The sequence below is a fragment of the Salvelinus fontinalis genome, unplaced genomic scaffold (genome assembly GCF_029448725.1).
Source record: "Salvelinus fontinalis isolate EN_2023a unplaced genomic scaffold, ASM2944872v1 scaffold_0298, whole genome shotgun sequence".
Lineage (NCBI taxonomy): Eukaryota > Metazoa > Chordata > Actinopteri > Salmoniformes > Salmonidae > Salvelinus > Salvelinus fontinalis.
This window is the reverse complement of record NW_026600507.1, coordinates 69,100-141,188: the sequence shown is the minus strand read 5'-3', so window position 1 is coordinate 141,188 and position 72,089 is coordinate 69,100. Positions and strand designations below refer to the sequence as shown.

Genomic DNA, 72,089 nt, shown 5'->3' with positions numbered 1-72,089 from the left:
ATTTGTGGTGGAATGTAATAAAACAGCTTGTCAATACTATACCCCAACCACTGAAACGTTAACAAGCCGGTGAATGGATGTTTCAATGAGAGGTGTATTCCTCTCACTACAACAACCAGGAGAACTGGGCTGTGTTCATTAGGGCACGCAACTATAATCAGTTTTTTGTTTTTCAACAGGAAACAAAAAACGGGGGTCACGTTCATTTTTTCACAGCTCTTTTTAACAAGTTCCAGTCCGTTTTCCGCCCATTGAACACGACCCTGGGTCCGTGCTGCCCCACAGCCTAAGCAACAAGCCCACAACCCATTCAGAATGGTGGAAGATGTAGCTCAATATTATGTAGTGTTTATAACATTCTAGACTAGTCAGATTCATGTTTTCACATCTCTTTTTAACATTCCAGACCATTGTGTTTCATGTTTTCACATCTCTTGAACCATAACTCTCCAACACCGCCAAACCCAAAGCTGAACTGTTTAGAATGTTTGGCTTCATGACATCATCGTATAGGCTAATTAGAAGCACTTATTTGACATAAATCCTCATCACACCACAGAGTGGGCTTTTTTCTAAATGTCTGCCAATGTATTAAACTGTTTCACTCGGCCCTACTCCATGGAGCAGAACTTGAGCAGAATTGAACCGTAACCACAGAACAATGGAAGCCATACCCTGAGGTCCGGAACCGAGTGGGGTTGCCAGGTCCGTCGCTGTTCCCTTCTAAAATCTTAAAATCCTATTTAATCACTTGTGTATTATTTCTCCCTCAAATCCCTCCATTGTTGTGGCAAGCCAAAACAGCTAATAGATAACCTGTCATAACTCTGATAGCCCGTCCGTGGGACTGGACAAAACTGGTTAACATGGTGGCTCATGGAATAAAGCTGGTCCTAATTCAGACCTAGGGAGGGCAAGTCTAAACATCCATAAACACATTTATGGGAGGAACATATGTGTTCATAGTGATACTAGTCAGCATGTAAGTGTTTGTTTTGTGATTACCACTATCAACCAGCCACACACACACAGACATGGGCATCTCTGACACTCATAAAGACAACCTGACTATATTTGTATCCTCAATGTCCTACGGGGAACTGTTAAATATGTCTCTATTCCTCATAACACTCATAAAGCCAACCTCCACCTGATCATAGTCCTCCACCTATCATGCTCCTGTCATGCTCCTATCATGCTCCTATCATGCTCCTGTCATGCTCCTATCATGATCCTATCATGCTCCTGTCATGCTCCTGTCATGCTCCTATCATGATCCTATCATGCTCCTGTCATGATCCTATCATGCTCCTGTCATGATCCTATCATGATCCTATCATGCTCCTATCATGATCCTATCATGCTCCTATCATGATCCTATCATGCTCCTATCATGGTCCTATCATGGTCCTATCATGCTCCTGTTAGGGAAGGAAGTTTTGATATGCCTGGATTACTCTGGTTACTCCAGTCATAGTTGACTTTCCCCCCTATTGGCTCCCACAACCTTAACCCTATTTCACCTATTGCCAGTGCAATAGGGTTAAGGTTGTGGGAGCCAGTGCAATAGGGTTAAGGTTGTGGGAGCCAGTACAATAGGGTTAAGGTTGTGGGAGCCAGTGCAATAGGGTTAAGGTTGTGGGAGCCAGTGCAATAGGGTTACGGTTGTGGGAGCCAGTACAATAGGGTTAAGGTTGTGGGAGCCAGTGCAATAGGGTTAAGGTTGTGGGAGCCAGTGCAATAGGGTTAAGGTTGTGGGAGCCAGTGCAATAGGGTTAAGGTTGTGGGAGCCAGTGCAATAGGGTTAAGGTTGTGGGAGCCAGTGCAATAACCCACGTTGTCTTTGTGACCCACTGGACAAATCATAAATGGCACCCTATCTGTTCCTAATGTATTACACTCGTAGCACTGCTTTGACTACATGGGGAATAGGGTGGGATTCAAGACACAGACACAGAAGGGTCCTGTGAGATTTGGAGCCTGTTGATGGCGGAGGGGAGATTAAGTGATAAAGTGGTTTGTAGAGGTCACAGTTCAGAGGTCTCTTCAACTCACTGATTGCACTCTTAAACCCACCCACTCACCGAGACAGACTGGAACCCGATACCCTGAAAGAGAGGGAGGGAGGTGGACAGGGAGAGCGAAAGAGGCACATAGAGAAGAAGGGGTACAAGAAGAGACATGAGGGCGCAGCGAGAAGAGAGAAATAGGGGGTACAGGAAGATACATGAGGGCACAGAGAGAAGAGAAAGAGGGGGTACAGGAAGAGACATGAGGGCACAGAGAGAAGAGAAAGAGGGGGTACAGGAAGATACATGAGGGCACAGAGAGAAGAGAAAGAAAGACGGGGTACAGGAAGATACATGAGGGCACAGAGAGAAGAGAGAGAAAGAGGGGGTACAGGAAGAGACATGAGGGCACAGAGAGAAGAGAAAGAAAGACGGGGTACAGGAAGATACATGAGGGCACAGAGAGAAGAGAAAGAGGGGGTACAGGAAGAGACATGAGGGCACAGAGAGAAGAGAAAGAAAGAGAGGGTACAGGAAGATACATGAGGGCACAGAGAGAAGAGAAATAGGAGTACAGGAAGATACATGAGGGCACAGAGAGAAGAGAGAGAAAGAGGGCGTACAGTAAGATACATGAGGGCACAGAGAGAAGAGAAAGAAAGAGGGGGTACAGGAAGAGACATGAGGGCACAGAGAGAAGAGAGAGAAAGAGGGGGTACAGGAAGATACATGAGGGCACAGAGAGAAGAGAGAGAAAGACGGGGTACAGGAAGATACATGAGGGCACAGAGAGAAGAGAAAGAGGGGTACAGGAAGAGACATGAGGGCACAGAGAGAAGAGAGAGAAAGAGGGGGTACAGGAAGATACATGAGGGCGAAGAGAGAGAAAGACGGGGTACAGGAAGATACATCCAAAAGCTGTATGGTCAGATAAGGGCACGTCACAAGATGCTAGAAGGCTGAGTTATGAACAGAGAGGATGTGTTTTCATCCCACACTATGAACATAAAACACTAGGACTGACCTTTGGGCCAGAAAATATAAATGCAACATGTAAAGTGTTGGTCCCATGTTTCATGAGCTGAAATAAAAGATCCCAGAAATGTTCCATATGAACAGAAAGCTTATTTCTCTCAATATTGTGCACAAATTTGTTTACATCCCTGTTAGTGAGCATTTCTCCTTTGTCAAGATACTCCATCCATCTGACAGGTGTGGCATATCAAGAAGCTGATTAAACAGCATGATCATTACATAGGTACACCTTGTGCTGGGGGACAAGAAAATGTCACTCTAAAATGTGCAGTTTGTCACACAACATAATGCCACAGATGTCTCAAGTTTTGAAGGAGAAGCAATTGGCATGCTGGAATGAAATGTCCACCAGAGTTGTTGCCAGAGAATTGAATGTTAATTTCTCTACCATAAGCCGTGTAACGTCATTCTAGAGAATTTGGCAGTGCGTACAACCGGCCTCACAGCCGCAGACCGCGTGTAACCACGCCAGCCCAGGACCTCCACATCCAGCTTCTTCACCTGCTGGATCGTCTGAGAGCAGCCACCCGGACAGCTGATGAAACTGAGGAGTATTTCTGTCTGTAATAAAGCCCTTTTGTGGAGAAAAACTAATTCTGATTGACTGGGCCTGGCTCCCCAGTGGGTGGGCCTGGCGCCCAAGTGGGTGGGCCTGGCTCCCAAGTGGGTGGGCCTATGCCTCTCAGGCCCACCTATGGCTGTGCCCTTGCCCAGTCATGTGAAATCCTTAGATTAGGAACACTTTTTTTTTTTATGATTGATTTCCTTATATGATGTATAATTTAGTAAAATAGTTGCATTTATATTTGTGTTCAGTATATATAGCTCTTAGGGCTTGACTTTCTGTATGACTCTATGACTGGCCTGTATGACCTTTGTATATGATCTACTCTGGTACTCAGTGTACTGAATGACTAGTGTGTCCTCTGGCCTACTGCTGTACTGTATGGTCCATTGGACAGGCCCAGTGAGTACTCACTACACACTACTCACTACTCACTACACACTAACCCAGCCTGCCTGGCTTTGCTCCCGTGGCTCCAGATAAGAGACCTGTGTCTGGGGGCTGGTGCAGGGCAGGACTCAAACTGTAGTGACAGGTGCCTTTCAGCGATACTGATCTATCAGGCTACTACAGTCAACGCTACCTGTCTGCCTGCCTGCCTTTCGGCCTGCCCATCCGTCGGTCTGCCTCACTGCCTGTCTGCCTCTCTGCCTGTTTGTCTGCCTGCCTGCCCTATATCCTGGATCTCTGAAGTTAATTAACTAGGCATAATGCTGTACTGTGTGAGGCTTGATATGCAAGGGCAGGGCTGTAGCGTGCACACACACACACACACACACACACACACACACACACACACACACACACACACACACACACACACACACAGTGTACCTCACCTCTCCGCTTATATCCACACCTGAGTATTTTCTGCCTAAACGTCAGGGAGTATGTGTGTGTTTACTGCATAGCTGTGTGTGTTCATGACTGCCTACTCTCGGTTGGGTCCGCTCCAGTTTCTGTTCATTTTCAGACTCTTTTTCCCTCCAAATCTGCCTCAGATCACAGCTGCTGATGGCCCTCACCTGTGTTGCTCTCTACATTTCTCTACCTGTACCCCTCCACCTCTCTCCCCCTCTCTCACCTCTCTACCCCTCTCTCTCCCCCTCTCCCCTCTTTCTCTCTCCCCCTCTCTCACCTCTCTACCCCTCTCTCTCTCCCCCTCTCTCCTCTTTCTCTCTCCCCCTCTCTACCTCTCTATCCCTTTCTCCACCTATCTCCCTTTCTACTTCTACCTCTCCCCCTCTCCAACTCTCCCTTTCCACCTCTACCTCTCCCCCTCTCCCCCTTTCCACCTCTACCTCTCCCCCCATCCACCTCCACCTTTACCTCTCCCCCATGTATTTTATCTACCTGTCCCTCTGTCTGACTGTCCCCTCTTTTTTCTCTTCCCTCTATCTGCTGTACTCTCTTCATTCAGACTCTATCTACTGTACTCTCCTCATTCAGACTCTATCTGCTGTACTCTCTTCATTCAGACTCTATCTACTGTACTCTCCTCATTCAGACTCTATCTGCTGTACTCTCCTCATTCAGACTCTATCTGCTGTACTCTCTTCATTCAGACTATCTACTGTACTCTCTTCATTCAGACTATCTGCTGTACTCTCTTCATTCAGACTCTATCTGCTGTAACTCTCCTCATTCAGACTCTATCTGCTGTACTCTCCTCATTCAGGCTCTATCTGCTGTACTCTCTTCATTCAGACTATCTGCTGTACTCTCTTCATTCAGACTCTATCTGCTGTACTCTCCTCATTCAGACTCTATCTGCTGTACTCTCCTCATTCAGACTCTATCTGCTGTACTCTCCTCATTCAGGCTCTATCTGCTGTACTCTCTTCATTCAGACTATCTGCTGTACTCTCTTCATTCAGACTCTATCTGCTGTACTCTCCTCATTCAGACTATCTACTGTACTCTCTTCATTCAGACTATCTGCTGTACTCTCTTCATTCAGACTATCTACTGTACTCTCTTCATTCAGACTATCTGCTGTACTCTCCTCATTCAGACTCTATCTGCTGTACTCTCCTCATTCAGACTCTATCTGCTGTACTCTCCTCATTCAGACTCTATCTGCTGTACTCTCCTCATTCAGACTCTATCTGCTGTACTCTCCTCATTCAGACTATCTGCTGTACACTCCTCATTCAGACTATCTGCTGTACTCTCCTCATTCAGACTCTATCTGCTGTACTCTCCTCATTCAGACTCTATCTGCTGTACTCTCCTCATTCAGACTCTATCTGCTGTACTCTCTTCATTCAGTCTCTATCTACTGTACTCTCTTCATTCAGACTATCTGCTGTACTCTCCTCATTCAGACTCTATCTACTGTACTCTCTTCATTCAGACTCTATCTGCTGTACTCTCCTCATTCAGACTCTATCTGCTGTACTCTCTTCATTCAGACTATCTGCTGTACTCTCCTCATTCAGACTCTATCTGCTGTACTCTCTTCATTCAGACTCTATCTACTGTACTCTCTTCATTCAGACTATCTGCTGTACTCTCCTCATTCAGACTCTATCTGCTGTACTCTCTTCATTCAGACTCTATCTACTGTACTCTCTTCATTCAGACTCTATCTACTGTTCTCTCTTCATTCAGACTATCTGCTGTACTCTCCTCATTCAGACTCTATCTACTGTACTCTCCTCATTCAGACTCTATCTGCTGTACTCTCCTCATTCAGACTCTATCTACTGTACTCTCCTCATTCAGACTCTATCTACTGTACTCTCCTCATTCAGACTCTATCTGCTGTACTCTCCTCATTCAGACTCTATCTGCTGTACTCTCCTCATTCAGACTCTATCTGCTGTACTCTCCTCATTCAGACTCTATCTGCTGTACTCTCCTCATTCAGACTCTATCTGCTGTACTCTCCTCATTCAGACTCTATCTGCTGTACTCTCCTCATTCAGACTATCTGCTGTACACTCCTCATTCAGACTCTATCTGCTGTACTCTCTTCATTCAGACTCTATCTGCTGTACTCTCCTCATTCAGACTCTATCTGCTGTACTCTCCTCATTCAGACTCTATCTGCTGTACTCTCCTCATTCAGACTCTATCTGCTGTACTCTCCTCATTCAGACTCTATCTGCTGTACTCTCCTCATTCAGACTCTATCTGCTGTACTCTCCTCATTCAGACTCTATCTGCTGTACTCTCCTCATTCAGACTCTATCTGCTGTACTCTCTTCATTCAGACTATCTGCTGTACTCTCCTCATTCAGACTCTATCTGCTGTACTCTCTTCATTCAGACTCTATCTACTGTACTCTCTTCATTCAGACTATCTGCTGTACTCTCCTCATTCAGACTCTATCTGCTGTACTCTCTTCATTCAGACTCTATCTACTGTTCTCTCTTCATTCAGACTATCTGCTGTACTCTCCTCATTCAGACTCTATCTACTGTACTCTCCTCATTCAGACTCTATCTGCTGTACTCTCCTCATTCAGACTCTATCTACTGTACTCTCCTCATTCAGACTCTATCTACTGTACTCTCCTCATTCAGACTCTATCTGCTGTACTCTCCTCATTCAGACTCTATCTGCTGTACTCTCCTCATTCAGACTCTATCTGCTGTACTCTCCTCATTCAGACTCTATCTGCTGTACTCTCCTCATTCAGACTCTATCTGCTGTACTCTCCTCATTCAGACTCTATCTGCTGTACTCTCCTCATTCAGACTATCTGCTGTACACTCCTCATTCAGACTCTATCTGCTGTACTCTCTTCATTCAGACTCTATCTGCTGTACTCTCCTCATTCAGACTCTATCTGCTGTACTCTCCTCATTCAGACTCTATCTGCTGTACTCTCCTCATTCAGACTCTATCTGCTGTACTCTCCTCATTCAGACTCTATCTGCTGTACTCTCCTCATTCAGACTCTATCTGCTGTACTCTCCTCATTCAGACTCTATCTGCTGTACTCTCCTCATTCAGACTCTATCTGCTGTACTCTCCTCATTCAGACTATCTGCTGTACTCTCCTCATTCAGACTCTATCTGCTGTACTCTCCTCATTCAGACTCTATCTGCTGTACTCTCCTCATTCAGACTATCTGCTGTACACTCCTCATTCAGACTGGTAGCTAAGCTGAAGAGGGGTTTCTCCTCCTTTCTCCCTCTGTTTTCTCTCATCTCTGATCAACTGGAAGCAGTGCTGACAGACTGAAGCCATGGGGATTTTTCTCTAACACCAATGGATTTGTTGAACTTGTGTGGGAGGGGTGGAGTGTGTGATGTGTGTGTGGTTCGTCTTTGGGGGGGTGATTGTAGGTCAGGAAGATAAACGTTAGACCCAAGATGGAAGCAGATGCCTTTTGCCTCAGAATGGGTTTTAATGTTGAGGTGATTGCCCAGCACCTGCTAAACCATCTCTCTCTCTCTCTTTATTTGTCTTGGTAAGCTCTCTCATTGTTTCCTGTGGGGGAATTATTTGGCCGTTGAGTTGGAATCACAGATCCATTTGTGAATCATAGTTTTCTCCCTAATGTTTTAATGTTATCCAGTTAGGTTGAAGTACAGTGAATTCGGAAAGTATTCAGACCCCTACGCTTTTTCCACATTTTGTTACGTTACAGCCTTATTCTAAAATGTATTAAATATATTCTTTACATCAATCTACACACAATACCGCATAATGACAAAGCAAAAACAGTTTAATTCTTGTTGTTTTTTAAAAACATTTTAGCAAATCCAGAAATACCTTAAGTATTCAGACCCTTTACTATGAGACTCAATTGAGCTCAGGTGCATCCTGTTTCCATTGATCATTCTTGAGATGTTTCTACAACTTGATTGGAGTCCACCTGTGGTATATTCAATTGATTGGACCTGATTTGGAAAGGCACATACCTGTCTATATAAGGTCCCACAGGTGACAGTGCATGTCAGAGCAAAAACCTTGTTTGGGGAGGTGACCAAGAACCTGATGGTCACTCTGACAGAGCTCCAGAGTTCCTCTGTGGAGATGGGAGAACATTCCAGAAGGACAACCATCTCTGCAGCACTCCACCAATCAGGCCTTTATGGTAGAGTGGACAGACGGAATCCACTCCTCAGTGAAAGGCACATGACAGCCCACCGGGAGTTTGCCAAAAGGCACCTTAAGGACTCTCAGACCATGAGAAACAAGATTCTCTGGTCTGATGAAACCAAGATTGAACTCTTTGGCCTGAATGCCAAGCGTCACGTCTGGAGGAAACCTGGCACCATCCGTACAGTAAAGCATGGTGGTGGCAGCATCATGCTGTGGGGATGTTTTTCAGCGGCAGGGACTGGGAGACTAGTCATCGAGGCAAAGATGAACGGAGCAAAATCCAGAGAGATCCTTGATGAAAACTGCTCCAGAGCGCTCGGGACCTCAGACTAGGGAAAAGGTTAACCTTCCAATAGGACAAAGACCCTGAGCACACAGCCAAGACGATGCAGGAGTGGCTTCGGGACAAGTCTTTGAATGTCATTGAGTGGAAGAAGACTTGAGGCTGTAATCAATGCTGAAGGTGCTTCAACAAAGTACTGAGTACTTATGTAAATGTGATATTTCTGTTTTTTATTTAGAATACATTTTCAAAAATCTTTAAAAACCTGTTTTTGCTTTGTCATTATGGGGTATTGTGTGTAGATTGATGAGGGAACAAAAACATGTCATCCATTTTAGAATAAGGCTGTAACATAACAAAATGTGGGAAAAGTCAAGGGGTCTGAAAACTTTCTGAATGCACTGTATGCCACGTCTCAAAGCACTGTGAGCTCAACATGAACGTAACACCCAGTTAGGTGTGTAAGGTGCCACGTCTCAAAGCACTGTGAGCTCAACATGAACGTAACACCCAGTTAGGTTGTAAGGTGCCACGTCTTAAAGCACTGTGAGCTCAACATGAACGTAACACCCAGTTAGGTGTAAGGTGCCACGTCTCAAAGCACTGTGAGCTCAACATGAACGTAACACCCAGTTAGGTTGTAAGGTGCCACGTCTCAAAGCACTGTGAGCTCAACATGAACGTAACACCCAGTTAGGTGTAAGGTGCCACGTCTCAAAGCACTGTGAGCTCAACATGAACGTAACACCCAGTTAGGTGTGTAAGGTGCCACGTCTCAAAGCACTGTGAGCTCAACATGGACGTAACACCCAGTTAGGTGTGTAAGGTGCCACGTCTCAAAGCACTGTGAGCTCAACATGAACGTAACCCCCAGTTAGGTGTGTAAGGTGCCACGTCTCAAAGCACTGTGAGCTCAACATGGACGTAACACCCAGTTAGGTGTGTAAGGTGCCACGTCTCAAAGCACTGTGAGCTCAACATGAACGTAACACCCAGTTAGGTGTGTAAGGTGCCACGTCTCAAAGCACTGTGAGCTCAACATGAACGTAACACCCAGTTAGGTGTGTAAGGTGCCACGTCTCAAAGCACTGTGAGCTCAACATGAACGTAACACCCATTTAGGTGTGTATGGTGCCACGTCTCAAAGCACTGTGAGCTCAACATGAACGTAACACCCAGTTAGGTGTGTAAGGTGCCACGTCTCAAAGCACTGTGAGCTCAACATGAACGTAACACCCAGTTAGGTGTGTAAGGTGCCACGTCTCAAAGCACTGTTAGCTCAACATGAACGTAACACCCAGTTAGGTGTGTAAGGTGCCACGTCTCAAAGCACTGTGAGCTCAACATGAACGTAACACCCAGTTAGGTGTGTAAGGTGCCACGTCTCAAAGCACTGTGAGCTCAACATGAACGTAACACCCAGTTAGGTGTGTAAGGTGCCACGTCTCAAAGCACTGTGAGCTCAACATGAACGTAACACCCAGTTAGGTTGTAAGGTGCCACGTCTCAAAGCACTGTGAGCTCAACATGAACGTAACACCCAGTTAGGTGTAAGGTGCCACGTCTCAAAGCACTGTGAGCTCAACATGAACGTAACACCCAGTTAGGTGTGTAAGGTGCCACGTCTCAAAGCACTGTGAGCTCAACATGGACGTAACACCCAGTTAGGTGTGTAAGGTGCCACGTCTCAAAGCACTGTGAGCTCAACATGAACGTAACCCCCAGTTAGGTGTGTAAGGTGCCACGTCTCAAAGCACTGTGAGCTCAACATGGACGTAACACCCAGTTAGGTGTGTAAGGTGCCACGTCTCAAAGCACTGTGAGCTCAACATGAACGTAACACCCAGTTAGGTGTGTAAGGTGCCACGTCTCAAAGCACTGTGAGCTCAACATGAACGTAACACCCAGTTAGGTGTGTAAGGTGCCACGTCTCAAAGCACTGTGAGCTCAACATGAACGTAACACCCATTTAGGTGTGTAAGGTGCCACGTCTCAAAGCACTGTGAGCTCAACATGAACGTAACACCCAGTTAGGTGTGTAAGGTGCCACGTCTCAAAGCACTGTGAGCTCAACATGAACGTAACACCCAGTTAGGTGTGTAAGGTGCCACGTCTCAAAGCACTGTGAGCTCAACATGAACGTAACACCCAGTTAGGTGTGTAAGGTGCCACGTCTCAAAGCACTGTGAGCTCAACATGAACGTAACACCCAGTTAGGTGTGTAAGGTGCCACGTCTCAAAGCACTGTGAGCTCAACATGGACGTAACACCCAGTTAGGTGTGTAAGGTGCCACGTCTCAAAGCACTGTGAGCTCAACATGAACGTAACACCCAGTTAGGTGTGTAAGGTGCCACGTCTCAAAGCACTGTGAGCTCAACATGAACGTAACACCCAGTTAGGTGTGTAAGGTGCCACGTCTCAAAGCACTGTGAGCTCAACATGAACGTAACACCCAGTTAGGTGTGTAAGGTGCCACGTCTCAAAGCACTGTGAGCTCAACATGAACGTAACACCCAGTTAGGTGTAAGGTGCCACGTCTCAAAGCACTGTGAGCTCAACATGAACGTAACACCCAGTTAGGTGTGTAAGGTGCCACGTCTCAAAGCTCATCCAGTTCAAATTGTATGAAAAAGACGAGTGACTTGTATTTTGTAATTGTGTGTGTGTGTGTGTGTGTGTGTGTGTGTGTGTGTGTGTGTTGTCCTGCTCCGTTGTCTCCCCCGTCATTAGGTTAAGGGACTAACCTCAGGATAACTGTCTTAGGTCTGATCTGAGGTGGCAGTACTGCACCACGCTCCACCACAGTAGTACGGTGAACACACACATGCACACACACACACAAGTGGCTAGTCAAACACACACATGCGTATACTATCTCTCCTTCTCTCTCTCTCTCTCTCACACACACACACACACAGACTGTTCTGTCTGCTACTGCACAGAAAGTGGTACCAATGCACCAAGTGTGGAACCAACAGGACCCTGTACAGCGTCCACCCCCAAGTCATAAGACTGTTAAATAATGAACCAAATAGCTACCCAGAATATCAGCATTGACCCTTTTTACACTCTTTGACTCATCACATACGCTGCTGCTACTGTCTATTATCTATCCTGTGGCCTCGTCACTTTATTCCTAGTTATATATGAATGGTGTCACGTGATCGATGGCTTTATTCATTCACATATACAGTCATTTGTGTGTGTGTGTGTGTGTGTGTGTGTGTGTGTGTGTGTGTGTGTGTGTGTGTGTGTGTGTGTGTGTGTGTGTGTGTGTGTGTGTGTGTGTGTGTGTGTGTGTGTGTGTGTGTGTGTGTGTGTGTGTGTGTGTGTGTGTGTGTGTGTGTGTGTGGGTGGGAAAATGCACTCCAGTCCCAGTGCTGTGGAGCATGACCACTGTAGAAAACAGCATCAATGATCTGTGATAAGGCCAGAACTCCATTATTCAGCTATGTGATTGGTGTAAGTTTCTCCTATGGGATAGTGTGAGAAAACACAAGATAAACATACAGAGATAAGAGAATGAGAGAAAGGGCCATTTGCAGACATAACTGGTGTTGCACCTATTGGAGGCATAGAGGAGGGTGAGGGAGGGAGAGAGAGGTGGACGGGACAAGGGGGTGTAGGAATGGAGGGAGGGAGAGAGGGAGAGGTGGACGGGACAAGGGGGTGTGGGAATGGGGGAGGGAGGGAGGGAGGGAGAGGTGGACGAGACAAGGGGGTGTGGGAATGGAGGGAGAGAGAGAGGTGGACGGGACAAGGGGGTGTGGGAATGGAGGGAGAGAGAGGTGGACGGGACAAGGGGGTGTGGGAATGGAGGGAGAGAGAGGTGGACGGGACAAGGGGGTGTGGGAATGGAGGGAAGGAGGGAGAGGTGGACGGGACAAGGGGGTGTGGGAATGGAGGGAGAGAGAGAGGTGGACGGGACAAGGTGGTGTGGGAATGGAGTGAGAGAGAGAGGTGGACGGGACAAGGGGGTGTGGGAATGGAGGGAAGGAGGGAGAGGTGGACGGGACAAGGGGGTGTGGGAATGGAGGGAGAGAGAGAGGTGGACGGGACAAGGTGGTGTGGGAATGGAGGGAGAGAGAGAGGTGGACGGGACAAGGGGGTGTGGGAATGGAGGGAGAGAGAGAGGTGGACGGGACAAGGGGGTGTGGGAATGGAGGGAGGGAGAGAGGTGGATGGGACAAGGGGGTGTGGGAATGGAGGGGCTCCCTGTGGACTGACTTGGACATGGGAACACAGAGAGGCACTAAGGAAGCGTGGCCGCCCCTCACTGACTTCACAGGGCTGGGTAGAGAGATGGAGGGGTTCAGTCCAATCTGCAGGAGTGTGAGAGAAAGAGAGATGTGTGTGTGTGAGAGAAAGAGAGATGTGTGTGTGTGAGAGAAAGAGAGATGTGTGTGTGAGAGAAAGAGAGATGTGTGAGAGAAAGAGAGATGTGTGAGAGAAAGAGAGATGTGTGTGTGTGAGAGAAAGAGAGATGTGTGTGTGTGAGAGAAAGAGAGATGTGTGTGAGAGAGAGAGAGATGGAAATAGGGGGTAGCGGGGCCCCTATTCAGTTCCACTTACATCAGAAACAACCAAAACACCTTGGTTTGAACAAGGGACCAATCACAGCACTTTTCCAGAAGTCAGTCAGTACAGCATGTCCTTGTTCTCATTCAGCTTCTCAGAGTTCAACTCTGGATGTCTATTTGCTGTGTGCTTTGGGTTACACACAGACACACACACAGACACAGACACACACACAGACAGTTCCATGTCCCTATAGAGTCAGCGGTAGCAGGGAGAACAGTCAGTCTACTCTCGTTAGATTTATATTTATACATCATGACATCACCACTCACTCTAGTTGATCTGTGTTTGTGTGACATTCAGCCATAGAATGGGCCTGATTGACCAGCCAGTTGTGTTCAGTGGGGCTCAGCGTTGTGGAACGTTCAGATAAATATAGATATATAACATCGAACAGATATTCTGAAAGGTCTGCATTTTTATCAGACCCTCCCCTCCACCTCTACATCTTCCTCACTATCAACAACCATCTCTCCCTCTATCACGGTCTGTCTGTCCTCCTTTGTCTCTCTGTCTCTCTCTCTCTGACCATGATGCCTTGCTCTGTCATTCTCACGGAGGGACTGTCTGTGATGTGAAGCTGTGACTTCACACACCACTTCCCTTCTGACTCTATTACAGGAAGTACCCTGGACACTACTCTGAATGTGGACTGTAGTGTGTGTGTGTGTGTGTGTGTGTGTGTGTGTGTGTGTGTGTGTGTGTGTGTGTGTGTGTGTGTGTGTGTGTGTGTGTGTGCGTGTGTGTAGAATTTTTGCACTCAATTTGTAGTTTAATGCCAGAAATGTTTTTGTGTGTGATTAATATGTTGTTATTCTTTGTAATGACCGGCTAATTAGCCAAATATGTATATATATAGTAACATATTGTTGAGGGAGGATATCTGCAGTGCAAGTTAAGGTTCATAGTACTGAACTACGACATGTAACATTTCTCCTATGAGTGGTGTGTTTCCCATCTAGTGGTTGGTGGTTGAAACTATAGTAAACTGGCCTGTTGGTTTTTGTGATTGATTTAACTTGTTTTGCAACTTGTTGAAAATCTTCTCTCTCTTTGTCTCTTTTCCCCTCTTCTCTCTCTCCTCCCCCTCCTCTCTCTCTCCTCCCCCTGTCCTCCCCCTCCCCCTCTCACTCTCTCTCTCCCCCCTCCTCTCTCTCTCCTCTACTCCCTCTTCCCTCTACTCTCTCTTTCCTCCCTCTACACTCTCTCTTTCCTCTCTCTCTCCTCCCTCTACTCTCTCTCATCTCCCCCTCATCTTCCTCTCTTCTCCCCCTCCTCCCCCCCCCTCTCTCTCCCCTCTACTCCCTCTATTCTCTCTCTTTCCTCTCTCTCTCCTCCCTCTACACTCTCTCATCTCCCCCTCCCCCTCATGTTTTTCTCTTCTCCCCCTCCTCTCTCTTCCCCCTCCTCTCTCTCTCTCCCCTCTATTCCCTCTACTCTCTCTCTCCTCCCTCTGCTCTCTCTCCTCCCTCCCTCTACTCCCTCTACTCTCTCTCTCCTCCCTCTGCTAACTCCCTCTCCTCCCTCTACTCTCTCCTCCCTCTCTCTCTCCTCCCTCCCTCTACTCTCTCTCTCCTCCCTCTGCTCTCTCTCCTCTCCTCTCTCCCTCTCCTCCCTCTATTCTCTCTCCTCCCTCCCTCTCCATCCCCCCCCCCCCCTATTCTCCATTCTCAGGACCCTGATGCCTTTATTTGACCCTGACTCCGGCCTCCTCACAGTATCTGGGATGGTAAGATGTAGTTTGTTGTCTCCCTTAACAGATAGGATGAAGGCAGCTGGCCTCATGTCATCTTTTACTATTATCTTCCTCAGTAAATACACTCCTGTCTGCTTCGTTCTCTCTTCCATAGGGAGATAGTGTCATTGACTGCTTCGAGGTGTCTGCCACTGAACCATTCCTTTCCCAAGGTAAGGACAGATCATAAGTGGTTGTTCATTTTTCAATACTGTCCTCCTACCTCTCCCACTCCCTCTCTCACACACCCAGGTCTGTCCTCTACTCTCTCCTTCTTTTTCCCTCGTATTCTCTCCTCCGCTCTTTCTCTCCAGTGAGCCACTGTCTGACGGAGGCCCCAACGCGAGGCGTTGCCATGGTACCCAAGCTGGCATTGGACGTCCTGTCCTGTGAGGTCATGCGGGTCCTGCAGCTGACGGACAGCTTCATCGTGCCAATCAACTACCACGTGCCGCGCAAGGTCCAGTATCTCTCAGGCTACTGTAACGGCAGATCCATCTGTCATTTTGATGCCATGGCAACAGTTCTTTCCCTGTACTTGTTTCTAAACTGATGGGGGGGGGGGGGGGGCTTGGCAATAGTGTCTTTGTCGTCACTGAGGAAAATAAAGTTATGGAATGAGCAACCATTCAACAGGCAGCGAGCCTTTATGTCTTCCATTTTAGAGTATGTCTGCTTTTGTGTGTCTCTAATTCAGTCAGGACAGGAGTTCCATGCAGACCTGTACCCAGACACCTTGGGCCGGACCGCAGCCATGTCAGCTGCGGAGTGGTGGAAAGGTGGCGAGAAACAGGTACCACCATCACTCTACACAATATAACTATAATCTGTATTCTAACTTGGATATACCACCATCACTCTACGCAATATAACTCTGATCTGTATTCTAACTTGGATGTACTACCATCACTCTACACAATATAACTCTGATCTGTATTCTAACTTGGATGTGCCACCATCACTCTACGCAATATAACTATAATCTGTATTCTAACTTGGATGTACCACCATCACTATACACAAAAAGAACTCTGATCTGTATTCTAACTTGGATGTACCACCATCACTCTACACAATATAACTATAATCTGTATTCTAACTTGGATGTACCACCATCACTCTACACAATATAACTATAATCTGTATTCTAACTTGGATATACCACCATCACTCTACACAATATAACTATAATCTGTATTCTAACTTGGATACAATTTACATACAGTACCAATAGAAGTGCTTGGTTTTTTGGCACGGTTTGTACTTCAGGACCAAGCAATAGCCTGCTGTTCTCTTAAACATCCAATCATGGGCGTCTTCTCAGGTTGAGAACGTCAGTGTCAACCCATCCAATCGTCAGAAGCCTAACAACGCTAAACCAGCCAATCAGACGCCTGCTAAGAAAGAGCTGCCCAGTGGGAGGAGCAAAGAGGTGAGAGTCCAGCATCCCCCGTTCTCCTCCTCTATGGGTCATTTTCATTTCTCTTTTGACTCTCTTCGTTCCCTCATTCCCTCTATTCCCTTCGTTCCCTCATTCCCTCCGTTCCCTCATTTCCTCCGTTCCCTCCGTTCCCTCATTTCCTCCGTTCCCTCAGTTCCCTCATTTCCTCCGTTCCCTCATTTCCTCAGTTCCCTCATTTCCTCCGTTCCCTCATTTCCTCCGTTCCCTCATTTCCTCCGTTCCCTCATTCCCTCCGTTCCCATATTCCCTCTGCTAGCAACTACCTTTTTATTGTATTTTTAATACAAATGGAATTTGGATTTTGTTTATTTTCTCTCAAATTGTTGCATCGGGCCACACATACAGTATTGATTGAATATCTTGGAATAACCTGTGAGTATCTAAAGTCTGTAGATGAAAGTAGTCTGTAAACCTGTGAGTATCTAAAGTCTGTAGATTGAAGTAGTCTGTAAACCTGTGAGTATCTAAAGTCTGTAGATTAAAGTAGTCTGTAAACCTGTGAGTATCTAAAGTCTGTAGATTAAAGTAGTCTGTAAACCTGTGAGTATCTAAAGTCTGTAGATTGAAGTAGTCTGTAAACCTGTGAGTATCTAAAGTCTGTAGATTAAAGTAGTCTGTAAACCTGTGAGTATCTAAAGTCTGTAGATTAAAGTAGTCTGTAAACCTGTGAGTATCTAAAGTCTGTAGATTAAAGTAGTCTGTAAACCTGTGAGTATCTAAAGTCTGTAGATTAAAGTAGTCTGTAAACCTGTGAGTATCTAAAGTCTGTAGATTGAAGTAGTCTGTAAACCTGTGAGTATCTAAAGTCTGTAGATTAAAGTAGTCTGTAAACCTGTGAGTATCTAAAGTCTGTAGATGAAATAGTCTGTAAACCTGTGAGTATCTAAAGTCTGTAGATTAAAGTAGTCTGTAAACCTGTGAGTATCTAAAGTCTGTAGATTAAAGTAGTCTGTAAACCTGTGAGTATCTAAAGTCTGTAGATTAAAGTAGTCTGTAAACACTGTGAGTATCTAAAGTCTGTAGATTAAAGTAGTCTGTAAACCTGTGAGTATCTAAAGTCTGTAGATGAAAGTAGTCTGTAAACCTGTGAATATCTCAAATCTGTAGATTAAAGTAGTCTGTAAACCTGTGAGCATCTAAAATCTGTAGATTAAAGTAGTCTGTAAACTGGTGAGTATCTTCGGATAAAGACATCTGGTTTAGTGACCATATTATTATTATTCCTTCTCTCTAGAAAGTATTTTATATTAATTAGACCATATAGTTTTTCCTAACCGCCGTGCTTCTACACCTGCATTGCTTGCTGTTTGGGGTTTCAGGCTGGGTTTCTGTACAGCACTTCGAGATATTAGCTGATGTACGAAGGGCTATATAAAATAAACTTGATTGATATACACTATATTGGATATATACACGGGGTAACTCGGCCCTGTTGCTGATTGGCTGAAAGCCGTGGTATATCAGACCATATACCACTGGTATGACAAAACATTTATTTTTACTGGTCTAATTACGTTGGTAACCAATTTATTATAGCAATAAGAAACCTCGGGGATTTGTGATATATTGCCAATATACCACGGCTAAGGGCTATATCCAGGCACTCCGCGTTGTGTTGTGCTGAAGAAAACCCCTTAGCAGTGGTATATTGGCCATATACCACACCCCCCCGGGCCTTATTGTTTAATTATATGATTGTATATTGTATATGTATTACTGTTGTTCTTCCTCTCCAGGAGGCTCCAGTGCGAGGCTGCTCCACCTCCAGCAGTCCCCTGAGCTCCACCAGCAGCAGTGCTGCCCCGTCCCGCTCCCCCTCCTCCACCTCTGGCCTCTCCTCAGGCTTCCTCCCCAGCCCCAGCCAGAGTGCCAAAGCCATCAACAGCATGTTGGGTAAGGCTGTTTGGGAAACAGTAGCAGTGCTCCATCTCACACACACACAAACACACATATACATGAATACACACACACACCACACATACGCACACACACATCCTTACCCATCAGCAACATGTTGAGTAAGGCTGTTTTGGGAAACTGTAGTGGTACTACATTACCCACAATGCTATGTGTTACATATCCGGTTATGGTATTAGGAAGTATGTTATGTAAGATTTGACAGTGTCAGTCTCAATGCTAGGTAAGGCTTTCTCTCTCTCTCATCTCATTTCCTAACCTTGTCATTATCTTATTATAATGTCATGCTGACTGTTGGTTTGAGCTGTATTTACAACTGAACTGTGAGAGAGAGAGAGAGAGAGAGAGAGAGTTTGTGGTTTGGACTAATCTGAACCTGTCTGACGATCCAATCCTACACACTGCTAGCATATCAAGACAGCACAAACAGATCTGGGACCAGGCACACTGCCAGTATCCTCTGTCTGATGTAGCCTGTTACCATTCTAAATGTACTGCAACCAACTTGTTTGTTAACCATACAAGAGTTTGGGACTAGGTTACTAATAATGTACCTGGGTTGTGTTCATTGGGCACTGTGTAACAAAATGTTTTGCAACAGAAAACTAAAACAAACATTTCTTATTGGACCAGGTACATCATTGTAAATAATTTCTTCAGGTTGGTGCCTAATGTTCAAAACCCAGGTTATAAATAATGTAGCTAAGGTCTAAAATCACCCTGCTCGCCTCCTCTAACCTCCCTCCCTCTCCTCCTCCACCCTCTCTCTCCTCCCCCTCCCTCTCTCTCCCTCTCCTCCTCCCCCAGGTCCCAGCAGTAAGTTTCGTCACCTGCAGGGTGCGGTGCTCCACAGAGACACCCACTTCACCAACCTGAAGGGGCTCAACCTCACCACGCCCGGGGAGTGTGATGGCTTCTGTGCCAACCGCCATCGCGTGGCCGTGCCCCTCGCCACCGCCGGGGGTCAGATCGCCATCTTTGAGGTACTTCCACACTTAGAAAATGGAAGATAATGTGTCTTTATCCGAAATATTGTGGTATTCTTTTAGTTATTTTTATTTGTCCTTATATTTATCTTTTTTAAGTGAGCCCTGGCCAAGAAAGCAGAATTCTGCTAAAGTGAGGGTGTTTTATGGCTGTGTCATCTTATTAGTTGGAGGGGAGTAGACAGCGCCTCAACTAACATGAAATAATATGCAGCCGCTACAGAATTACATATACAGTACAATGTCATCAAATAATAGGAATGAATAGTATAAATAGTCATTTAGGATTTCTGCGGGTGCCACCATATTAGACCAAAGATGTGGCTTTATTGGTTCACACATTAAAGAAAGAGGGATGTATCTCACTGCCCCCCTCCTCAGTTGTCTCAGGCTGGGAAGCTAGCGGACACGGGCCTGCCCACCATCCAGAACTCTGTCAACGTGGCTGACTTCTCCTGGGACCCCTTCAACAGTCACAGGCTGGTGGTGGCGGGCGACGATGCTAAGATCCGTGTGTGGCAGGTGCCCGAGGGGGGTCTGACAGAGACCCTGACTGAGCCAGAGACCATCCTGCAGGGTAAGACACACTCCACAGGGGCCTGGAGCCCAATTTAAGTTCAATTAAAGTAGAATTGAATTGAATGAAGTTAGACTCAGAGCTGGGGTGTTTGGGGTCCAATGTGAAATATCTGAACATGTAGATGTGTGAGTGAATGTAGCCACATATGTATCAGTACTCTCTCCTTCATTCAATGAGTGACAGAAATGAAATGAACAGGATACCGGTATGCAATTTGCTACAGTGCGTCTTATTATCCTTATATATAGCCTTATACTGTCTTATTATCCTTATATATAGCCTTATACTGTCTTATTATCCTTATATATAGCCTTATACTGTCTTATTATCCTTGTATATAGCCTTATACTGTCTTATTATCCTTATATATAGCCTTATACTGTCTTATTATCCTTGTATATAGCCTTATACTGTCTTATTATCCTTATATATAGCCTTATACTGTCTTATTATCCTTTTATATAGCCTTATACTGTCTTATTATCCTTATATATAGCCTTATACTGTCTTATTATCCTTATATATAGCCTTATACTGTCATATTATCCTTATATATAGCCTTATACTGTCTTATTATCCTTATATATAGCCTTATACTGTCTTATTATCCTTATATATAGCCTTATACTGTCTTATTATCCTTATATATAGCCTTATACTGTCTTATTATCCTTATATATACCCTTATACTGTTTTATTATCCTTATATATAGCCTTATACTGTCTTATTATCCTTATATATAGCCTTATACTGTCTTATTATCCTTATATATAGCCTTATACTGTCTTATTATCCTTATATATAGCCTTATACTGTCTTATTATCCTTATATATAGCCTTATACTGTCTTATTATCCTTGTATATAGCCTTATACTGTCTTATTATCCTTATATATAGCCTTATACTGTCTTATTATCCTTATATATAGCCTTATACTGTCTTATTATCCTTATATATAGCCTTATACTGTCTTATTATCCTTATATATAGCCTTATACTGTCTTATTATCCTTATATATAGCCTTATACTGTCTTATTATCCTTATATATAGCCTTATACTGTCTTATTATCCTTATATAGCCATATACTGTCTTATTATCCTTATATATATAGCCTTATACTGTCTTATTATCCTTATATATAGCCTTATACTGTCTTATTATCCTTATATATAGCCTTATACTGTCTTATTATCCTTATATATAGCCTTATACTGTCTTATTATCCTTATATATAGCCTTATACTGTCTTATTATCCTTATATATAGCCTTATACTGTCTTATTATCCTTATATATAGCCTTATACTGTCTTATTATCCTTATATATAGCCTTATACTGTCTTATTATCCTTATATATAGCCTTATACTGTCTTATTATCCTTATATATAGCCTGATACTGTCTTATTATCCTTATATATAGCCTTATACTGTCTTATTATCCTTATATATAGCCTTATACTGTCTTATTATCCTTATATATAGCCTTATACTGTCTTATTATCCTTATATATAGCCTTATACTGTCTTATTATCCTTATATATAGCCTTATACTGTCTTATTATCCTTATATATAGCCTTATACTGTCTTATTATCCTTATATATAGCCTTATACTGTCTTATTATCCTTATATATAGCCTTATACTGTCTTATTATCCTTGTATATAGCCTTATACTGTCTTATTATCCTTATATATAGCCTTATACTGTCTTATTATCCTTATATATAGCCTTATACTGTCTTATTATCCTTATATATAGCCTTATACTGTCATATTATCCTTATATATAGCCTTATACTGTCTTATTATCCTTATATATAGCCTTATACTGTCTTATTATCCTTATATATAGCCTTATACTGTCTTATTATCCTTATATATAGCCTTATACTGTCTTATTATCCTTATATATAGCCTTATACTGTCTTATTATCCTTATATATAGCCTTATACTGTCTTATTATCCTTATATATAGCCTTATACTGTCTTATTATCCTTATATATAGCCTTATACTGTCTTATTATCCTTATATATAGCCTTATACTGTCTTATTATCCTTATATATATAGCCTTATACTGTCTTATTATCCTTATATATATAGCCATATACTGTCTTATTATCCTTATATATATAGCCTTATACTGTCTTATTATCCTTATATATAGCCTTATACTGTCTTATTATCCTTATATATAGCCTTATACTGTCTTATTATCCTTATATATAGCCTTATACTGTCTTATTATCCTTATATATAGCCTTATACTGTCTTATTATCCTTGTATATAGCCTTATACTGTCTTATTATCCTTATATATATAGCCTTATACTGTCTTATTATCCTTATATATATAGCCTTATACTGTCTTATTATCCTTATATATAGCCTTATACTGTCTTATTATCCTTGTATATATAGCCTTATACTGTCTTATTATCCTTATATATATAGCCTTATACTGTCTTATTATCCTTATATATATAGCCTTATACTGTCTTATTATCCTTATATATAGCCTTATACTGTCTTATTATCCTTATATATAGCCTTATACTGTCTTATTATCCTTATATATAGCCTTATACTGTCTTATTATCCTTGTATAGCCTTATACTGTCTTATTATCCTTATATATAGCCTTATACTGTCTTATTAACCTTATATATAGCCTTATACTGTCTTATTATCCTTATATATAGCCTTATACTGTCTTATTATCCTTATATATAGCCTTATACTGTCTTATTATCCTTATATATAGCCTTATACTGTCTTATTATCCTTATGTATAGCCTTATACTGTCTTATTATCCTTATATATACCCTTATACTGTCTTATTATCCTTATATATAGCCTTATACTGTCTTATTATCCTTATATATAGCCTTATACTGTCTTATTATCCTTTTATATAGCCTTATACTGTCTTATTATCCTTATATATAGCCTTATACTGTCTTATTATCCTTATATATAGCCTTATACTGTCTTATTATCCTTGTATATAGCCTTATACTGTCTTATTATCCTTATATATAGCCTTATACTGTCTTATTATCCTTATATATAGCCTTATACTGTATTATTATCCTTATATATAGCCTTATACTGTGTGACTGAATCTATCAATAGAAATAAATCATATCTTGATTGATTGATAGAATGTGAGTGAGTGACAGGGGTTTTGACCAATCACAGGCCACACTGAGAAGATCTACTCAGTCAAGTTCCACCCCCTGGCGTCGGGCCTGCTGGCATCCTCCTCCTACGACCAGACGGTGCGCCTGTGGAACTTGGAGTCTGGGGACGAGGTCAAAGTGCTCCGGGGACACCAGGATCAGGTGACGGGGGAGGAGGGAAAGGAGCGGGACATAAGGAATGTGGCATCGGCAGGGGGTGGAACCACTGGTTTTGTTAGAGAATAGGGGCGTGGTAGAATTTATCTGGGATAATAATTGATGGATGGATATTGATTGATTGATCCTACCTACAGTATGTACAAGGAATGTGCATTTTGCTTCATTTCAACTTTTCACTCGTTCCTTTCTCTGCTCCCTCTCTCCTGCCTGGTGTGCATATAGATATTTGGGATGGCGTGGAGTCCGGATGGTAAACACCTGGCCACGGTGTGTAAGGATGGGAAATTGCGCATCTACGACCCTCGCAAGTCTGCTGACCCAGTACAGGTGTGTGTACAGGAGACCTGAGGAGTTTTTAACATTTTTGTGTGGAAACAGAGTATTTCCATATCTCATTCTCCTCTCTCTCTCTCTGCAGGAGGGTGCAGGTCCTGAGGGCCACAGAGGGGCTCGTGTGGTGTGGGTGTGTGACGGCAAATACCTGATGGTGTCAGGATTCGACAGGTGGATATTTCTCTGTATTTCTGTTTGGTAGTTGAGGTTCAATTTGTGCTTAACAATCCATTTACCTTCATTTAATTCATTCAGTTCATCGTTTGTGTATGACCATTCAGACAGTCTGATATGTAGTTCACCTATAATCTTGGTTCACACAAAAAACTGCACCAATGGCTTTATGGTCCTAAGAGGAAAACAAGCCCGCTGACCCGAGACCTCATTGATGATGTCACCACAGTTCACCTCACCTTTGACCCCCGATGTGTTTCCCCCTTCTGCAGTCGTAGTGAGAGAACCCTGTACCTGCACTCCGCTGAGTCCCTGTCCTCCGGGGCCATCGCCAGCGCCCCCACCGACGTCTCGCCCTCCACCCTCATTCCCTTCTACGACCCCGACACCAGCGTCGTCATCCTCACCGGAAAAGTAAACGACAACAATCAAACAAATAAACAGAGCATTTCTTTTGGATAGAAGAAAATAGAACCCATATTGACTTGATGTTGAAAGTCTGTTACAGACTCTTGTGCTTCATGATAATAATGTCTGCCTAGCCTGGTTCCCGATCTGTTTGTGCTGTCTTGCCAACTCCTATGTCTAGTAGACAACAAAAAACTATATGGGACCGGGCTAATGTCGACCATTGGTGGTGGTGGATTGGTAGATCCATACTGACTCCCCATACCCAGACTTTGACACGAGTAAACCAATACAGCCATTGTTGTTGTTGTTGTCTACATTTACCAGGGTGACACGCGAGTGTACATCTTTGAGATAGTGCCAGAAGCTCCCTATTTCCTGGAATGTGCCAGCTTCAACTCCTCAGAGCCCCACAAGGTATAGACTTTATGTTAACAGCATTTACATCCCTGCTTTTCCCTCTTTCTTTCTCATTTCCTATATCCCTCTCCTTCTTATTACATGTTTTGAAGTCAATAGATAAAAACATTTCCCTGAATTTGTGACTTGTATAAAATGTCTGTAAATTGATTGACTGACTGACTAATTGACGATCTGTCAACTAATTACGCTGGCACCTGTAGACCTGTAGAATCTCTCTGCATGAACTTCCTGTTTTCTGTGTTTAGGGCTTGGCCTTCCTGCCGAAGACTGAGTGTGTGGTGCAAGAGGTAGAGGTGGCCAGGGGTCTGAGGCTCAGTAAGACCTCCATAGAGCCAGTGGCCTTTAGAGTCCCCCGCGTCAGAGTGAGTTATGGCTGAACGCTGCCATCTAGTGTATATATGGGGGAAATAGGAAAAACCTGCAGTTATTTGATGACTTTTAAGACCAGGGCCTCAAAGGACTACCATTAAAAAGGGTTTGGTATGTGAACCCCTGTTTGTACTTAGTCTGTGGAGTTTGAGCTGTTTGAGTTCTGAACTAATCCTGTCGTGTCTCGTCTCCCTCCTTCCGTCTCTCCGTCCGTCCACAGAAAGAGTTCTTTCAGGATGATGTGTACCCAGACACAGCAGTGTGGTGGGAGTCCTCTCTGACTGCCTCAGCCTGGCTGGCTGGTTCTGATGGGAAGCACCACTCCATCAGCCTCAAGCCCAAAGACATGACCCCAGGTAGGGGCTAACCTCAGCTCTGCTCCGCCCAGGCACATATAGTTCAAACAGTGGACTGAAGTCAACAGCATTACTGTTAGATAGACCTTTTGAATGTCAGATGAGAATCCGAGCAGATACAGTTTATAAGGGGCAACCTATCCACTCTTTCATGGGCCAAGTCCTGGGTTTGACAAGATATACAAGAATAGCTAAATCTATTCTGACAGCCAATCGTCAATCAACTCAATGTGAGGCAGAGATCTTCTATAACGTAGAATTACCGATACAGGCTTTGAGCAGAGTCTTGTGGATCTGTGTACCTGGAATGACACACATGTATAGTGGCAAGAAAAAGTATGTGAACCCTTTGCAATTACTTGCATTTCTGCATAAATTGGTCATCAAATTTGATCTAGATCTTTAAACATAGTGTGCTTAAACTAATAACACACACATTATTGTATTGTTCTTGTCTATATTGAATACATCATTTAAACATTCCCAGTGTAGGTTGGAGAAAGTATGTGAACCCCTAGGCTAATGACTTAGGAGTCAGCTAACCTGGAGTCCAATCAATGAGACGAGATTGCCCTATAAAAAACACTCACAAAATGTGAGTTTGCTATTCACAGGAAGCATTGCCTGATGTGAACCATGCCTCAAACAAAAGAGGTCTCAGAAGACCTAAGATGAAGAATTGTTGACTTGCATAAAATTGGAAAGGGTTACAAAAGTATCTCTAAAAGCCTTGATGTTCATCAGTCCATGGTAAGACAACTTGTCTATAAAAGGATAAAGTTCATCACTGTTGCTACTCTCCCTAGGAGTGTCCGTCCTGCAAAGATGACTGCAAGAGCACAGCGCAGAATGCTCAATGAGGTTAAGAAGAATCCTAGTGTCAGCTAAAGACTTAAAGAAATCTCTGGAACATGCTAACATCTCTGTTGACGAGTCTACGAAACGTTAAACACTAAACAAGAATGGTATTCATGGGAGGACACCACGGAAGAAACTACTGCTGTCCAAAAAAACATTGCTGCACGTCTGAAGTTAACAAAAGAGCACCTGGATGTTCCACAGTGCTACTGGCAAAATATTCTGTGGACAGATGAACTACAGTTGAGTTGTTTGGAAGGAAAGAACAGACAACACTAAGTGTGGAGGAAAAAAGGGACAGCACACCAACATCAAAATATCATCCCAACTGTAAAGTTTGGTGGAGGGAGCATCATGTTTTGGGGTTGCTTTGCTGCCTCAGGGCCTGGACAGCTTGCAATCATCGATGGAAAAATGAATTCCCAAGAATTCAAGACATTTTGCAGGAGAATGTAAGGCTATCTGTCTGCTAATTGAAGCTCAACAGAGGTTGTATGATGCAACAGGACAACGACCCAAAACACAGAAGTAAATCAACAACAGAATGGCTTCAACAAAAGAAAATACACCTTCTGGAGTGGCCCAGTCAGAGTCCTGACCTCAACCCGATTGAGATGCTGTGGCATGACCTCGAGAGAGCGGTTCACACCAGACATCCTAAGAATATTGCTGAACTGAAACAGTTTTGTAAAGAGGAATGGTCCATAATTCCTCCTGACCGTTGTGCATGTCTGATCTACAACTACAGAAAACATTTGGTTGAGGTTATTGCTGCCAAAGGAGGGTCAACCAGCTATTAAATCCAAGGGTTCACATACTTTTTCCAACCTGCACTGTGAATGTTTACACGTTGTGTTCAATAAAGACATGAAAACGTATAATTGTTTGTGTGTTATTAGTTTAAGCAGACTGTGTTTGTCTATTGTTTTGACTTAGATGAAGATCAGACAAAATGTTAAGACCTATTTATGCAGAAATCCAGGTATTTCCAAAGGGTTCACATACTTTTTCTTGCCACTGTATGTTTTGATGGTACAGGAAGTGTTCTTTTAATGGAACATCAGCATCAGCCAATCAAATGAACGGGAATAGACGGGAGGGTGTAGTGATTGTAAATGAAATTATCCATCCAAATTAACAACATCCGAAGCTTGACTGTTGAAATTAGCAATCAAATAAAGGTGATTTTAAAATGTAATGAAAAGGACATTGGACAAGTTAAGAGCTATTAGCATGTGTGAAGACCCATGTTCTTCCAGGCCTGACTGATTGAGACCAATCAAGTCAGAGAAGACTTGCGCAGTGTCTCTGCATGTGGCCTATTGTGTTCTAGTGGTTAGGTTAGTGCTGCTGCCGTTGAACATACAGTATACACACCCACTGCCATTCTAACACAACCCTGTATATACACAGTGGCCCACTGGCATTCTAACACAACCCTGTATATACACAGTGGCCCACTGTCATTCTAACACAACCCTGTATATACACAGTGGCCCACTGCCATTCTAACACAACCCTGTATATACACAGTGGCCCACTGCCATTCTAACACAACCCTGTATATACACAGTGGCCCACTGCCATTCTAACACAACCCTGTATATACACAGTGGCCCACTGCCATTCTAACACAACCCTGTATATACACAGTGGCCCACTGCCATTCTAACACAACCCTGTATATACACAGTGGCCCACTGCCATTCTAACACAACCCTGTATATACACAGTGTCCCACTGCCATTCTAACACAACCCTGTATATACACAGTGGCCCACTGGCATTCTAACACAACCCTGTATATACACAGTGGCCCACTGCCATTCTAACACAACCCTGTATATACACAGTGGCCCACTGCCATTCTAACACAACCCTGTATATACACAGTGGCCCACTGCCATTCTAACACAACTCTGTATATACACAGTGGCCCACTGCCATTCTAACACAACCCTATATATACACAGTGTCCCACTGCCATTCTAACACAACCCTGTATATACACAGTGGCCCACTGGCATTCTAACACAACCCTGTATATACACAGTGGCCCACTGCCATTCTAACACAACCCTGTATATACACAGTGGCCCACTGCCATTCTAACACAACCCTGTATATACACAGTGTCCCACTGCCATTCTAACACAACCCTGTATATACACAGTGGCCCACTGCCATTCTAACACAACCCTGTATATACACAGTGGCCCACTGCCATTCTAACACAACCCTGTATATACACAGTGGCCCACTGCCATTCTAACACAACCCTGTATATACACAGTGGCCCACTGGCATTCTAACACAACCCTGTATATACACAGTGGCCCACTGGCATTCTAACACAACCCTGTATATACACAGTGGCCCACTACCATTCTAACACAACCCTGTATATACACAGTAGCCCACTGCCATTCTAACACAACCCCTCCCAACTCTCTGGTCTCACTGTCACTGTTTCTGTCTGTCCATCTCTCTGTCTGTCTGTACTTTCAGTGAGTGAGGCGCCCAAGGAGGTCCAAGTGAGAAAATACCTTCCATCCTCTCACTACCTGGAGGAGAAGACTGACGAGCAGAAGAAAGATGAGGTGTGTGTGTGTGTTTGTTTGTTTGTTGCTACTATCTGAATTAGTGATGCACTGATATTACATTTTTGGCCTATACCGATATCTGATATTTTCCTTGCCAAAAAAAACGATACTGATATGAAAAAACTTAGCGGCCTTTTAAGTTAAATAGTTAGCACCCACACATAGACGCAGCGGTCTAAGGCACTGCATCTCAGTGCAAGAGGCATTGTGGGCTAGGTTAGGAATGATGTGTTGACGTGTAGCGCTACAGTTTACACGCCGTCATTATGTCATGTACCTACGTTATATACAGTTGAAGTCGGAAGTTTACATACACCTTAGCCTAATACATTTAAACTCAGTTTTTCACAATTCCTGACATTTAATCCTAGTAAAAATTCCCTGTCTTAGGTCAGTTAGGATCACCACTTTATATTAAGAATGTGAAATGTCAGAATAATAGTAGAGAGAATGATTTTTCAGCTTTTATTTCTTTCATCATATTCCCAGTGGGTCATTAGTTTACATACACTCAATTAGTATTTGGTAGCATTGCCTTTAAATTGTTTAACTTGGGTCAAACGTTTCGGGTAGCCTTCCACAAGCTTCCCACAATAAGTAGGGTGAATTTTGGCCCATTCCTCCTGATAGAGCTGGTGTAACTGAGTCGGGTTTGTAGGCCTCCTTGCTCGCACATGCTTTTCAGTTCTGCCCACAAATTTTCTATAGGATTAAGGTCAGGGCTTTGTGATGACCACTCCAATACCTTGACTTTATTGTCCTTAAGCCATTTTGCCACAACTTTGGAAGTATGCTTGGGGTCATTGTCCATTTGGAAGACACATTTGCAACCAAGCTTTAACTTCCTGACTGATGTTTCTTCAATATATCCACATAATTTCCCTTCCTCATGATGCCATCTATTTTGTGAAGTGCACCAGTCCCTCCTGCAGCAAAGCACCCCCACAACATGATGCTGCCACCCCTGTGCTTCACGGTTGGGATGGTGTTCTTCGGCTTGCAAGCCTTCCCCTTTTTCCTCCAAACATAACAATGGTTATTATGGCCAAACAGTTCTATTGTTGCTTCATCAGACCAGTGGACATGTCTCCAAAAAGTATGATCTTTGTCAACCTGTGCAGTTGCAAACCACAGTCTGGCTTTTTTATGGCGGTTTTAGAGCAGTGGCTTCTTCCTTGCTGAGCGGCCTTTCAGGTTATGTCGATATAGGACTCGTTTTACTGTGTCTATAGATACTTTTGTACCTGTTTCCTCCAGCATCTTCACAAGGTCCTTTGCTGTTGTTCTGGGATTGATTTGCACTTTTCACACCAAAGTAAGTTCATCTCTAGGAGACAGAAAGCGTCTCCTTCCTGAGCGGTATGACGGCTGCGTTGTCCCATGGTGTTTATATTTGCGTACTATTGTTTGTACAGATGAACGTGGTACCTTCAGGCAGTTGAGAAGAAAAAGAAACGCACACCTATTTAGGCGAGGTGCTGGCTAGCGGAGTAGAAAACTAGAAAATAAAGGAGAGCCGCACACTAGGAGCTCAGATGCAAAAATATTAATGTCCAACGTTTCGACAGGCAAGCTGTCTTCATCAGGGTACAATCACAGACACTGCGGGATGACTCGTTTATATATAGTGTCAAGACACACAGGTGTCTGTAATCATGGCCAAGAGTGGCCTAATATCATTGGTTAATTTCTCAAATATTAAAATGGCATAGAAAGAGCAACATACAATAAATACAAATGGATAACATACGATCATAGACTCACTTAAGACCACACAAGCCTACAAACAACAAACAACAGCCTACAAACAACAAGCCTATAAAAACCCTTGCTCCCTTCGGTCTTAACGTGGACTTTGACCTGAAGCCATTCTTGTGATTGTTGTGACTTTGCCATTGTGGTTGTTTGGAAATTGCTCCCAAGGATTTTATTCTGAGGTCTTGGCTGATTTCTTATGATTTCCATTGATGTCAAGCAAAGAGGCACTGAGTTGAATGTAGGCCTTGAAATACATCCACAGGTATACCTCCATTTGACTCAAATTATGTCAATTAGCCTATCAGAAGCTTCTAAAGCCATGGCATAATTTTCTGGAATTTTCCAAGCTGTTTAAAGGCACAGTCAACTTAGCGAATATAAACGTTTGACCCACTGGAATTGTGATACAGTGAATTATAAGTGAAATCATCTGTCTGTAAACAGTTGTTGGAAAAATTACTTGTGTCATGCACAAAGTAGATGTCCTAAACGACTTGCCAAAACTATAGTCTGTTAACAAGAAATTTGTGGAGTGGTTGAAAAACGAATTTTATTGAATCCAACCTAAGTGTTTGTAAACTTCCGACTTCAACTGTAAGTATGCACGTCAGCATATCACCAATATATCGTGCATCCCTAATCTGAATGATTACAAGCATCTTATCTTAGTGAGTATTTCTCTTTGAGTGCAGCTAGCTACCCAGAAGCTTGGTGACTGTTTTGTCATGTTTTGTCACGGTACTAGTATGGATAGTTATTAGTAGTGATGGGAAAATCTATATCTATATCATGTATGAATGTGAAGTGTAGACAGCTGCTTGCAGATTTTCTATTGGGCTAGACGTAAATATTCTGGTAGCAGATAGACCTACCTAACCAGTTTGAATACAATGGGAAGCCAGTTGATGGACCATCAGCAGCCAGTTAACTATGCTGTTGAGAGCCTGTGAGAGGGTTTTGTGCCTGCAAGACTTATGAATGTTCATTACCTCATAGTGTAGGTTAACAACAAGGATAAACCGATATCTCAATATCTCTTGCTCATATTGATATCATGTTAAGTGAGGGATATGGGTACTCACCACTAATCAGTAGTGGGACTATAGTGTTTTAACCATCTGTCTTGGTACTCACCACTAGTCAGCAGTGGGACTATAGTGTTTTAACCATCTGTCTTGGTACTCACCACTAATCAGTAGTAGTACTATAGTGTGTTAACCATCTGTCTTGGTACTCACCACTAGTCAGCAGTGGGACTATAGTGTTTTAACCATCTGTCTTGGTACTCACCACTAGCCAGTAGTGGGACTATAGTGTGTTACCATCTGTCTTGGTACTCACCACTAGTCAGTAGTGGGACTATAGTGTGTTACCATCTGTCTTGGTACTCACCACTAGTCAGTAGTGGGACTATAGTGTGTTACCATCTGTCTTGGTACTCACCACTAGTCAGTAGTGGGACTATAGTGTGTTACCATCTGTTTTGGTACTCACCACTAGTTAGTAGTGGGACTATAGTGTGTTAACCATCTGTCTTGGTACTCACCACTAGTCAGTAGTGGGACTATAGTGTGTTACCATCTGTCTTGGTACTCACCACTAGTCAGTAGTGGAACTATAGTGTGTTACCATCTGTCTTGGTACTCACCACTAGTCAGTAGTGGGACTATAGTGTGTTAACCATCTGTCTTGGTACTCACCACTAGTCAGTAGTGGGACTATAGTGTGTTACCATCTGTCTTGGTACTCAACACTAGTTAGTAGTGGGACTATAGTGTGTTAACCATCTGTCTTGGTACTCACCACTAGTCAGTAGTGGGACTATAGTGTGTTACCATCTGTCTTGGTACTCACCACTAGTCAGTAGTGGAACTATAGTGTGTTACCATCTGTCTTGGTACTCACCACTAGTCAGTAGTGGGACTATAGTGTGTTAACCATCTGTCTTGGTACTCACCACTAGTCAGTAGTGGGACTATAGTGTGTTACCATCTGTTTTGGTACTCACCACTAGTCAGTAGTGGGACTATAGTGTGTTACCATCTGTCTTGGTACTCACCACTAGTCAGTAGTGGGACTATAGTGTGTTACCATCTGTCTTGGTACTCACCACTAGTCAGTAGTGGAACTATAGTGTGTTACCATCTGTCTTGGTACTCACCACTAGTCAGTAGTGGAACTATAGTGTTTTAACCATCTGTCTTGGTACTCACCACTAGTCAGTAGTGGGACTATAGTGTGTTACCATCTGTCTTGGTACTCACCACTAGTCAGTAATGGGACTATAGTGTGTTACCATCTGTCTTGGTACTCACCACTAGTTAGTAGTGGGACTATAGTGTGTTAACCATCTGTCTTGGTACTCACCACTAGTCAGTAGTGGGACTATAGTGTGTTACCATCTGTCTTGGTACTCACCACTAGTCAGTAGTGGAACTATAGTGTGTTACCATCTGTCTTGGTACTCACCACTAGTCAGTAGTGGAACTATAGTGTTTTAACCATCTGTCTTGGTACTCACCACTAGTCAGTAGTGGGACTATAGTGTGTTACCATCTGTCTTGGTACTCACCACTAGTCAGTAGTGGGACTATAGTGTGTTACCATCTGTCTTGGTACTCACCACTAGTCAGTAGTGGGACTATAGTGTGTTACCATCTGTCTTGGTACTCACCACTAGTCAGTAGTGGAACTATAGTGTGTTACCATCTGTCTTGGTACTCACCACTAGTCAGTAGTGGGACTATAGTGTGTTACCATCTGTCTTGGTACTCAACACTAGTTAGTAGTGGAACTATAGTGTTTTAACCATCTGTCTTGGTACTCACCACTAGTCAGTAGTGGGACTATAGTGTGTTAACCATCTGTCTGTACTACAGCTGTTGAGTGCCATGATAGGCAAGCTGGGGAACATGGACGACAACCCTCTACCACAAGAGTCCTTCCAGGGAGTAGAAGACGATGAGTGGGTGAGTGACACACACACAAACAGAAATGTACACACACACACACACACACACACACACTTACCCATGCTCTTGTGTCTTTCAGGGTGACTAGTGTGTGTTGCCTTGCGGACCAGTCAGGGTCCAGCAGTAGCCAAGGGCCTGTTGGACTGAAACGTGTCATTCCTGTGTGCCACTGATGCGTCCTATGTCAAAACAACATCTCTCAAACACATAACATTAACCTGCCATTAGGGTTGCAAAATTCTGTCAACAAAATGTTTCGGTTTTCCAGAAATACCAATTGTAGAATTCCTGGATTTACTGCTTATTTTCTTGGGAATTTTAAGGAAAGTTACCAGACTTTTGCAGCCCTACCTCCCATATCCTCATATCATCCTCTAATACTCTGAGTAAGTAGATGTTGCCTCTAACCATTGACTGAATCAGGATCAGATATGTTTTCCTCCCCATAATGTTTAAAGGTAGGACTGGGGGTTGGGAATCTGATCCTAGGTCTGTGGTTAAAGGCAACCTCACCCCAATTTGACCTTTGACTTGCAGCTGCCTTGTACTGTAAATAGCTAACATTCCTACCAGGCTAGATAGTTAAATGACTCCCAACACTCCCTTACAACCCAGCCGTTACCGCCACACTGGATGGACACCTGTGTGTCTGTCACCACTCCTAACCTTACACCTGTGTGTCTGTCACCACTCCTAACCTTACACCTGTGTGTCTGTCACCACTCCTAACCTTACACCTGTGTGTCTGTCACCACTCCTAACCTTACACCTGTGTGTCTGTCACCACTCCTAACCTTACACCTGTGTGTCTGTCACCACTCCTAACCTTACACCTGTGTGTCTGTCACCACTCCTAACCTTACACCTGTGTGTCTGTCACCACTCCTAACCTTACACCTGTGTGTCTGTCACCACTCCTAACCTTACACCTGTGTCATAATAATAATGACTAGACCACTGCTTGCTTTTTTATGGGCCAATATGAACCATACTCCATAATCTTCTAAACACAGTAACTATGAAAACTCAAACGCATGCTCTTGAATACAGTATCTATGGTCTTCCAGATTTACCACCTCCTATGCATCACTATATATTGACACACACACACACACACACAAAGAGAAAGACTCACACTCCACCTCTGCACCTGGATATCCCATCTGCACCTCCAGCTCCTGTAGTCCATGGATGTTAGATGGTCAGTGGTATCCCCATACGGTCTCAACAAGCACACAGTAAAAAGCACAGACAGGGTACAACAGGGTAAATAGCCTTCAGGTTAAAGCATGGCTTTGATTTCTATTGATAGGAATAGAATATTATTTTGTTGTTTAGGTAGCTTCATTCTCTGGCCAGTGATATAGAACTACTAACAGTCCAGTACCACTCCAGGGTCGTGTTCATTAGTCACCAAACGGACAAAAACAACCTCAAACAGGGAGGGATTACCTGGATTTTCGTTTTCTGTTGCAAAGCATTTCAAAACGTTTTCCGTTTCGTGCCCTAATGAACGTGACCCAGGTGCATATCTTAGTTCAGCCAGCAGATCTTGGGAGATAGTTCATAGCATTGGGGCTGCGCTCTGTTTTGGGGGACTCTTAAAATGTGTGTGACGTTCTTACATGTGGGTGTCATGTATTGAAAAGCCAAAACACCCCCTGTGGGAGTTGAACAGGAGTGTGTCTGTGGATCTCTGAGGTTGTAATACAAGTAGTAAAGTAGTATGTATCTGTACCTTTCTTTCTAGATTGATAGACTGTATAACTGGAATTCCTGTACCTCATGTCAAGACTTCATCTTAAGACTGTTATTGAAGTATTTCTCACTAAAGGAGCTCAGTCTTTTATTATACTGTAGTAAACAATCATTTTGTTACTTTTTCTTAATAACTTACAGTATTATTACTATATGATGCAATCACAGCAGCCATGATCAAGACTAGTACAGCAGAAGGCAATACTTTTAATAGGCTAATCCATGTCTGATCGAACCAATCATATTGTTTACAATGACAGAAAGACTGGAACCAACCAAGAATTCTTGAATAGTAGTCAGACTCCAGTCCAATTCTGATCATTTTTTAATTGGTCTTTAAACCAATCAGATAAGAGCTTTTTGCCAGTACTTGGGCAAAATATCAGAATTGGGCTGCCTGTGTAAACACAGCCGTTGTGTAGTACTTGAAAAGTGAACAGACACCAATGCATTGACTGTAGGGCCTAGGTATTGTTGGTGTCAGTTGACTGTAGGGCCTAGGTATTGTTGGTGTCAGTTGACTGTAGGGCCTAGGTATTGTTGGTGTCAGTTGACTGTAGGGCCTAGGTATTGTTGGTGTCAGTTGACTGTGTGTTTGTCATGTGTTTTGTGCCTGCAATCTCTCAAATGTCTTACATTGTTCTTTGGGAAATTAACAAAAAGAAAGATCTCTTTTATACTTTGAATAATGCATTATTTCTCTGTCCATCTTATGAATAACGGTTTTGTGGGAATGTTCATGTTGCCTTGCAATAAACAACTGTTTGAACCTTGTACACATGCCATTTCTTTGTCTTTCAATTTGTTGCTTAAAACAAAAGTATGTTTAAAGGGGAAAATGTTTGTTAATCTCAAAGAAAAAGGGGTAAACTAGTAAATCTACTTATGTCATGATGTTGCCAGGAGACTCCGACCCGACCTGTAGTGGTGCTTCCACTGGCACAGGTGAAAGCTGTCCGTAACACGTCCACAACAATCAGCTTTCCAAACGTTACTCTTTTGGGGTGAAGTTCCATTTATTGCGCATATAAATGGCTCCAAAACACATATTCCTATAGAAAAGGGTACAGAGATGCACTCTATAAGCTGTATCTGTGATACGGTAATAACTGTATGTGCTCCCCTCTCACCTGTGCTAACCCTTCCTGGTCACCTGTGCTAACCCTTCCTGGTCACCTGTGCTAACCCTTCCTGGTCACCTGTGCTAACCCTTCCTGGTCACCTGTGCTAACCCTTCCTGGTCACCTGTGCTAACCCTTCCTGGTCACCTATGCTAACCCTTCCTGGTCACCTGTGCTAACCCTTCCTGGTCACCTGTGCAAACCCTTCCTGGTCACCTGTGCTAACCCTTCCTGGTCACCTGTGATAACCCTTCCTGGTCACCTGTGATAACCCTTCCTGGTCAGCTGTGCTAACCCTTCCTGGTCACCTGTGCTAACCCTTCCTGGTCACCTGTGCTAACCCTTCCTGGTCACCTGTGCTAACCCTTCCTGGTCACCTGTGCTAACCCTTCCTGGTCACCTGTGCTAACCCTTCCTGGTCACCTGTGCTAACCCTTCCTGGTCACCTGTGATAACCCTTCCTGGTCAGCTGTGCTAACCCTTCCTGGTCAGCTGTGCTAACCCTTCCTGGTCACCTGTGCTAACCCTTCCTGGTCACCTGTGCTAACCCTTCCTGGTTACATGTGCTAACCCTTCCTGGTCACATGTGCTAACCCTTCCTGGTTACCTGTGCTAACCCTTCCTGGTCACCTGTGCTAACCCTTCCTGGTCACCTGTGCTAACCCTTCCTGGTCACCTGTGCTAACCCTTCCTGGTCACCTGTGATAACCCTTCCTGGTCAGCTGTGCTAACCCTTCCTGGTTACATATGCTAACCCTTCCTGGTCACCTGTGCTAACCCTTCCTGGTTACCTGTGCTAACCCTTCCTGGTTACCTGTGCTAACCCTTCCTGGTCACCTGTGCTAAACCTTCCTGGTCACCTGTGCTAACCCTTCCTGGTCACCTGTGCTAACCCTTCCTGGTCACCTATGCTAACCCTTCCTGGTCACCTGTGCTAACCCTTCCTGGTCACCTGTGCTAACCCTTCCTGGTTACATATGCTAACCCTTCCTGGTCACCTGTGCTAACCCTTCCTGGTTACATTTGCTAACCCTTCCTGGTCACCTGTGCTAAACCTTCCTGGTCACCTATGCTAACCCTTCCTGGTCACCTGTGCTAACCCTTCCTGGTCACCTGTGCTAACCCTTCCTGGTCACCTGTGATAACCCTTCCTGGTCAGCTGTGCTAACCCTTCCTGGTCACCTGTGCTAACCCTTCCTGGTTACATATGCTAACCCTTCCTGGTCACATGTGCTAACCCTTCCTGGTTACCTGTGCTAACCCTTCCTGGTCACCTGTGCTAAACCTTCCTGGTCACCTGTGCTAACCCTTCCTGGTCACCTGTGCTAACCCTTCCTGGTCACCTGTGCTAACCCTTCCTGGTCACCTATGCTAACCCTTCCTGGTCACCTGTGCTAACCCTTCCTGGTCACCTGTGCTAACCCTTCCTGGTCACCTGTGCTAACCCTTCCTGGTCACCTGTGCTAACCCTTCCTGGTCACCTGTGCTAACCCTTCCTGGTCACCTGTGCTAACCCTTCCTGGTTACATGTGCTAACCCTTCCTGGTCAGCTGTGCTAACCCTTCCTGGTTACCTGTGCTAACCCTTCCTGGTCACCTGTGCTAACCCTTCCTGGTTACCTGTGCTAACCCTTCCTGGTCACCTGTGCTAACCCTTCCTGGTCACCTGTGCTAACCCTTCCTGGTCACCTGTGCTAACCCTTCCTGGTCACCTGTGCTAACCCTTCCTGGTCACCTGTGCTAACCCTTCCTGGTCACCTGTGCTAACCCTTCCTGGTCACCTGTGATAACCCTTCCTGGTCAGCTGTGCTAACCCTTCCTGGTCAGCTGTGCTAACCCTTCCTGGTCACATGTGCTAACCCTTCCTGGTCACATGTGCTAACCCTTCCTGGTTACCTGTGCTAACCCTTCCTGGTCACCTGTGCTAACCCTTCCTGGTCACCTGTGCTAACCCTTCCTGGTCACCTGTGCTAACCCTTCCTGGTCACCTGTGCTAACCCTTCCTGGTCACCTGTGCTAACCCTTCCTGGTCACCTGTGCTAACCCTTCCTGGTCACCTGTGCTAACCCTTCCTGGTCACCTGTGCTAACCCTTCCTGGTCACCTGTGCTAACCCTTCCTGGTCACCTGTGCTAACCCTTCCTGGTTACATGTGCTAACCCTTCCTGGTCACATGTGCTAACCCTTCCTGGTCACCTGTGCTAACCCTTCCTGGTTACCTGTGCTAACCCTTCCTGGTCACCTGTGCTAACCCTTCCTGGTCACCTGTGCTAACCCTTCCTGGTCACCTGTGCTAACCCTTCCTGGTCACCTGTGCTAACCCTTCCTGGTCACCTGTGCTAACCCTTCCTGGTCACCTGTGCTAACCCTTCCTGGTCACCTGTGCTAACCCTTCCTGGTCACCTGTGCTAACCCTTCCTGGTCACCTGTGCTAACCCTTCCTGGTCACCTGTGCTAACCCTTCCTGGTTACATGTGCTAACCCTTCCTGGTCACATGTGCTAACCCTTCCTGGTCACATGTGCTAACCCTTCCTGGTCACATGTGCTAACCCTTCCTGGTCACCTGTGCTAACCCTTCCTGGTCACCTGTGCTAACCCTTCCTGGTTACCTGTGCTAACCCTTCCTGGTTACCTGTGCTAACCCTTCCTGGTCACCTGTGCTAACCCTTCCTGGTCACCTGTGCTAACCCTTCCTGGTCACCTGTGCTAACCCTTCCTGGTCACCTGTGCTAACCCTTCCTGGTCACCTGTGAAAACCCTTCCTGGTCACCTATGCTAACCCTTCCTGGTCACCTGTGCTAACCCATCCTGGTCACCTGTACTAACCCTTCCTGGTCACCTGTGCTAACCCTTCCTGGTCACCTATGCTAACCCTTCCTGGTCACCTGTGCTAACCCATCCTGGTCACCTGTGCTAACCCTTCCTGGTCACCTGTGCTAACCCATCCTGGTCACCTGTGCTAACCCTTCCTGGTCACCTGTGCTAACCCTTCCTGGTCACCTATGCTAACCCTTCCTGGTCACCTGTGCTAACCCTTCCTGGTCACCTGTGCTAACCCTTCCTGGTCACCTGTGCTAACCCTTCCTGGTCACCTGTGCTAACCCTTCCTGGTCACCTGTGCTAACCCTTCCTGGTCACCTGTGCTAACCCTTCCTGGTCACCTGTGCTAACCCTTCCTGGTCACCTGTGCTAACCCTTCCTGGTCACCTGTGCTAACCCTTCCTGGTCACCTGTGCTAACCCTTCCTGGTTACATGTGCTAACCCTTCCTGGTCACATGTGCTAACCCTTCCTGGTCACATGTGCTAACCCTTCCTGGTCACATGTGCTAACCCTTCCTGGTCACCTGTGCTAACCCTTCCTGGTCACCTGTGCTAACCCTTCCTGGTTACCTGTGCTAACCCTTCCTGGTTACCTGTGCTAACCCTTCCTGGTCACCTGTGCTAACCCTTCCTGGTCACCTGTGCTAACCCTTCCTGGTCACCTGTGCTAACCCTTCCTGGTCACCTGTGCTAACCCTTCCTGGTCACCTGTGAAAACCCTTCCTGGTCACCTATGCTAACCCTTCCTGGTCACCTGTGCTAACCCATCCTGGTCACCTGTACTAACCCTTCCTGGTCACCTGTGCTAACCCTTCCTGGTCACCTATGCTAACCCTTCCTGGTCACCTGTGCTAACCCATCCTGGTCACCTGTGCTAACCCTTCCTGGTCACCTGTGCTAACCCATCCTGGTCACCTGTGCTAACCCTTCCTGGTCACCTGTGCTAACCCTTCCTGGTCACCTGTGCTAACCCTTCCTGGTCACCTGTGCTAACCCTTCCTGGTCACCTGTGCTAACCCTTCCTGGTCACCTGTGCTAACCCTTCCTGGTTACCTGTGCTAACCCTTCCTGGTCACCTGTGCTAACCCTTCCTGGTCACCTGTGCTAACCCTTCCTGGTCACCTGTGCTAACCCTTCCTGGTCACCTGTGCTAACCCTTCCTGGTCACCTGTGCTAACCCTTCCTGGTCACCTGTGCTAACCCTTCCTGGTCACCTGTGCTAACCCTTCCTGGTCACCTGTGCTAACCCTTCCTGGTCAGCTGTGCTAACCCTTCCTGGTCACCTGTGCTAACCCTTCCTGGTTACATGTGCTAACCCTTCCTGGTTACATGTGCTAACCCTTCCTGGTCACATGTGCTAACCCTTCCTGGTTACCTGTGCTAACCCTTCCTGGTCACCTGTGCTAACCCTTCCTGGTCACCTGTGCTAACCCTTCCTGGTCACCTGTGCTAACCCTTCCTGGTCACCTGTGCTAACCCTTCCTGGTCACCTGTGCTAACCCTTCCTGGTCACCTGTGCTAACCCATCCTGGTCACCTGTGCTAACCCTTCCTGGTCACCTGTGCTAACCCATCCTGGTCACCTGTACTAACCCATCCTGGTCACCTATGCTAACCCTTCCTGGTCACCTATGCTAACCCTTCCTGGTCACCTGTGCTAACCCTTCCTGGTCACCTGTGCTAACCCATCCTGGTCACCTGTACTAACCCTTCCTGGTCACCTATGCTAACCCTTCCTGGTCACCTGTGCTAACCCTTCCTGGTCACCTGTGCTAACCCTTCCTGGTCACCTGTGCTAACCCTTCCTGGTCACCTGTGCTAACCCTTCCTGGTCACCTGTGCTAACCCTTCCTGGTCACCTGTGCTAACCCTTCCTGGTCACCTGTGAAAACCCTTCCTGGTCACCTGTGCTAACCCTTCCTGGTAACCTATGCTAACCCTTCCTGGTTACCTGTGCTACCTATATACACACATGACCAGTGACCCATGACCCCAACATATAGTGCCCTCTAGAGTACAAAACAGTCAAAATTACCCTTGACAGACAACATATACACAACTCATAAACAGGCCAAAATGGCTCCTACACTACCGTTACGCTTGTTTACACTAAGCTGCACTGGGGTTGGACAGCATGACTGTGTAGATCAAGACACCGCAGGGCCGGCGTGAGTTATGGCTTGGAAAAAGTACCCCTGTGTTCGGACTACGTCGTCCCTTGTGGGGAATGGCTTAGTATGTCAAACTTTCCCCGAACTATGGATGCTCATTTGAAGTACAGTAATTATTTGGTAATCATGTCATTGTTGTCAAGGGTGCATTAACAAAGGCAATAAACAGCCACACACAAGAACATTGTTGTCGTTGAATTATTTTTTTCGAGCTCCAAAAACATAACTGGTGGACACTGTCTTTCTAGGGACAAAAACATAACTGGTGAACACTGTCTTTCTAGGGACAAAAACATAACTGGTGAACACTGTCTTTCTAGGGACAAAAAACTAACTGGTGGACACTGTCTTTCTAGGGACAAAAACATAACTGTCTTTCTAGGGACAAAAACATAACTGGTGAACACTGTCTTTCTAGGGACAAAAAACTAACTGGTGGACACTGTCTTTCTAGGGACAAAAACATAACTGTCTTTCTAGGGACAAAAAACTAACTGGTGAACACTGTCGTTCTAGGGACAAAAACATAACTGGTGGACACTGTCTTTCTAGGGACAAAAACATAACTGGTGGACACTGTCTTTCTAGGGACAAAAACATAACTGGTGGACACTGTCTTTCTAGGGACAAAAACATAACTGTCTTTCTAGGGACAAAAACTAACTGGTGGACACTGTCTTTCTAGGGACAAAAACATAACTGGTGGACACTGTCTTTCTAGGGACAAAAACATAACTGGTGGACACTGTCTTTCTAGGGACAAAAACTAACTGGTGGACACTGTCTTTCTAGGGACAAAAACATAACTGGTGGACACTGTCTTTCTAGGGACAAAAACATAACTGGTGGACACTGTCTTTCTAGGGACAAAAACATAACTGGTGAACACTGTCTTTCTAGGGACAAAAACAGAACTGGTGGACACTGTCTTTCTAGGGACAAAAACATAACTGGTGGACACTGTCTTTCTAGGGACAAAAACAGTACATACAATAGCAAATTAATTCACCATGACAAATTCATAACATTGCTATACAGTACAGTATGAAGACCAGACGGTGTCCTGTTTTGGCAGTAAGCAGGTCCCCTGTACCTGCGCACATGAGGGGAGTAGGTTAAGTCAAGGTGCATGGGCTGAGCTTTGCTGAGGGCCCTGGCATCTATTCATTCAAAATGATTCAGTGGCATTAGCATTCCCTCCCACTAATTCCAGAGTACATTCTAATGTAAGCTAATATAGCAATTATTAATCCTATTGTCTTGACGGAGACAAGAGAAAAACACTTAAGTATATGCCTAATTCATGAAAATCATCTACAAAGCAATAACAGATGTCCCACTGGTGGTTAGTACCATTTTAGAATATAATGTCAACAGTAATACTGTTTCCAACTCAGGCCACAATAGGGGTATCTGGAGAAAGATAATTGAAGCAATTATTTCACTTGAATGAAAACAATGGCAAAGAAACAATAAAGTGAATGAAATTACATTAACTATTGCCAAACAGGACTGATGAATGACTGCATGGCACGCCTGGTGTTAGGTCGGTTGGTGGCATGGTACGGTGGACTGCAGCCACTGTGATTAGTGACACATTGTTTAACTCAGAAGCTAATGGTTTAAATCAAACATCTCCTTAGAGGATACAAGGTACTTTTTGAAACAAAGTAACATAGTAATAATCTCTTGCACATGAGACAAAAAACATCTCCTTGGAGATTACGTGGTACGGTGTATTTAAATAGGAAACCTCAACTAAAATCACATCACTTTAGGGCACTCAGCAAAGCTCCCCTCCGGCTCCTTGACTTAACCTACTCCCCTCGCGGCGCAGGTACTATTCAGGCGACCTGCTTACTGCAAAAACAGGCAATGTTATGAATTTGTCACTGACATTTTCAGCCCGCACTGAGCCTGATTGGCTGACTATCCATTGTTGTTCAAAGCACGTTCTACATCGCATGAGGATTAAAAGGGCAGCTTTACGGAAAAATTTGCAGTCGTTCAATCTTTCCGCTGCCACAATGGGACAATTCGTAGTACAACGTATTTCTCATCCCTGGATTGAGATCATGCTGTCCGACCCTAGTGCAGCTAGCTGTAAGCAAACGAGTCTGATCTGCTGGCAGGACATGATGATGAAGACTGTGCAATGAAAATTGGTGCAATTTAAACAGCCATCCACTAGAGAGCAGTATTTCGGTTTGTGGATCTTCATCAAACTCAAATATCTTTGTTCCAAGTTTGACCCTTGAACTTTGAACCAATTGCGACCTTCATGGGGGTACATGTGAAAACGCCGTGCTCCTCCACCGGCTTTTTGTGTACTGTGCTATAAATAATCGGATAAACCCGGGTATAAGCAATGGTGAGATATTTTTGTATTTTGAAACGCTATAAATTGCTGTGTCATGATTATGGAAGCTGTGAAGGAGAAATGCTGCTTGCTTCTCTTGCCAATCTTGGCTGTCTAATTTAGCTTATGCAACCGTAATGTATCCTTGATATGTCTTCTACCTTTGTAGCTAACGTTAGGAAGCTGGCTCATATTGTTGCTTTAATAAGCGAGCTAATTACACGGAATACATATAAACGCAACATGTAAAGTGTTGGTCCCATGTTTCATGAGCTGAAATAAAAGATCCCAGATCTGAAATAAAAGATCCCAGATCTTCTTTTTGTGCAGATGTTCCATACGCACAAAAAAGTATTTCTCAATGTTGTGCGCAAATGTTTTACTACCCTGTCAGTGAACACGTCTCCTTTCCCAAGATAATCCATCCACCTGACCAGTTTTGCATGCATATCAAGAAGCTGATTAAACAGCATGTTCAATATACAGGTGCACCTTGTGCTGGGGACAATAAATGGCCACTCTAAAATGTACAGTTTTGTCACAACGCAATGCCACAGATGTCCGAAGGTTTAAGGAAACATGCATTTGGCATGCTGACTGCAGGAATGTCCGCCAGAGAATTGCGTGTTAATTTCACTACCATAAGCCACCTCCAATGTCATTTTAGAGAATTTGGCAGCACATCCAACCAGCCTCACAACCGCAGACCACGTGTGTGGCGTTGTGTGGGCAAGCGGTTTGCTGATGTCATCTTTGTGAATAGAGTTCCCCATGGTGTAGGTGGGGTTATGGTATGTCCAGACATAAGCTACGGACAACGAATACTATTGCATTTTATTGATGGCAATTTAAATGCACCAAGATATCGTGACAAAATCCTGAGGCACATTGTCGTGTCATTCACCTCATGTTTTAGCATGACAATGCACGGCCCCATGTCGCAAGGATCTGGAAGCGGAAACTGTGCCAGTTCTTCCATGGCCTGCATACTCACCAAAAGTGTCACCCATTGAGCATGTTTGGGATGCTCTGGATCGACGTGTACGACAGCGTGTTCCAGTTCCAGCCAATATCCAGAAACTTTGCACAGCTATTAAAGAGGAGTTGGACAACATGCGCTGCATAAGGCAAATGGTGGTCACATCAGATACTGACTGGTTTTCTGATCCACGCCCCTACTTTCTTTTAAAGGTACCTGTGACCGACAGTAATGTGAAATCCATAGATTAGGGCCTAATGAATTTATTTCAATTGACTGATTTCCTCATATGAACTGTAACTCAGTAAAATTGTAGAAATGATTGCATGTTGCGTTTGATGTGTTTGTTCAGTGTAGTTAATGACGCTCTCATCGGCACTGTGCATACTGCAGTCACTGTGCATACTGCAGTCACTGTGCATGCATCAAACCTGCTCTACCTTTGCCCGCTCTATCTGATCTGAAACACTTTCCTAACAGTATGACTATGGCTGGTTCACGATGTTGACTGTCAACACAATGTTGCTTGAAACATTGTCAGGTCTAATGTGAGCTGAGGGGGAGAAGTGGGTTTTGTTTGCATTGCGGTTGCCATTCATTCATCATGAGCTGTAATCTGTCACAAGACTAGGCCTTCTTGAGCCAAACCAGACTGTTACAGCTTATGTCAACAGAATGCAACAATCTCTCTCTTGTCTTTGTGTAGGCGAAATATCTTGCACAGATCATTGTCATGGGGGCGCAGGTAGTAGGACGGGCATTTGCACGTGCATTGCGGCAAGAATATGCAGGTATGTTCCTCACTCAACAATGCTTTTGTATGATATTTCAATGTAAAAGGGACTGAAAATTAATTAAGTCTGTCTTTCTGTCTCTCTACCTTTCTCTCTGTTGAGAGAGAGAAACAAACTCTGTTGCATACATTTTCCTTACCTGAGATGGTGACAAACCCTGTCTCTTCTGTCTGTGTCTGCAGCCAGTCAAGCTGCAGCGGAGGCCAGGGGGCGTGCCGGCCAGCAGTCAGCAGCAGCCTCTAGTCTCACTGGGATGACCTTACAGGAGGCCCAGCAGATCCTCAATATGGCCACGCTCACCCCTGAGGAGCTCCAGAAGGTACACACACTTTAAAGTACATTGAAGACAACACCCAGAGAACACAGGCCCTGCCCTGTCCCTGCCCTGCTCTGTCCCTGCCCTGCTCTGTCCCTGCCCTAGCCCCTGCCCTAGCCCCTGCCTCTGCCCTATCCATGCCCTAGCCCCTGTCCCTGCCTCTGTTAGCCCCTGCCCTAGCCCCTGCCCTGTCCCTGCCCTAGCCCCTGCCTCTGCCCTATCCATGCCCTAGCCCCTGTCCCTGCCTCTGTTAGCCCCTGTCCCTGCCCTAGCCCCTGCCCTGTCCCTGCCCTAGCCCCTGCCTCTGCCCTATCCATGCCCTAGCCCCTGTCCCTGCCTCTGTTAGCCCCTGTCCCTGCCCTAGCCCCTGTCCCTGCCTCTGTTTGCCCCTGTCCCTGCCCTAGCCCCTGCCTCTGCCCTAGCCCCTGTCCCTGCCTCTGTTAGCCCCTGTCCCTGCCCTAGCCCCTGCCTCTGCCTCTGTTAGCCCCTGCCCCGTCCCTGTCCCTGCCTCTGTTAGCCCCTGTCCCTGCCCTAGCTCCTGTCCCTGCCTCTGTTAGCCCCTGTCCCTGCCCGTCCCTGTCCCTGCTCTAGGAACTTCACAACACACAGATGATTGGATGGGTATAAACAATGTACCGGTACCTCCATCTTGTCCCCTAACAGGCTAGGAGGAGATGTTGCATGTTGTTAATCCCAATCCAGTCATATTTACACTGTCTATGGGGTAGGGCGCGGGCTAGGGGGTTTTCTGGACAGGGCCACACTCACACATTTAGAAGACAGGAAGTTGCTTCAGGTGGCCTACATACAAGACAGACAAGTGTGTGTATATGGTTGTAAATGTATTTCCATATTAGGCCATTGGTGGGTCCAACCTGTTCATGACTGACCTGCTGTACTTTGTCAACAGAACTATGAACACCTTTTTAAAGTCAACGACAAGGCAGTGGGCGGCTCCTTCTATCTACAGTCCAAGGTGAGGTTCCTTGTTTCATTTCCACTATCGAGGCATCTCTGTGCGAGCCAGTGCTTACTAGTGCCAGAGAGGCTTGAAACCATGTGATTCAACAAGCAATTGCTTCCTTGTAACTATGAGGACTCAGACCACCTCCTTGAGGTATTCATAGGGCGTAATGGCAAGTTGAGTCTCTTGGGCTTCATACCTCTTGTACAGAGTCTTGCACAGAGCTGTCCTGATGATAATTTCAATTAGGCTTGTGATAGCGCACATTCTTAGATCTGTAGTCACTATCATGATCATGGCTTATATTAGGACACCACATTGCCAGATCCAGTGGTAGCCTAAATGAATTTTTACAATGTGTCATTATGAAAACAGAACAGTAGACAAATATGATTAGCCATGTATTGAGGTGCACTGCTAAAGATTTTGATCAGTTAATTGTGTGTGTGTCCTGTCTGCTTGTGTGTGTGTGTGTGTGTGTGTCCTGTCTGCTTGTGTGTGTGTCCTGTCTGCTTGTGTGTGTGTCCATGTCCGTCCCTCTGTGTATTTGAAGGTGGTGAGAGCGAAGGAGCGTCTAGATGAGGAGCTCTCTATTCAGACACAGGACAGTCAACCCAAACCCCCACCAGAGCAGAAGCAACAGACACCAGAAACATGAAGCGCCCCCCTCCCTACCCCACCCACTGTAAATTATACCCTCAATAAAAGCCTTATCTTTTTCTCAACCCATGTCTCTGTGTGTATGGCTCTGTACGAGGGGTCGTGTTCATTATGCACCAAACGGAAGAAACCGGACTGAATCGGGGAGGTTCTATACCTGGAATTGGCCAATAAGAAACACTAATTTTCATTTCCGCATTGTGCTCTAATGAACCCAACCTGTGAATTAGACCTGGGTCATAAACATTAGTATTTGAAATTGCAACAAATGCTCATTCATGTTGTCACATCTACATCACAATGCTGCCACTGTGTGGTTGGTTACAGTAGTGTAGGCCTCCACAATGGAATAATGTAGCAGGTTTTGTTACTAGGAGTAGAGCCATTCTGTGTAACCAAAAAACGGTTACCTCCAAATATAATGCAAAATAAACTATTGTTATGTAATACAATAATTATAATAAATTGTTATATTAGCAACTGTTGCTACATGGGTTGAGAGAGACATGTAGGGGTAGCCATTAGCCACTTCAGACTTCAGAGATGCAGAGATGCACCCCAAAAATACCCAGCCATTGATTCATTCAGGAAGCTTGTTAACCAAATTAGGTTAACATTTAGGTACCCATATTAGGAGGTTGGCTGATGATGGTTTCAGTGATGCTCCAATCACATTCCAGAAGAGGAGTCACTGCTTATTGAGACTTGACCTCACCTGTCCTTAAGCAAACTGATTGATTTGCCATATAAGATACCTGGGGTGTAATCATTAGTTCCAAAATGATTTAAAACAAAACGTTTACTCCAAACGGAAACGAGTTTCTGTTGGAAGAATACAGTTGGTCCCTCCCCATTTCACTTTGTTTGGTTCTGTTTGAGTCCTAGTGAATACACCCCTGCTTAAGTTCATTTCTATGGTGTATTCCTAGTTGATATTGGTAAAATGTATACGGGTCCTTGTTTTGACTAGGTTTATTGTACAAATGTTCCATCGCGAGAATGAATCACTTTTCTCCCAGGTAACACAGTAACATGGTATTTACCGGAAGTGTAATTCAAAAGCATATAATTCAAAAGCATATAAATAGGCCAATGTCTGGCTTTGATTAGTGATTTGATCGAAAATTCAAGACCGATGCTACCTGAGCCTGATGAGCCCAACATTAAAGACATTTGATCAATCAATCAAACGTATTTATAAAGCCCTTCTTACATCAGCTGATGTCACAAAGTGCTGTACAGAAACCCAGCCTAAAACCCTAAACAGCAAGCAATGCAGGTGTAGAAACACAGTGGCTAGGAAAAACTCCCTAGAAAGGCCTGAACCTAGGAAGAAACCTAGAGAGGAACCAGGCTATGAGGGGTGGCCAGTCCTCTTCTGGCTGTGCCGGGTGGAGATTATAACAGAACATGGCCAAGATGTTCAAATGTTCATTGATGACCAGCAGGGTCAAATAATAATAATCACAGTGGTTGTCGAGGGTGCAATAGGTCAGCACCCTCAGGAGTAAATGTCAGTTGGCTTTTCATAGCCGATCATTCAGAGTATCTCTACTACTCGTGCTGTCTCTAGAGAGTTGAAAACAGCAGGTCTGGGACAAGGTAGTACGTCTGGTGAACAGGTCAGGGTTCCATAGCCGCAGGCAGAACAGTTGAAATTGGAGCAGCAGCACGGCCAGGTGGACTGGGGACAGCAAGGAGTCATCATGCCAGATAGTCCTGAGGCATGGTCATTTTATGAGCCCAACATTAAATACATTTTATGAGCCATACATTAAAGACATTTTATGAGCCCAACATTAAAGACATTTTATGAGCCATAAATTAAAGACATTTTATGAGCCATACATTAGACATTTTATGAGCCCAAGCCCAAAAAAGCCCAAATGATTGTGCCATTATCCAATACATATATGATAGGCTCAGTGTTGACCCGTCATTCAGGGTTCCCCACCTGTTTTGATCACCACCTGTTTTCATATGTTTGCAAACAATGTAATATATATATTTTTTTTAATCATTCTAATAATGATTTAATAATGATTAAATTGCTTCTACCATGCCTGCCTGGAGGGAGATAGTTAATAAAGCCACATACAAATATGAAATTATATATATAAATATAAATTACCCAATAGTTATATAAATTACCCAAACTAACAACATGTATACTACATACTTAATGAGTATGAGTTCATTTTAGTATACTGTAAGTGTAAACAAACGGTATTCTTTCAGTTGAGCGTACTAGCGCTTCGCCTGTCTACCGGAAGTTGATGCTGTTGCTATGCAACCTCTTGCTAGAATAAGAAATTACTAGCTAGACATTTTAAGACTTCGGGTGTGTTCATAAATTCAGTCTGAATTATGCACCTCCTTCAAATCATGATAATAAATTTGGGAGAGAATATGCAATTCTGGTGCAGCACAAGCGGCCCACAAAGTTACATGTGTAGGCTAGCGAATTTGATTTCAATTTTGAAATATAAAAATGTCTATAATTGGTCCCTCTTTGAATAGTTTATTGGTATAAGAAATGCAACAGCAACAAAAGGTCCAGCAAGCTATTTTAGTCTAGCTTTTTCTACATGAGACTCCAAGAGCTAAGCAGCGTTTTTTAAGAGAGAGGCCAGCGGAGCACAGGTGCGTTTTTTAAGAGAGAGGCCAGCGGAGCACAGGTGTGTTTTTTAAGAGAGAGGCCAGCGGAGCACAGGTGTGTTTTTTAAGAGAGAGGCCAGCGGAGCACAGGTGCGTTTTTTAAGAGAGAGGCCAGCGGAGCACAGGTGCGTTTTTTAAGAGAGAGGCCAGCGGAGCACAGGTGCGTTTTTTAAGAGAGAGGCCAGCGGAGCACAGGTGTGTTTTTTAAGAGAGAGGCCAGCGGAGCACAGGTGTGTTTTTTAAGAGAGAGGCCAGCGGAGCACAGGTGTGTTTTTTAAGAGAGAGGCCAGCGGAGCACAGGTGTGTTTTTAAGAGAGAGGCCAGCGGAGCACAGGTGCGTTTTTTAAGAGAGAGGCCAGCGGAGCACAGGTGCGTTTTTTAAGAGAGAGGCCAGCGGAGCACAGGTGCGTTTTTTAAGAGAGAGGCCAGCGGAGCACTGGGGCGTTTTTTAAGAGAGGCCAGCGGAGCACAGGTGTGTTTTTAAGAGAGAGGCCAGCGGAGCACAGGTGCGTTTTTTAAGAGAGAGGCCAGCGGAGCACAGGTGTGTTTTTTAAGAGAGAGGCCAGCGGAGCACAGGTGTGTTTTTTAAGAGAGAGGCCAGCGGAGCACAGGTGCGTTTTTTAAGAGAGAGGCCAGCGGAGCACAGGTGCGTTTTTTAAGAGAGAGGCCAGCGGAGCACAGGTGTGTTTTTTAAGAGAGAGGCCAGCGGAGCACAGGTGCGTTTTTTAAGAGAGAGGCCAGCGGAGCACAGGTGCGTTTTTTAAGAGAGAGGCCAGCGGAGCACAGGTGCGTTTTTTAAGAGAGAGGCCAGCGGAGCACAGGTGTGTTTTTTAAGAGAGAGGCCAGCGGAGCACAGGTGCGTTTTTTAAGAGAGAGGCCAGCGGAGCACAGGTGCGTTTTTTAAGAGAGAGGCCAGCGGAGCACAGGTGTGTTTTTTAAGAGAGAGGCCAGCGGAGCACAGGTGCGTTTTTTAAGAGAGAGGCCAGCGGAGCACAGGTGCGTTTTTTAAGAGAGAGGCCAGCGGAGCACAGGTGCGTTTTTTAAGAGAGAGGCCAGCGGAGCACAGGTGCGTGCGTATTGCGCAAGAGACAGAGGCTATACATTTGAAGTTATTATGCATTACCCATCATTCATTACTTAAATATAACACAAATACTGCATTAAATGTACTATCTGAAAGAGGTAGGCTAGGACATCGATATCTATGCCTATATAATCTATTTGGAGGCAATTTGAATGGAATTGAGAAAGACTGCAAGAGAGTGCTCGGGTGTACTGATTTAAAGCAACGATGTTCAAGTGATAGGCTGTTTTAAAACTCTGCAGCTACAATTAAAAAATATATATCTTTACAAAAGAAAATAAGGTGACCCTGAAAGCCATTTGGTCATTATATTACTGTAGCATAGGCTTTGCTGCAGCAAATGTAGTCCTACCTGTGACCAGAAAAAAATTACCATGATGGGATGATAGGTCTACATGCATTGTGAACTTCACTCCATAGTGAGGTGGGCTGCCTGTCCGAAGATTGATGACTGAGCATTGATGACTGATCATGCAGAGAGCAGCGAGAAGGCCGTGGAGAAGCCATATTTAGACATCGCATATCATTTAACAGTTCCATTTCACATCATGCTGTTCATATAAATCATTTATTATAATTTACCGGTTTCTCACTGTTATTTATCCCTGGAAAGGGGAGTGGTTTTGGGTGGTAAATCTCGGTATCCGGGTTCCCGCCATTCAACCCTAGTTTTGACCCTCGCTTGTCTGGGAAATAATCCATAATAAATGAGTCCTTGCTGATGTTGTGATGTCAATCTAACGCCGGTCAATGTTGCCACTGATGTGTTCAAGGATCTGACATTGTCAAAGCCACCTACGTCATTCCATGCATCAGAGGACTCTACAACCATCTGAGGGTGTGTGTCCCAATTCTCCAAACTTTCCCCATATCTGTGTAAGCGTTGGTTTACATTGATCCACCACTGAGTATAGTGACAAGCTTGACAAAAGCCTAAAGAAATCAATTGCCTGAGCAGAACTCAACAAACAGAAGACGCTGTACCCAATAGGAGAGATGGAAGAGGAAGCCAAACACCCCACTCAGTGTTTTAGTATTTTATTTGATGGTTTAGTGAAAGTCAATGAACTAAGAGTGTTAACTAAAATCTGTCCTCAGGACCCCAAGAGCTGCATGTTTTTGCTCTCCATAGCACTACACAGCTTATTCAAATAATACAAGCTTGTTGATGTGTTGATTATTTGAATCAGCTGTGTAGTGCTATGGAGGGGCAGGACCGAGTTTGGGAAACACTTGTTGACCAGACCTAGTTGCTCTTGCATTGGTTTCTGTGGGAGACACACCCAGTTAATTTAACCGGAAACTACCATTTAAAATGGTAAACGGCCTGAGTGAACTATCTTCATTTATCCACTATCTTTGCCCTTTAGCAAATCAAGAAAGAGATTTTGGAGTACCCATAGTGATGGATAGAGGGTGCACTTGCCACAAGACCAGAGATTGTAGTACCTCATCAACCCACATCCGACATCTGCTGCTGATCCCAATGGCTGATTCTCTGTAATTCCGGAAGACACACAGCAGTTCCTGTCTAACACTGAACAGAATTGCTGCCGAGTACCTACATGTTCAAGCATCTTTTTCAGTTGTGGAGCACCTCTTCAGCATTGGAGGGCATGTCATCAGAGGCAACAACTAGTCACTTTTAAAAAGCCAGTTATAAACTTGAGTTGTTGTGGAATCGTTTTTAACACTTAAAATAGAATTGAGATGTGATTTAAAAACAATATAAGGTGTGGTGTGATGCAGCACTCCGGATGTAGTAACTGAAAAATGACAAATAAATTGTATCAAATGTGATTTTATTAAACATTTTCTTTCCATTGACATTATCGTAATAAAATTCCTCTAAAACAGAAGCACACAGCTATGTTGTACCAATTGGAGACTTTTACAACTCTAAAATGAAGCATGTTCAGGAACCTCGAGAACACGATGCCAGGAAAAAATATATATTCATATATATATATTTAATTTTTCATATATTTTTATATCTTCTATATTTTCACTTATAATAAAAGGCACTTGGAATATGTTTTAAAATACTGACATTTAAAATATCTCAAAAAATGTGCAAAAAATAACTTGGATACAGGCCTCTCGTGGCCTTAGTCTTGAATTAACCCTTTGCGCACTGCTGTGGCACTTCAGTCAATGAATGGCATCCCTTGTAAGTGGCACTAATATTGCTAGCTATCACAAGTTAGTGCCCCAAATTTTCCTGTGTTAAGCACATACTGTGACTCTCGTTATAGCTTAATTATTCATTGGCGTCAAATAGCTTTTTGTTTTTAACCCTTTCAGGAAAAAAGTACCGCTTCTTTTCAACTATGACAGATAGGGGTTAATTCTAAAAAAGAAAACATAAATCCAACATAAAAGTTATTGTTTTGGTCCTCAAAACCAGCAAATTACAGAACCATATCAACCCACTGAGAATTAATTGACTTATACATTTGACATTTTCAACTGTTGGCAATTGGCATATCCCCTATAATATAAAGACTCATGGGGAAGACAAAAGTGCAGAACATTACATGACAGAACGTGCCCAAAGGGTTAATGATTCAAACAGCTTATTTTTATATTGAAATATGTGGAACCTGGAATAGGATCCGTGTCAATTTCAGCTTTCTCCACCCAGCAGCCTAGAACCCTAGCCTGGTCCCAGATCTGCTTGTGCTGTCTTGTCAACTCCTATTGTCATTGTCATGAATTCGTCAGACTGAACAAACAGATCTGGGACCAGGCTACCAGAACACTCCTCTCTCTCTCTGGCTTCAATGAGCAAGAGAGACAGAGGAGGAGAGAGAGATGAAGGGATGAAAGGACAGAGGGGATTGGACTGGGGAGAACAGTCATGTCTGAGGATTCCACTGTTGCCAGGGAAACCTAGCCTACTTAACACCTGTTACTGGTGACATCATCTGACTCTGAAATCACACTGGAGCTCGGTCCACTGACATGGAGGTGGTTTGCTTCTACCAAGCCTGCCTGGAGGGAGATAGAAATACTGGCCACCAAAGAGGAGGCTAGAGAGTGTGTACATGTGTGCAGCTCTCCGTGTATGTGACCACAGTGATTAAGAGTGGTCGAGGCAGAAATAGAAATATGCAGTGAATCTGCTCAGCACAAATCCTCCCTTGGCATGTCAGAGATAGCACTGCAGCCTCCGGCGCAACATGACTTATTTTGACCCACTCCTTAAAAACCCCAAACATATTTAGCCAGAGAGGATTATACTGGATATTTGGGTTTGTTTACTGTGTGTGTGAGGGCGCGCATGCATGTTTTAGTGTTTTACCCTGTCTGTCTGCATACGTGCCTGTTTGTGTGAGTGCCTGCCTGTTTGTGTGTTTGTGTGACTGTTTGTGTGTTTGTGTGCCTGTTTGTGTGTTTGTGTGCCTGTTTGTGTGTTTGTGTGCCTGTTTATGTGTGTGACTGCCTGTTTGTGTGTGTGACTGCCTGTTTGTGTGTGTGCCTGCCTGCCTGTGTGTGTGCCTGCCTGCCTGCCTGTTTGTGTGTGTGTGTGTGTGTGTGTGTGTGTGTGCCTGTTTGTGTGTGTGTGTGCCTGCCTATGTGTGTGTGTTTTTTACTCTAACCCTCCTCTGGTGAAAAGCTTTGTGGCGACCACTGACCGGCTAGAGGGAGTGAGAGAGTTCAGCCTTTTGGCTTTAATTTATATACAAAAAACAGAGAGCAGACAGAGTTCAGTGACCTAGTTTCCCTGCTGGCTGGCAGCATCAGGCAGGGAGAGAGAGAGAAACGGGATGGGCAATGACTTCAGAGACGAGAGGCCCTGGTGAGGGTGGGATGCGCTCTCTCTACCCTGTTCATTCATTTCTCCATTCACCCCCCCCCCCCCTCCTCTCCAGGCTACCCACCATTTTAGATGTTCAGATTGTAATTCGTTCAGTTGATGTTGTCCTGAGGATCCCTTCCTCTAAACCTAGGTCTGTTACACCCTTAGTCTAGCCTAGCCCTAGGTCTGGTAAACCCTTCGTCTAGCCTAGCCCTAGGTCTGTTAAACCCTTCGTCTAGCCTAGCCCTAGGTCTGTTAAACCCTTCGTCTAGCCTAGCCCTAGGTCTGCTAAACCCTTCGTCTAGCCTAGCCCTAGGTCTGTTAAACCCTTCGTCTAGCCTAGCCCTAGGTCTGCTAAACCCTTCGTCTAGCCTAGCCCTAGGTCTGTTAAACCCTTCGTCTAGCCTAGCCCTATGTATGTTAAACCCTTCGTCTAGCCTAGCCCTAGGTCTGCTAAACCCATCGTCTAGCCTAGCCCTAGGTCTGTTAAACCCTTCGTCTAGCCTAGCCCTAGGTCTGCTAAACCCTTCGTCTAGCCTAGCCCTAGGTCTGTTAAACCCTTCGTCTAGCCTAGCCCTAGGTCTGCTAAACCCAATCCCTAACAGATGCCCTCTATGTCAATAGATGGACTCAGAGGGTGTGTGGGTCTGGAGGTAAACCCTGCCAATAGATGGACTCAGAGAGTGTGTGGGTCTGGAGGTAAACCCTGTCAATAGATTTACTCAGAGAGTGTGTGGGTCTGGAGGTAAACCCTGTCAATAGATGGACTCAGAGAGTGTGTGGGTCTGGAGGTAAACCCTGTCAATAGATGGACTCAGAGAGTGTGTGGGTCTGGAGGTAAACCCTGTCAATAGATGGACTCAGAGAGTGTGTGGGTCTGGAGGTAAACCCTGTCAATAGATTTACTCAGAGGGTGTGTGGGTCTGGAGGTAAACCCTGTCAATAGATGGACTCAGAGAGTGTGTGGGTCTGGAGGTAAACCCTGCAATAGATGAACTCAGAGAGTGTGTGGGTCTGGAGGTAAACCCTGTCAATAGATTTACTCAGAGGGTGTGCACTCTCTCCACAGAGTGAGGATCTGTACAGGGCCTCTTCTATAACTGTGTGATTGTCAGTGAGGATTATATCTTATTAGTATTATTATAAATTGTCCATCCCCTGACCCCACTCACCTGGGTCGTGTTCATTAGGCACCAAACGGACGGAAAGGAAGGGACTATGTGGATGTGTCCAACGCTCAGAAATGCTACTTTTCCATTGCAAAACATGTTTTTCTGTTTTCTGTTGCATGTCCTAATGAACACAACCCTGTTCAGGACAGGAAGGAGCATCATCCCTACAGCCCCTCCATATCCCGGGCCAGCCCAGGGAGAAAGCTGAGTTACAGAGCAGCCATCACAAGAAATATAAAACCAAGCTTCAACATCAGAAAATGTCTCGTCTGAACATCCATGACAAAACAACAAACAAATGACTAACAAAAACAACCATAACTGTAATTATTCTCAAAACAATGGACATGCCGTCATGGAAAGTAAAGTATGGACATACCGTCATGGAAAATAAAGTATGGACATGCCGTCATGGAAAATAAAGTATGGACATACCGTCATGGAAAATGGAAATGTAAGACCTTTAAAGAAAGATGGAGAGAGAGTGAGTAGAGGGGGAGGGGTATTTGGCTCTTCAGGGGAATGTTTCGTGTGTTGAGATGCTCACCTCCCCTCCTATACCCACATAACATGGTTCACTCAACATTCTACATACATCATATCTCTGCGATGCCAGCTTGTGGAAGGACCCCAGAGTCCACAGAGAAAGGTGGCCATTTCAAGCCTGAGCGTAAATTAAGGGAAAACCAAGGTAGTGAAGATGGAAAGAGAAAGACAAAATGTTTCCAGAGAGCTACAAGTACAAGTTGGCAGTTCCATGTTTTGTAAAACGTAACAAAGACATTGGTGTGTACGGTATAAGTGCATTTTGAATGCATCAATCAAACCATACGGATTCTAACATAAGTAAGTTGTTCTAGAAGTCTGCGAATTAACCCCACTTCCTTGGAAAAGTGAAGTGATGCAGTTTCTAGTGTGGCTGTGGTTCTGTGACCAGCCCAGCTCTACGTAGCAGTAAAGCCTGATTCACACCGCGGGCCAAACCATGCCTAACTGTGGCAGCCTGGCCTGGTTACGCCATGATGCTGGAAACATGCTTAACAGAACAATGTGAAAAGAAAATCCGAACCAGCACGGTACGGTTAGAGTCAGCCCTATAGTGTCAATCAGCCATTAATGTGTCACACACCCTGTGGTTCAGGATACACAGCTCCCAGTCTACCCTCAAGGCTGGATATTTTTTGTCACAATGTGGGACTGTTGAACTCGGAACAAAGCAACCAACAGCCAACTCCACAAGGACTCAGGACTCTTCACTGGACAGCCACCTGTTTTACACAGCTGGTTTTAATGAAAGGTCATTTCAAACACTGTTCCACAACACAGTGTGTTACTTAAACAGTGGACCTTTCATACTCAGTACTTAACTCACTGTGTTATTGACAAGTAGAGTATACAATAATAGACAAGACAATAATAGATTGGACTGGTAGAATGGGACTGGGAGGCTGACTGACCGGAGTAATTCACCTGTCCTCCAGGGGGTACATAACAACACCTGTGCCATAGACGTTACCGAGAAGAAAAAGAAGAAGAATATTGGTCATTTGCTGGGTGATATAACACCGTTTGTCTGCCTTCTAAGACTTTAGTTGCTCCGCGTCCTTACACAAGCCCCTAGTTTGCAACAACAAGCCCGTCACATGTCATTGTGGAAAGGGCTGGTCCACGATGGTCACCTTCCCCGAATCGGGAAAAGATTGTCAAAAATAGTCCTCAAAGTGCTGACGTTTAGTTTCAGTTATGTTTGAGGAGAGTTGTTGAGAGGTTAGCAGCAGTTGTGAGGTTTACATCACTATAGCCTGGGTTGATGTACTGACTAAAAGGCGGTTGTGTGCTCCTTGGTTGGATGTCATTCTGATTGACATACACATCATCAAATAATGCGTGTGCTCCTGTGGATGGCACTCTGATTGACATCCAATAGCACCGCCCTACTGTTTAAAGTAAGGAGATGCAGTCAATTAAACCGTAATCCCCTTCTAAATCAGTTTGACTTCACTTCCGATAAAACAGGAAGTTTGTCCAATTGTGTTCACAGCACTTTGTAGGAAGTAGTTTCTGTAACCTTTAAAGCAGCGGAATGGGGACGTACTGTGTGTTGCTAGCCTAGCAGTGAGTGCCTCCTACTGTTTCATTAGTGTGTCTACCTCACTGCTAGGCCACAGAGCACACTGTCAACATGAACATTATCAATACATACACATGAGGTGGAGCTTGAGCAAGGACACAGAGCATTAGAAGACTGTCGTTTCAATGGAGCCCGTCCAGAAACAAAGGTACCGTAAGTTAGAAAAGCCAGAGACAGAGAATGTGGTGAAGAGGTGAGGAGGGCCGCTGTTGCAAGCCTTATGAAATAATACAAAATTACACATGATTGAAATGTATTTATGAGTTGTTGATGGTCCCAAAATGTGCTAGATAAATGCAAAGATAGCAGTACCAGATACCTCAGTTTACCTTTCTCTTATGAATAAAACATTTTTTTGTCCGAGCCAATTTTACAAACTGAGGTGTGGACTTTGTTGTTAAGTTTAAGTTGCCTGAAAGTAGACTTTCTTTCTTTTCACGTGTCAATTTTTTTCTACCTTTTTCTACGTTTTCTCAGCCCCCCTTGAACTCTTCTGGAATGTGTGTGTGTGTGTGTGTGTTAGTTGACTACAGCTGGCTTGAGCACAACCGTGCCGGAGGGAATGACCACCCAGGACAGGGGGTCATGGGAGGCCCCCGTGGAGAGGTTCAGCACCCCCCCACGATGAAGCTTGTCCTTCCCCTCCTCCCCCCCAATTTTCCCCTTGTGGTGACACCCGTGGTGGTGGGCCCTGCGCTCTGAGGCGGACGACCCCATGGATCCTCCTAGGGACACGGGCACCATGGTGGGCCCCAGCCCCAGGGCTGAGGAGGGGAAGGCCGGGGAGAGCCCCAGGGACGACTTGGTGGACAGGCTCAGAGGAGAACCATTGAAGGACAGGATGGAGGTGGTGCAAGGGGAGCTGGGGCACCCCCCCAGTGTGCTCAGGTCCAGGGGCCGGGGGGCGAGGCGGGATAGAGGGATGGAGCCCGCCAGGCCCTGCAGAGCGTGGCCCCCCAGGAGAGCGGCAGCGGCGCTGGGGATGATGATATGGGCCCCACTGATGTAGCTCAGCTCCGACTCCCCCAGCTTCCCCCCTCCTCCACCCATCCCCACCCCCAGGGGACCCACCTTGAGCAGGGAGCTCAGCCCACCCGGAGAGCCTTGCTCCTGGGCTACAGAGTGGCCGTGGGCCTTGATGTGCTTACGGAGGGAGCTAGGGTCTGTGTAGCGCTTCAGGCAGCCGGCCATCTTGCAGTAGTAGGGCTTGTCCACGTAGTGGGTGCGTGTGTGCTTGAAGCGGTCGCTGGAGTTGGAGTAGCGCTTGTTGCAGCCCTCGTATGGACAGATGTACGGCTTCTCACCTGAGGAGAAAAGACATTCAGGTAAGTTATTCAATTCAATTCAATAAACTTGATTTGTTATTTTAGCGTTAGAGATTGCATGAAGGAAGGAATGTTTTCATGTTTATACAGCATACAAAAGAATGTGTGACTTTTACAGTGAGGGCGTCTTTTCAGTCTTCTGCACTGATCTGTCTGTCTGTCTGTCTGTCTGTCTGTCTGTCTGTCTGTCTGACTGTCTGTCTGTCTGTCTGTCTGTCTGTCTGACTGTCTGTCTGTCTGTCTGACCAACCTGTGTGTGAGCGGTTGTGTATCTTGAGGTTCTCCAGGCGAGAGAAGCTCTTGTTGCAGGTGGGGCAGCGGTGAGGCTTCTCATTGGTGTGTGTACGGATATGGATAAGCATCTTGTACCTACAGACACACACAGACACGCACACACACACACACACACACACACACACACACACACACACACACACACCACACACACACACACACACACACACACACACACACACACACACACACACACACACACACACACACACACACACACACACACACACACGAGTATAATAACAGGTGCACACGCATACCCATATGGAACAATGTACTTGAATGAGTACAAGGAATTTTCTGTAAAGTTAGGAAGGTAGTTTTGAATGATACGACACACTCATAGAGGTGTTAAGACTGGTTTCATGAAGGAGTTCTGAATGTCTTATGTTGGACACATTTCAGTGGTTAGTTAATCATCTCAGTCATGATCTGAGGTCAATCTCACCTAGCGTTGAAGCCCCGCCCTTTGCGAGCGCAGCCGTCCCAGTGGCAGCAGTACCCAGAATCCTTTTCAGGTTTGACGTGGAAGTCGTTGACGTGGTCCACAAGGTCTTGCAGGGACTCAAAGAGAAGATGGCACTGGAGAGAGAGAGGGGGGAGAGAGAGAGGGGAGAGAGAGATGGGGGAAAGAGAGATGGGGGGAGAGGGAGATGGGGGAGAGGGGGTGGAGAGAGGGGAGAAGGAGAGGGGGAGAGGGAGAGGGGGGAGAGAGGGGGGGGGAGAGGGGGGGTGAGTGGTGGAAGACAGAGGAAGAATAATGTAAAAGTAGAAAAGGTTGAACATCCACCACTGTCATTGTGAAATGTTAAAACAATGACCTTTGTAGTGTCTAGTTATGTCATGGTAACACCTGGCTGCAGAGCAAAATGGTCCTAGCCTAGTTCCAGATCTGTTTGTGCTGGCTTGTCAACTCCTGGTCTCGACAATGACCATTACATGGGAGTTGGCAAGACAACAGAAACTGATCTGGGCCCAGGCTAAAATGTTTCCCCTGTTGCATGACTTCCTGTGTCTCACCTTCCTCCAGCGACAGGCCAGCTGTTCGTCTGCTGAGAGATCGGGAGAGGCCCGCTTGTCATTGGGCTGGCCAATGAACATGGATGACGGCAGGTGGAGTCCGGCCCCAGCACCAATCGGCACGAAGAACTGGAAGGCCTGCGAGGAGGCTCTGCTCTCCACATAACGGATGTGAGCTGAGTCCTGAGAGAGAGGAGGAAGAGGATGAAGAAGATGGAGGAGGATTAGAGGTTAGAATGTCTGTCTTACTCCATCAAACACACACACACACACACACACACCTTCTCCTGTCCTTCTCCTGCTCCTGTCCCTCTCCTGTCCCTCTCCTTCTCCTGTCCCTCTCCTTCTCCTGTCCCTCTCCTTCTCCTGTCCTTCTCCTGTCCCTCTCCTCTCCTGTCCCTCTCCTTCTCCTGTCCCTCTCCTTCTCCTGTCCCTCTCCTCTCCTGTCCCTCTCCTCTTCTGTCCCTCTCCTTCTCCTGTCCCTCTCCGTCTCCTGTCCCTCTCCTCATCCTGTCCCTTTTTTTCTCCTGTCCCTCTCCTCTCCTGTCCCTCTCCTTCTCCTTCTCCTGTCCCTCTCCTTCTCCTGTCCCTCTCCTCTCCTGTCCCTCTCCTTCTCCTGTCCCTCTCCTTCTTCTGTCCTTCTCCTGTCCCTCTCCTTCTCCTGTCCCTCTCCTTCTTCTGTCCTTCTCCTGTCCCTCTCCTTTTCCTGTCCCTCTCCTCTCCTGTCCCTCTCCTTCTTCTGTACTTCTCCTGTCCCTCTCCTCTCCTGTCCCTCTCCTTCTCCTGTCCCTCTCCTTTTCCTGTCCCTCTCCTCTCCTGTCCCTCTCCTTCTCCTGTCCCTCTCCTCTCCTGTCCCTCTCCTCTCCTGTCCCTCTCCTTCTCCTGTCCCTCTCCTTCTCCTGTCCCTCTCCTTCTCCTGTCCCTCTCCTTCTTCTGTCCTTCTCCTGTCCCTCTCCTTCTCCTGTCCCTCTCCTTCTTCTGTCCTTCTCCTGTCCCTCTCCTTTTCCTGTCCCTCTCCTCTCCTGTCCCTCTCCTTCTTCTGTACTTCTCCTGTCCCTCTCCTCTCCTGTCCCTCTCCTTCTCCTGTCCCTCTCCTTTTCCTGTCCCTCTCCTCTCCTGTCCCTCTCCTTCTCCTGTCCCTCTCCTCTCCTGTCCCTCTCCTCTCCTGTCCCTCTCCTCTCCTGTCCCTCTCCTTCTCCTGTCCCTCTCCTTCTCCTGTCCCTCTCCTCTCCTGTCCCTCTCCTTCTCCTGTCCCTCTCCTTCTCCTGTCCCTCTCCTCTCCTGTCCCTCTCCTTCTCCTGTCCCTCTCCTCTCCTGTCCCTCTCCTCTCCTGTCCCTCTCCTTCTCCTGTCCCTCTCCTTCTCCTGTCCCTCTCCTTCTCCTGTCCTTCTCCTGTCCCTCTCCTCTCCTGTCCCTCTCCTTCTCCTGTCCCTCTCCTCTCCTGTCCCTCTCCTCCTGTCCCTCTCCTTCTCCTGTCCCTCTCCTCTCCTGTCCCTCTCCTCCTGTCCCTCTCCTTCTCCTGTCCCTCTCCTCTCCTGTCCCTCTCCTTCTCCTGTCCCTCTCCTCTCCTGTCCCTCTCCTCACCTGTCCCTCTCCTCTCCTATCCCTCTCCTCTCCTGTCCCTCTCCTCTCCTGTCCCTCTCCTTCTCCTGTCCCTCTCCTCTCCTGTCCCTCTCCTGTCCCTCTCCTCACCTGTCCCTCTCCTCTCCTGTCCCTCTCCTCTCCTGTCCCTCTCCTCTCCTCTCCCTCTCCTCTCCTGTCCCGCTCCTTCTCCTGTCCCTCTCCTCTCCTGTCCCTCTCCTCTCCTGTCCCTCTCCTCTCCTGTCCCTCTCCTTCTCCTGTCCCTCTCCTCTCCTGTCCCTCTCCTTCTCCTGTCCCTCTCCTTCTCCTGTCCCTCTCCTTCTCCTGTCCCTCTCCTCTCCTGTCCCTCTCCTTCTCCTGTCCCTCTCCTTCTCCTGTCCCTCTCCTCTCCTGTCCCTCTCCTTCTCCTTCTCCTGTCCCTCTCCTCTCCTGTCCCTCTCCTCGCCTGTCCCTCTCCTTCTCCTGTCCCTCTCCTCTCCTGTCCCTCTCCTTCGCCTGTCCCTCTCCTCTCCTGTCCCTCTGCTTCCACTCTGCGGTGTAAACATTCATATTTGGCTTAGGACATTATAAAAGCCAACAGTGGTGCTGTGAATGGATGGACCCATGGTCTGTAATGAGAGTCTTCTGTCTCAGGCCCTGTCCTCTGACTCAGCCTGGTTAGGACTAACAGCACACAGGCAACATTAGGGGCACAGAGCAGCTCCTAACACCCCTGTCACACTTCACATAAGGGAATCAGGTTGTTATGGAGGGGGGGCACTGTTGATCAAACACATAATGTGTCCTGTGTTCCGTATAACAAGCTCCTCTCTCTGTCTCTCTCTCTCTGTGTTACTTGCACTCAGTGGCCTCGGGCATTGTGTGTGTGTGTGTGTGTGTGTGTGTGTGTGTGTGTGGTGTGTGTGTGTGTGTGTGTGTGTGTGTGTGTGTGTGTGTGTGTGTGTGTGTGTGTGTGTGTGTGTGTGTGTGTGTGTGTGTGTGTGTGTGTGTGTAATCAGATTTACAGCGAGGTACAGCCATGCAGACCTCACGCCGTCTAATTCAATTCGCTCCCAATTGTATTGAGAGCTGCTGGCTGTGGCCATTCAGCCTCTATCTGCTTCCCGGTGAGTCCCAGACAAGCACTCCCACAGACATGGGCACACACACACTCATACTGTACAACCGTGCACACACACAGATACATAAATGCATGCACACACAGCTGCCAAAACTAAGACACACGCACACACATACAAGCACACACAGACACAAAAACACACATACTGATGAATGCAGAAGCACAGCTGACTACCAGGAATTGGTCTCATTTTATGAGATTTGTCACATACACATTTGTTAGACAGCGAGAGGATTGTGGTCCAGTTGTAGTCATCTCTCTCTCTCTCTCTCTCTCTCTCTCTCTCTCTCTCTCTCTCTCTCTCTCTCTCTCTCTCTCTCTCTCTCTCGCTCTCTTTTCTCCCTCTCAGAAGAGAGTTGTCTCTGTTAATTCTTTAAAACCCCATCCAGTCACTCTGCACTTACTGACCTGTGACATAGTTTATAGTGTGTGTGAGCCCTCTTGTTGTCGCTGTGTTCCTGACTCTTTGTGTCGTGCTTCCTCGCCTTTTCTCATTAAAGATAATCTACTGGGAGAGGACGGTGTGACAGGATATCAGCTCTAACTGATACAGCTGGGATTGGCTGGGAAGCATCTCTCTTCCTCTTCCTCCTCCTCCTCCTCCTCCTCCTCAATGGAACATGATTATTCAGAAGTGTCCGTACTGTCAGATGGTTTCTACTCACCCCTGCAATGATGTGGTGGGAGACGGCGTTCCCGTTGGTCATCTCTGGGGAGCTGGAGGTGTGGCGGGAGGAGGGGGACGTACTGAGGTCCACGGCCGGCGGGGTGGGGGGCGTCTCTGACCTCTCCCTGGAGACCACCAGCACACCTGTGGAAGGGTGAGGAGGGATCAGACTCTGTCAGATCGAGGGATCAGACTGTCAGATCGGTCGGTCAGAGTACCTAACACCTGTGGGTGTGTGAGGAGGGATCAGACTGTCAGATCGGTCGGTCAGAGTACCTAACACCTGTGGGTGTGTGATCTGATTAGAGGGATTGATTGGCAGTGTGTTACAGCAATGGGTTCCCCCACTCTTCTCTTTGTGTTCAAAAAACTTGTTCATGTATGAGGTCAGGTTTTGTGTTGTTAGTACGTCCTATCTAATGCCATGTCAGCCATGAATAGAATATGGGAATTTGTACTGCTGTTGAGCCCCTGTGTTACCCACCTCTGTGTGTATGTGTGCGTGTGTGTGTGTGTGTGTGTGTGTGTGTGTGTGTGTGTGTGTGTGTGTGTGTGTGTGTGTGTGTGTGTGTGTGTGTGTGTGTGTGTGTGTGTGTGTGTGTCAAAAGTGTTACTCACCTGTGTGTGGGGGGCAGTGTGTGTGTGCGCAGTGTCACCCACCTGTGTGTATGTTTGTGTGTGTGTGTGTCGTCACCCACCTGTGTGTATGTTTGTGTGTGTGTGTGTGTCGTCACCCACCTGTGTGTGTGTTTGTGTGTGTGTGTGTCGTCATGTGTGTCGTCACCCACCTGTGTGTGGCGAGGCCGGGGAGGCGGGCACTATGACGGCTGTGCCATCATCAGCCATGCGGAGCTGCCGGGCGCGCTTGAAGGGTATCGGAGAGAGGGTGAGGGTGGGGGGTGACCATGCACCCCTGTCTCGCCCGTTGACACGCCCCCGGGGGAGCATTAGGTCCAATGGCTCATCCAGGGACAGCATGGCTGCAGCCCACGGACCTCCCACCTGCACAGACAACCAATCAGAGAAGATCAGGTATTCAGTCGTGATGGTGGGAAACATTTATACAGTTCCATATTGGGATATTATTTTTGGTAATATATCATATCGTATTGTTTTGACAATATCGCAATATTATTTTGCTCTAGGTGGTTGTACCTGCCTGGACCAAAACTCCTTCATAACTTGTTCACTGTCTTCTTTTTAAACAGGGAGACAATTGGTTTTCAGCACTTTTATTTCCATGACTGATCAAAACTCATTTTCTCTATGTCTCTCTGCCTCGCTGTCTCTCTCTGTCTCTCTGTCTCTCTGTCCTATCTGTCTCTCTGTCCTATCTGTCTCTCTGCCTCTCTGCCTCTCTGTCTCTCTGCCTCTCTGTCTCTCTCTGTCTCTCTGTCCTATGCCTCTATGTCTCTCTGTCTCTCTGTCTATCTACCTCTCTGCCTCTCTATCTCTCTGTCTCTCTGCAGCAGACATAGTGAGTAATATGTTAGGAACATAGAATCACAAAATCACAGTATCAAATCGCAATACATATTGTATCAAGACCAAAGTATCGTGAAAATATCATATTGTGAGATCCCTGGAAATGGCCAGACCTAGTATTCAGCCAATCATACTTGGAGAGAGTGGCCAGCCCTAGTATTCAGCCAATCATACTTGGAGAGAGTGGCCAGCCCTAGTATTCAGCCAATCATACTTGGAGAGAGTGGCCAGCCCTAGTATTCAGCCAATCATACTTGGAGAGAGAGAGTGGCCAGCCCTAGTATTCAGCCAATCATACTTGGAGAGAGTGGCCAGCCCTAGCATTCAGCCAATCATACTTGGAGAGAGTGGCCAGCCCTAGTATTCAGCCAATCATACTTGGAGAGAGTGGCCAGCCCTAGTATTCAGCCAATCATACTTGGAGAGAGTGGCCAGCCCTAGTATTCAGCCAATCATACTTGGAGAGAGAGAGTGGCCAGCCCTAGTATTCAGCCAATCATACTTGGAGAGAGTGGCCAGCCCTAGTATTCAGCCAATCATACTTGGAGAGAGTGGCCAGCCCTAGTATTCAGCCAATCATACTTGGAGAGAGAGAGTGGCCAGCCCTAGTATTCAGCCAATCATACTTGGAGAGAGTGGCCAGCCCTAGCATTCAGCCAATCATACTTGGAGAGAGTGGCCAGCCCTAGTATTCAGCCAATCATACTTGGAGAGAGTGGCCAGCCCTAGGATTCAGCCAATCATACTTGGAGAGAGTGGCCAGCCCTAGTATTCAGCCAATCATACTTGGAGAGAGTGGCCAGCCCTAGTATTCAGCCAATCATACTTGGAGAGAGTGCAATGGCTCTATTCCCACAGACTTCCGACCTGCACAGAGATAGTGGTTAGAGACAGGTAGCCTAGTGGTTAGAGTGTTGGGCCAGTAACCAGAAAGTTGCAAGATCGAATCCCCGAGCTGACAAGGTAAAAATCTGTCGTTCTGTCCCTGAACAAGGCAGTTAACCCACTGTTCCTAGGCCGTCATTGAAAATAAGAATTTGTTCTTAACTGACTTGCCTAGATAAATAAAGATAAAATAAATATTGAATGTGGGTTTTAATATCAAATACACTTATTTCATATAATAATACCGGTATATGACTGCTATGGTCGATGCCAATGATTTATACTGGAACAGCAAAGTAATTCAGTGTTTTTAACCACTTAATAATGTGATGACCAATGAACAGAGCGAGTCAGTGAAGGTGTGGTTAAGTAATGGCTCTGTTTAATACAGGGACAGGTTAGAGGAGGACCTCTGTTTAATACAGGGACAGGTTAGAGGAGGACCTCTGTTTAATACAGGGACAGGTTAGAGGAGGACCTCTGTTTAATACAGGGACAGGTTAGAGGAGGACCTCTGTTTAATACAGGGACAGGTTAGAGGATGACCTCTGTTTAATACAGGGACAGGTTAGAGGATGACTCTGTTTAATACAGGGACAGGTTAGAGGAGGACCTCTGTTTAATACAGGGACAGGTTAGAGGATGACCTCTGTTTAATACAGGGACAGGTTAGAGGAGGACCTCTGTTTAATACAGGGACAGGTTAGAGGATGACTCTGTTTAATACAGGGACAGGTTAGAGGATGACTCTGTTTAATACAGGGACAGGTTAGAGGATGACCTCTGTTTAATACAGGGACAGGTTAGAGGAGGACCTCTGTTTAATACAGGGACAGGTTAGAGGAGGACCTCTGTTTAATACAGGGACAGGTTAGAGGATGGCTCTGGCATATTCTGAATTCTTCTTTAATATCCAACCACATGAATGTTGCATAACTAAACAGCCTTACCCTGCCTCCTAGTAATGCACATGTACACTCAAACAAAACGCACAGTCTCCCCCCTCCCCCCACACACACACTTCTCCCAGTGTCCCCTCCCTCCTGTGACCTTTGCTCACACACTCTTCCACAGGAATGTCTACAATCCAATCCAGATGCTCACCCTGACCCCTCCACCCCCTACCTCCCTCCGGCCACTGCCCTCTAGCCCCCCTGGCCAGCACCTCCCAATCGCTATGGACCTTGCAGCCCCACTGCATGACCCCCTCTCTCAGCCCATCAACCCCCACTCAGTTCCACTTTACACACACGCACACACACACACACGCACACACACACAAACACACACAGCCTGACACCGACAGCCCCCATACCACTCAGGCCCACTGAACACACTGGCCCCTTCTCCCATCTCCAGGGTCCGATCAACTCACCTCTGGGGGACCCCTCTCCTGCCCCTGTAACTCCACTAACCAGTGGCGACTGGAGCTCCAATCACGGTATCCTTCCCACAACTATCATCCAATCAGCAACACCTCAGACTTCCAAGCTCATTTGAACCTTTATTTCATGATGCATGAAGTGATATTCTTCAAGAATATACAGGATTAATATCACTAATATAACAACTGTAAATAGTTTTAGATAAAAGCGTCTGCTAAATGTCCAAAGTAATATAGAATATGTAACAATACACCACCACTATTCTCTCAGTCTCTGAGTAACACACAGTAGTACAGTAGTCCAGTTACATTTAAAGGGCTTTATTGGCATGGGAAACATATGTTTACATTGCCAAAGCAAATAGAATAGACAAGAAACAAAAGGGAAATAAACAAAGGCAACTTTAGTGAACATTACACTCACAAAATGTTTTAAGGAATAAAGACATTTCAAATGTTATATTATTGTCTATGTACAGTGTTTAAACAACGGGCAAGTAGTTGAAGTATGAAAGGTAAATAAACAGATTAATATAAGTTGTATTTACAATGTTGTTGCTTTGTGGTGGAATGTGTGGACATTGCTTCCTTATAGGATGTTGATAACTAGCAGGTGAAGTCATAATTCTGCTCTGCATACATTGTTTGGGGTTTTGCATTGAACACAAAGTATATTTTGTCAGAATTCTGCATGTAGATTCTCAATTGGGTGTTTGTCCCATTTTGTTAATTCTTGGTTGGTGAGTGGACCTCAGACCTCACAACCATAGAGGGCAACTCTCTCTCTCTCTCAATTGCTCGGTTGTTCTCACTCTCTCTTTCTCACTTTCACTCTCTCTCTCTGTCCCTCTCATTCTCTATCTATGTTTCTCTCAATTCAATTTCAATTTATCTCTCTGTCTCCTCCCTCAGTCACAGTACTGTCTATATTTCTGCCACACAGCTCTAATACACACACTGATCTACTCCTGCCCCCAGCTGACACATAAACAAACACACACACAAGCAATTATCCTACTGTAATTTCCACAAATCCTGCCCCGGCTTTTCTCTCCCTCTCTCTCTCTCTCTCTCTCTCTCTCTCTCTCTCTCTCTCTCTCTCTCTCTCTCTCTCTCTCTCTCTCTCTCTCTCTCTCTCTCTCTCTCTCTCTCTCTCTCTCTCTCAAACAGACACACCCCCACACATACCCACACTCACTCCCTCATACACATACTTACACAAACAGAGAGCTGCGCTGCGGCGGTGCAGAACTGAATGGTGGTCTTTGAGAGCGAGTTTGGCCAGGGGCCACATGAGGAGAAGCTGTGTCTGAGAGGGGAAGGGGTCACCATGTTCAGCCACCCCACCGCCACAACCCAGCCCAGGGGGATAGCAGGCCTGATCAGCAGGAGATAGCAGGGGATGACACACACACAGGAAGGCATACACAGAGCGGAACACACACAAACAGAGCGGGACACACACACACACACCCACATACACACACACACAGGAGGAAAAACACACACACAGAGAGTGGGACATACACAAACAGAGTGGGACACACACACACACGTACATACACACACACACACACAGGAGGGAAAACACACACAGAGAGCGGGACACACACACACACACACAAAGAGCGCTCAACTAATTTCTACACACTGCAGAGAATACCACATGACCTGTGTTCTAATCTAAAGACACAAATAACTGATGTCCGGAGCACTGTAACATAACCTAGTAGAGACCTGTAACATAACCTAGTGGAGATCTGTAACATAACCTAGTGGAGACCTGTAACATAACCTAGTAGAGATCTGTAACATAACCTAGTGGAGACCTGTAACATAACCTAGTGGAGACCTGTAACATAACCTAGTGGAGACCTGTAACATAACCTAGTAGAGACCTGTAACATAACCTAGTGGAGACCTGTAACATAACCTAGTGGAGACCTGTAACATAACCTAGTAGAGACCTGTAACATAACCTAGTGGAGATCTGTAACATAACCTAGTGGAGACCTGTAACATAACCTAGTAGAGATCTGTAACATAACCTAGTGGAGACCTGTAACATAACCTAGTGGAGACCTGTAACATAACCTAGTGGAGACCTGTAACATAACCTAGTAGAGACCTGTAACATAACCTAGTGGAGACCTGTAACATAACCTAGTGGAGACATGTAACATGACCTAGTGGAGCCCTGTAACATAACCTAGTGGAGACATGTAACATAACCTAGCGGAGACCTGTAACATAACCTAGTGGAGACCTGTAACATAACCTAGTGGAGACCTGTAACATAACCTAGTGGAGACCTGTAACATAACCTGGTGGAGACCTGTAACATAACCTAGTGGAGCACAGTAACATAACCTAGTGGAGACCTGGAACATAACCTAGTGGAGACCTGTAACATAACCTAGTGGAGACCTGTAACATAACCTAGTGGAGACCTGTAACATAACCTAGTGGAGACCTGTGACATAACCTACTAGAGACCTGTAACATAACCTAGTGGAGACCTGTAACATAACCTACTAGAGACCTGTAACATAACCTAGTGGAGACCTGTAACATAACGTAGTGGAGACCTGTAACATAACCTAGTGGAGACCTGTAACATAACCTAGTGGAGACCTGTAACATAACCTAGTGGAGACCTGTAACATAACCTAGTGGAGACCTGTAACATAACCTAGTAGAGACCTGTAACATAACCTAGTGGAGACCTGTAACATAACCTAGTGGAGACCTGTAACATAACCTGGTGGAGACCTGTAACATAACCTAGTGGAGACCTGTAACATAACCTAGTGGAGACCTGTAACATAACCTAGTGGAGACCTGTAACATAACCTAGTGGAGACCTGTAACATAACCTAGTGGAGACCTGTAACATAAACAAGTGGAGACCTGTAACATAACCTAGTAGAGACCTGTAACATAACCTAGTAGAGACCTGTAACATAACCTAGTGGAGACCTGTAACATAACCTAGTGGAGACCTGTAACATAACCTAGTGGAGACCTGTAACATAACCTAGTGGAGACCTGTAACATAACCTAGTAGAGACCTGTAACATAACCTAGTAGAGACCTGTAACATAACCTAGTGGAGACATGTAACATGACCTAGTGGAGCCCTGTAACATAACCTAGTGGAGATCTGTAACATGACCTAGTGGAGATCTGTAACATAACCTAGTGGAGATCTGTAACATAACCTAGTGGAGACCTGTAACATAAACAAGTGGAGACCTGTAACATAACCTAGTGGAGCCCTGTAACATAACCTAGTGGAGACCTGTAACATAACCTAGTGGAGACCTGTAACATAACCTACTAGAGACCTGTAACATAACCTAGTGGAGACCTGTAACATAACCTAGTGGAGACCTGTAACATAACCTAGTGGAGACCTGTAACATAACCTAGTGGAGACCTGTAACATAACCTAGTGGAGACCTGTAACATAACCTAGTGGAGACCTGTAACATAACCTGGTGGAGACCTGTAACATAACCTAGTGGAGACCTGTAACATAACCTAGTGGAGACCTGTAACATAACCTAGTGGAGACCTGTAACATAACCTAGTGGAGACCTGTAACATAACCTAGTGGAGCCCTGTAACATAACCTAGTGGAGACCTGTAACATAACCTAGTGGAGACCTGTAACATAACCTAGTGGAGACCTGTAACA

The 72,089-nt window shown here is 45.5% G+C and overlaps 2 protein-coding genes across 4 annotated transcripts in view; one reads left to right on the top strand and one right to left on the bottom strand.

Annotated features, from left to right (window-relative positions):
- Positions 1-15,193: 15,193 nt before the first annotated feature.
- Positions 15,194-47,846, top strand: LOC129845406 (mitochondrial import inner membrane translocase subunit tim16-like). Of its 3 annotated transcripts, XM_055913323.1 has the most exons (21): positions 15,194-15,263; positions 15,385-15,442; positions 15,584-15,729; positions 15,967-16,062; positions 16,594-16,701; positions 18,468-18,624; positions 19,456-19,631; positions 20,016-20,211; positions 23,426-23,568; positions 23,809-23,913; positions 24,005-24,090; positions 24,366-24,507; positions 24,829-24,918; positions 25,170-25,286; positions 25,514-25,649; positions 29,016-29,107; positions 33,748-33,837; positions 45,754-45,838; positions 46,024-46,160; positions 47,068-47,133; positions 47,675-47,846. In XM_055913323.1, exons 1-21 carry the CDS (start codon positions 15,216-15,218, stop codon positions 47,777-47,779), a joined length of 2,379 nt encoding a protein of 792 aa, XP_055769298.1. In that variant the 5' UTR covers positions 15,194-15,215; the 3' UTR covers positions 47,780-47,846. The 3 variants fall into 3 exon arrangements, with proteins under 3 accessions (XP_055769298.1, XP_055769296.1, XP_055769297.1); XM_055913321.1 differs by lacking the exons at positions 45,754-45,838; positions 46,024-46,160; positions 47,068-47,133; positions 47,675-47,846 and adding an exon at positions 33,920-36,374; XM_055913322.1 differs by lacking the exons at positions 15,194-15,263; positions 15,385-15,442; positions 15,584-15,729; ... (12 more) ...; positions 29,016-29,107; positions 33,748-33,837 and adding an exon at positions 43,968-44,080.
- An 11,023-nt stretch (positions 47,847-58,869) lies between these two features.
- The window catches only part of LOC129845408 (zinc finger protein GLIS2-like), a 57,396-nt gene continuing 44,176 nt past the window's right edge, over positions 58,870-72,089 (bottom strand). Inside the window, exons 2-7 of the mRNA XM_055913326.1 lie at positions 65,424-65,637; positions 64,634-64,779; positions 61,268-61,450; positions 60,696-60,829; positions 60,204-60,322; positions 58,870-59,932 (exon numbers count right to left, since the gene is read on the bottom strand). Of these exons, the coding sequence (XP_055769301.1) occupies positions 59,148-59,932; positions 60,204-60,322; positions 60,696-60,829; positions 61,268-61,450; positions 64,634-64,779; positions 65,424-65,613 (1,557 nt within the window). The 5' untranslated portion in view covers positions 65,614-65,637 and the 3' untranslated portion in view covers positions 58,870-59,147. The remainder of the gene's footprint in view (positions 59,933-60,203; positions 60,323-60,695; positions 60,830-61,267; positions 61,451-64,633; positions 64,780-65,423; positions 65,638-72,089) is intronic.

Bases quoted from the DNA above. Each gene is read 5' to 3' on its own strand.
- LOC129845406 (XM_055913323.1), top strand. From the start codon at position 15,216: ATGCCTTTATTTGACCCTGACTCCGGCCTCCTCACAGTATCTGGGATG. The intron at 24,091-24,365 runs GTGGATATTTCT...CCCCTTCTGCAG, and splicing joins ATGGTGTCAGGATTCGACAG to TCGTAGTGAGAGAACCCTGT. The intron at 47,134-47,674 runs GTGAGGTTCCTT...GTGTATTTGAAG, and splicing joins CCTTCTATCTACAGTCCAAG to GTGGTGAGAGCGAAGGAGCG.